This window comes from Diuraphis noxia, unplaced genomic scaffold (genome assembly GCF_037042655.1).
Source record: "Diuraphis noxia isolate RWA-SAM2 unplaced genomic scaffold, SU_Dnox_SAM2 contig0001, whole genome shotgun sequence".
In the NCBI taxonomy this organism is placed as follows: Eukaryota; Metazoa; Arthropoda; class Insecta; order Hemiptera; family Aphididae; genus Diuraphis; species Diuraphis noxia.
Window position 1 is genome coordinate 10,289,800 of NW_028301711.1, and position 72,089 is coordinate 10,361,888.

Consider the following 72,089-nt stretch of genomic DNA (forward strand, 5'->3'; position numbering starts at 1 on the left):
GTCATCCGTACCTATATTGTAACACATAGGTAATTGCACGATAACTGTGTTTCGTTAATGCTCGAAAAATTCAATGTCCGCAGACAGATACAATGAAAATACAAAGGCACATGGTTTTATGTGAATTTACGATGAGTCATACACAGCACTCACTACGATAAAATGGCGTGTAGGCAATTACACGATACACTATAATGTATTGTATATACTATACATCATAAACAGCAATGTATAAAGACATGATAGAGCTTAAGTTTAGTAATCGATTAACTTGTAAAACGTTTTGTTAAATACATGTATTAATCGATAACAAATGATTTGTTTACACACGGGTACACGTCAAATATACGGATAGAAAACTTGTAGTCACCGGTCTCCGAAGTGTCAGGTATAATAAAAAAAATAATAAAACTAAAAGATATGAAAATGAAATAAGAACTGAAGTAAGTAAAAGAACAAATTGTTAAATCTCTGGGAATTGTGCAAAATATTGAAAAAGTAAAAAAAAAGTAGCGGTCAACTGTACTGCACGGGAGTTGGAACGTTACGTGCCGTTGTCCATAGAATAAAGAATAATATAGAACGGAAACTCGGCCGTCACAACTGGTGCTGGTTGAAGCGCTACGGGTGTTGCGATTATGAACTATTTTCGATCCTGGTGACAAAACGTTTTGCAAAAAAATTCAGTCATATTCGTGAATCGAACCCATTACCCCTAGAATATTGTCCTACAACCTAAGCCTACCGACCTATCTACCATGTTAACAATTGCGGATGAAAACAAAATATTTAAGTCACGCTTATCTACGATAGTATAATTATTATTAATTTATAATTTATAACCGTAGTATTTTGTATGTAATAATAGAGATTGATTAAATTAGTTTTGCACTTAGGCTCATTTTCTCTGTCACAGTTTTGATTTTAATTTTTTTGTACTTAATGAAGCTTATAGAATATAAAATACCTAGGTATTTAATATAATACCATATGCCATCCGTACGAGTGCATACCCCCTGATTGATACTTTTATAGACATTTGTGCGCGGATGACAAATGCCGGCCCCTAATTACTTAATATAAAATACAAAATTTTTTTAATAACAACATGATTATTATAATATATTACATATAATACAGAAGACGGACATTAATGTTCTTATGTCAATACAACACATGTAAACCAAAACCGATGGTGATTTAATAGTGTTATTACTTTTTGATAAGTTCAAAGTTGGCAATGGACCTTTTTTGAGTTTGCTTGTTCCTGGGCTCTCACAGCTTCTATCAAAATGAATGTGACATACAGCATACCGTTTACGAACTAAAGATTTATCCATTTTAAAAAGTTTTTCGTTGTTACAACACTCCAGCCAAATCTTGTAGTCGCCGTCAGTGTTTGGAAATACATGTTTTTTTTCTTTACTAGTACAACCAAGAACACTGCATTTAGTCGAGGGCATTTTACTATTTAACACATAAAAAATAAAACATACTAGGTACTACACCACACAATACACATTTGATTTAAAAACATTTCACTGCTTCAGTAATCAGTAATAAACGGGCCGTTATCAGTACTTTTCCATGAGTTTCAGCGCTATTGATGACGGTGGTACGATTTTATATTAATTGTTATAGAACCATACAAACACGTATGCAGTTCATATCCCCTGATGTTAATGCTGTATATTTTGATGAATAGAAATGGTTTAAATGCTCAACATTTTGTATATGAAACTATCCGTGAAGGTGTCCCAGTAGGTTAGGCGTTAGTCAAATGTTGTAAGGGTTTAGGGTTCGATTCCGGCATCCGTCGGGGGACATCAGATGCAGAGCGGCGCGCCATTAGAATAATAGCATTGCCGCCTTGATTTATTGCATTTTTTTTTTCGATTTTTTTCCCTTAATTTTTCAAAATTCTTATTATTTGATTTAATTTGTTATCAAATGTTGGATATTCATTAAATGCCTTCACTTTGTGTCACAACAGAGTATAATGTAAAAAATATTAATTAACTAATTTAATCGATATTATCAATGACAATAGTTATAGTATTAAAAAGGTGTGGTTACTGCGTTATGTGTTTTATTTGTATTATAATATGTAATATGTTTATTTATTTTACTTTTTTTTGAACAGGCACTTAATACAATTATTATCATTGCATAGTAATTGTATATAATATGAACTTACTAAGCTTATTATGATATTTGAAATTTGTAAATTGTAAGTTATGCTATGGACTAGCGTCCCGCATTGTATAGTACACAGTCAACTAGGTACCAGCCGCACCAATCTAGGGAAGGGTGCGACGAACTTTGTAAATATAGGAGACACAGTATTTCGTGGAAATCATTAATATTAGGGAAACACGAAATCATGTGGTCATACGACTATAAAAGATCATTGATAGGGGCACACAAGGTGTGGGATTATACATCGATACAAAAGTTCCAAGAACCAATGTTATAATGTATTATCATAATATATAGTTTTACATAATAATAATATTCATAATAATATAAATTATCGAGGTCTGCAGCTGCACGGGATGCACCTTTTGACTTGTATGTGGGCGAGTAACATTTCCCGTCAGTCTAGATAACTATACCACATCCGTGAGAACAGCGACAAGAGCAAGTAGACTATGGGAGTAGAGGGTAGCACTATATAAGGGACCCCGAAACGGCCTGTATTCAGACGCGACTTGACCAGACTAGCCAGAGCACTTTCACGCCAGTCTGTTGTTTAATTTAATTCATTGGACTTAGAAAATTTCTTAAAAATAATATTTTGAACTTAGAAAATATTCGAGTCAAACCGAATTAATTCTAATCATTCAGAATACTTAACTTACATTCAGCTTTCATGTTATAAATAAATATATGTTTTACCACAATAAATAAACAATTAATCTAATTAAGAAGAATTCTACATTGTGTAATTAACTCAAGAGTCACCTTCCAAACATCATCCTTGACTACTGATACCTGTAGGCGACGTGATCACTACAGTTATATATCGGCTACATAAGGATATAGCAAATAAAGGGTACATGATATTATGGAGAGACGTTTATTAAAACAAATATTATTATTTCTATTTGTTTTAACTCATCTAATACAATATATATGTACACTAATTTTAACGTAAGTGTATGTTTGAGTGTTTATGAACCTTCGGATAGGTACACCATGAATATATCATATTAGATTCGTTTAAAAGTGTGTATTACAAATTCGTAATATAGTGGTTTTTTGTTCGGTATAGGCAGGTTTTATATCGACTTTATTACGTAAACTTTAGAAAATAAGAGACAACTTACGTTATATATAAACGATACAAAGGTATATTATCAAAATACATAATATATATAATATATTATATATGGCATGAGAACAGTATAATGTAGTTTTGATTAAAATATTAAAAATTATTTAACAAACAAATTTAATATACTACTATAGTACTATATCCATTATGTGTACAATACAATGTAAAATGTTTTATTGAAATTTAATTTATAAGTTTATTATAATAATAATATTATTACAGTACAATACACTGAAATTATTTAATTTGTGAAAAATTATGAAATAAAAAAATTTTAAAAAAACGACTGAACGATGTTATAATATAATTAAATGAAATTGATGAAATTATTTGCTCTGAAACCGAAAAATTAAAATACAAGGTTAGAATAACAAAAAAAATTAAGTAATTACATATTTCACGAATAGGGTAAACGGAAAAAAAGTTTACCGTTGCAGAATAAATAAAACAATAATTCCACTACACTTATTATTTTATTTATAAAATAAATTGGGTTTGCAAATCTTATCTGCAAACGGTTCATGACAGTTTATTGATATAACCTATATAGTTTGACAGTTACACATACGCTGGTCATAAACCGGTATTTTTATATTATATTATACGTATTGAATTCCGTATAAGTTTCGAGTTGTATACGCGAATGTTTCACCATGAGCTTATAAAATCGAATAAACAAAATGATTAAAAATTGCTCTACACTTCTCAAGAAATTTAGACGGTCAAGGCAAGAATATTGGCTGAGGTGGTAGAAATTAATTGAAAAAAAGGTAAAACTGAAGTTTAATTGAGAATTTTATGTCAACGTTTTTATGAAGTCAAATCTGCAGATATTCCAATTTTTTTTAGGAAACAGGTCACAATATAAAAAAGATTATTATTGGTCGGTACCGGGGTTGGTTTTGCCGACCTTTTTTTCGGTTTTTTGCCTGGAATACAAATAACATTATACACAATTTTATTATGAAATGAGCTAGAAACAATATAATAAATGTAAAATACTCACATTTACGGGCGATATGCCCATAACCATTGCAATTATAACAACCTGAAACAAATAGGTACATTTCAGCACAAATTGAAGTATTTGTAGACAAAGTTTATTAACTTTTGATAAACTTACGGCGTGCGGGCATCTTACTCCCCCTGGTATATGCAGGTGAATTACCGTAATAATTCACCTGCATATTGGGACAATTTTCGATATTAAAAATAGTGTTGGGACTGTTCATTCTAAAAAAAAAATTACAACTTATTCACACTGTGGCACGGACCCTTACTGCCGACCCAGAGGTCGTCGACCGATCCGGCTACACTTAAAATAATATAATAATTGAATGTCACTGTTCTATAAGTTCCCTAATATGACTGACCCAAAACAATTGCGCTAGGCACTCAAACGCAGATCAGTGAAAAGTACGGACACCTTAGGTTACATAAATATAAATATCAATAATAAATAATAAATACAAATTGTATGTTATGATGACATGCCAGAAGCACGATGATTATTGTTATAAGACGACAAAATGATAATAATAACAACGTCGAGCTTATAATAATATGGGCGCCCAAGACAATTTAAATATTTTAAATAATAATTTTATAATTTAACACTGTGCAAATGAAGCTATACTAACTAATACGTGTTGGTAAACAATAGATCATTGATACTGACAGATTGATAATGATATAATCACCGGTCCCCTTTCGTAAGCAGTGCTGCCACTCGACGTTTTTCTCGCGGCCCGCTGGTCCACGCGACGCTGCGCAATTGGCCCACGGAAAATCCTACGGCAGCTCACCAACCCTCGGCAAACACCAGCAATCCGTGGTCCGCGACGGAACCACCAAACTTCTGACCCAAAACTGGTACAACAGTCGACAGGATCAATCCAATATACGGCACACACGTCACCGATACTCCGTGCGACAGGAATGCGACAGCCGTAATATTAACAATAATGGACGGTCGCAGCAAGAGCACGAGCATGCGACAACAAAACGAATCACGGGTGATCGACGGAAGAATGGACGGCCTAATTATTACCGCACGTAATAAAAGCGCCACGGCCGATGAGCAAGTCGGCACACTCACGAGTCACAATATTACTCGGGCGCCAGTCTGTCGTGCAATTCCTTGCCAAGTCGGTGGCCGGTGCCGTTGCAACGGACAGACGAGTACTGGTCGAACTTAATTTGTCAAGTTCCTGGTGGTATATATGGAACAGGCGGGGCGGGGGGTATCGAACATTCTAGATGCCGGATCGACGATAATGACTAGTAACGATAAATAGCCGATAACGTCTCGGCGATTCATTACGTCGATTAATATAATATTATATATATCCGACACACACTATGCATGTAGGTACATAGCAATTGATAAATATAATGTTGGGTAAACACTCACGTGCGGTAGCTTGACCTAGCTGATGTTGACGATGCCTCGACGGTAGTCCAGCAGAAACAAAGTTTAAAGTACAAATCGCTTTCTCATGACGAGAATTTTGTATTTTGGTGGTGATGGATATTGTATTATAACAAGCTGGTTATAACTGACACCGCGTTCAAATTTCAGTAAACATGTTAGTGGTATACACGGTATTACTTTTTGGGTTGGACGTGGTTAGTAACGGAGGGGGGGGGCGAACGGGACCATGACAGAACCGTTGAACGACGACTACGGCAGGGGATATGAACTGCATACGTGTTTGTATGGTTCTATAACAATTAATATAAAATCGTACCACCGTCATCAATAGCGCTGAAACTCATGGAAAAGTACTGATAACGGCCCGTTTATTACTGATTACTGAAGCAGTGAAATGTTTTTAAATCAAATGTGTATTGTGTGGTGTAGTACCTAGTATGTTTTATTTTTTATGTGTTAAATAGTAAAATGCCCTCGACTAAATGCAGTGTTCTTGGTTGTACTAGTAAAGAAAAAAAACATGTATTTCCAAACACTGACGGCGACTACAAGATTTGGCTGGAGTGTTGTAACAACGAAAAACTTTTTAAAATGGATAAATCTTTAGTTCGTAAACGGTATGCTGTATGTCACATTCATTTTGATAGAAGCTGTGAGAGCCCAGGAACAAGCAAACTCAAAAAAGGTCCATTGCCAACTTTGAACTTATCAAAAAGTAATAACACTATTAAATCACCATCGGTTTTGGTTTACATGTGTTGTATTGACATAAGAACATTAATGTCCGTCTTCTGTATTATATGTAATATATTATAATAATCATGTTGTTATTAAAAAAATTTTGTATTTTATATTAAGTAATTAGGGGCCGGCATTTGTCATCCGCGCACAAATGTCTATAAAAGTATCAATCAGGGGGTATGCACTCGTACGGATGGCATATGGTATTATATTAAATACCTAGGTATTTTATATTCTATAAGCTTCATTAAGTACAAAAAAATTAAAATCAAAACTGTGACAGAGAAAATGAGCCTAAGTGCAAAACTAATTTAATCAATCTCTATTATTACATACAAAATACTACGGTTATAAATTATAAATTAATAATAATTATACTATCGTAGATAAGCGTGACTTAAATATTTTGTTTTCATCCGCAATTGTTAACATGGTAGATAGGTCGGTAGGCTTAGGTTGTAGGACAATATTCTAGGGGTAATGGGTTCGATTCACGAATATGACTGAATTTTTTTGCAAAACGTTTTGTCACCAGGATCGAAAATAGTTCATAATCGCAACACCCGTAGCGCTTCAACCAGCACCAGTTTTGACGGCCGAGTTTCCGTTCTATATTATTCTTTATTCTATGATTATATATTATTATATATTATTATATATTATTATATGATTATATATTACTACTACACTGATGTCTTAAAATTATAATTTATTTATGTATATTTAATATAGTATAAATAATAATATATAATATACACCACGACTAGAAATTATTATAAATACCCGGTTATATACACTTTCGAGAATACAATAGTTAATTTTGAGTTATTATAATATGTAAGTACTTTTAAACTTAAAATAATAGTATATACTACCAGTATTTAATGAAATTAATTATTTAACAAAACAGATAGGTACAAGCTTATTGCATTTATTTAAAGTAGGTATTCTGAAGAAAATGAATAATAATTTTTATCATCACAACTGACTGTATAGTCAATGTAATGAATTTCTGATTTCTAAATAATTATCCCTGATCTCTTAATTTATAAATATTGGTGTGTTTGTGAGCGTAGGCATAGTCTACATATCATTTAACTTGATGTACTATTCAAACAGGTTAGTTAATGGAACGTTGTGGTGGATAGCATATCCCACACAGCAATACAATATTATCAAGATATGTTATCAATATTTTCTACCAACACCAAAATATTTTAAATTCGTGTTTTAAAAATGTGATTTTAATGTTAACAATAATGATGCAATATTGTGACAACGTATCATGGCAGAAAATTCCATATTGTAGAATTGTGTTCTTTTGGATATTTTAACAATATGTGATACCACATATTTCTAAAATATAGTTTAATAATATTTCAGAAATATGACTCAAATGTTTTTTTGAATATATTGTAAAAACATGTTTTTCTCCCAAAATATGTTAACCAAATTAATAAAGAAATAATATTATAAGTAATCGTAGATCATTGGTTTTTTAAACCACCCTAATAAGTATTATACATTTAATTTAGATTACCCACAAAGATCAGCAGATCACCCAGAATGTTTATGTGTACATGTGTTACACCAACAAACCTTTAATTCTGTTGATTGACTAACTTGTTGTAAGCAGAAGTATGTTACAATATCATGAGATGTTTGTTAATTGAGTATTTGAATACCTTACAGTTTATAAGTTGAAGTTATATTCATCCGTATACAATTTTTTGTATAATATGCGTTACATTGTTACATACCATACTGATTCAGTGTATACTGGATATAGTAATATATATTATTATATATATATATATATATATATTTTAATTCCATTAACCGTGAGACGGTTTGAGATTCATGTTAGGTACCTTTATTTTATTTATGTGTTCCAAAGACTATTTTAAGAACTACTTTCTAGTTTTGAATCAATAAAACCCTATTATTATTCATGTTATTACTATTTTTAAGTATTTTAACACATTTAATGTAAGTTCAGGTTTATAGGATTTTTATTTACTGACCAACAACCATTTAAATTTCTATATCTACAATCTATTATTATTCTATTAAATATTTTATACTAAATTTAAAATCTCAAAGAGTAGCTATGAAAATATAAAAAAGCCTTTTAATTAATTTATAAACCTCTTTATTTTTAAGTTATTTTTTTAAAGTTAAAACAATACACTTGATTTTTATTTACAATTTTTCTTTGGTTTTCTTGTTTATACGATTAGTGGCTTGAGCCATCCACTTGCTTATTGTAAGTGCTATCTCCATTTCAGGAATCTTTTCAAATTTTGAACAGCTTCGTACAGCTTCTAAAAACATAAAGAGTTAAACATAGGTATAAATAAAATATATTACAATCACAACATAAAATTATATTATCAGCTCTCACCAAAAATTATTTTGCATGAGTGCAAAGAAGAAAATTTGTTTTTGCCTTTAAAACCAATATAAGAGTAATTGCGTAACCAGTTATCGTTAAATAATTTTTGCATCATACGCCTTATTGTTTCTGGGATAGTTTTTCCAACTGAAAGGGATAATTTTGAAACCTGAAAGATAAGCAAATAATATACAACATTGATATTAAGTAATAGTTAAATTCATAATATATAAATGTTGATATTTACAACTTTGTCTCTATAAGTAGAAGATTCAAGTAACATTTCAAAATTGTGTAGAGTTTCCTCGTTAGATATAGGGATGTTTTCATTGTTTAAAACAGATACAGCAGTCCAATCCGAGTTTCTTGTTACACCTTGTTCTAAGATATTGTTAACATTTTCCAGCATTTTCTTATTTGATTCTGATATAAACGATAAATGCTTAATATCATACTTTAAGTTTGTGAATGATGTTTTTATATATTCATTGAGTCCTTGAAAAAATAAATTAGAGTTAAGTACATCAATAACTGCAATTAAATATATCACATTAAATTAATATTAAATCATTACAGTATTTAAGTTCAATTTAATAAAGTAAATACAGCATTATCAAATTACAGGTAAATAACTTACTATTAAAATCATCCAACTTGACTACATCTGCAGATTCAATAAGATTTTCTTTCAAACCATCAGTATCCAATTTTATAATTTTATTATTACCTTCAGAGAAAAAAATAACCAAGTTAATAGACAAATTTTAATAAACATTATAAAGAGCTATGTTCAATTCAATTTCAAAACCTATACCTAAATATATATATATTTTTAAGGAGAAAATAAAATATTATAGTAGATAGTTTTAAGATCCATAAATATATAATATATCTTTATTTACTTGAAACAATAGGCTGATAAGATTTTAATTTTTTGGTTTCTGTACCACCATTAAGAAAAATGTCTAGTATAATATACACTAGTTAGATAATTGGTGAATTTTAAATAATTCTAAATATATTTAATTAAATCAAGTATTATATTCTACTGTTAATAATCAAATACTTTTTTTTTAATCTATTAAAATGTAAAAAGTTGAATTTTTTAACTATGAAATATGATATTTAAATTAAAAAATCATAGAAATTATACTTAAAATTTAAAAGTATGGCAAAAAATATCACTATACCAGCATTTATCTCCAGCACATCATTATCATTGCTTTGAGCAAATAGTTTACGTTTAACTTGCACTTTTGAATCTGGAGTATCTACTTTTTTAATACTATTAAGTGAACCATCAATAGTAACGGCTGCAGTATTTTCATTTTGCACTTTCCATTTTCCAACAGGACTATTGATTATTTCTAAACAATCTACAAAATTTATAAAAAAAAATAATTATAGGAAAATATGAAAATATAACATAATATTATGTAGTATTATAGATATTGGTAATTAATTTACACAACATGAGCCATATACTTCCCAAAGATTTTAATAATAATTTATAAGAAGTTATAAACAAATGACAGATTTCTTAAAAATAGATGATTATAGGTACTAGAAGAGTATGCTAATTATTTTTTAAATGTAAGCGATCGTTAACATTTTTATTTGTACCTAATTCAATTTATTACCATAAGCAACTTTATACACTATATAATATCAAATTATAGGTACATAGTAGTTACTTTTGAAATAGTGAAAAAATGTATTGGTTGAAATGTGAGAGAAGGCATGCTAGGATAAACTAATATATTAGGTACTATAAATAGTATTTTAAATTTATTAACTTTTCTAAGTCATATTCATGACTAGGGCCAGGATTTCAATGCAAAGTGCATATTTTTTTTGTTGATCATACACAGTGCTTTCTAAGTACATAATTCGTTTCATGTAACAAGGGTTTGAATTGTTTGAAAGCTACAAATTTTTAGCATTATTGGGTTATTTTGTTGGTTTTTATTGCATATTTGTTCAATATAGATATAAAATTCAGCCTATTCAAAATATTATCTAAAGATGAATTATTTTCTTGATGTTAATATTTTACATAAATTTTAATATATATTTTGGTATGTTTAAGATGAATAATATTTCCACAAAAAAAGCCAAAACATATGCGTATCAACATCATAGTACCTAGTCAATATTTTAATTTTTTTTAAATAAATAATAATTATATCTCATTTATAAATTAAAATTTGTTTAAAAAAAATTCTATGGCATTTTTAAGGTCATTTTTTGTGGTAAAATGCATTTTTTGAGGGCATATATGGCTATTTTCTAGAGCATATTTGTATGGTTTTAAGTGCATTTAAATCCGGACCCTATTCATGACATAATAATTTTGTATTTGAAAACAAATTATTGTTTTATAAATAAGACTACATATAAATAACAGTTATAGTATTACCGATATCGTCATTTTCCAAATGTTTGAAATTTAGTGGAGAGGCACATAACTGTTTTTCACTGCTTAACATCAATTGGTTAAAACTTCCACGATCTGTAAAATAAATTATTTTGAATTATAGGTAAATTTATATTCCTTTGGTAAATTTAAGTAATAGTAACACTTATAAATATAAATAATAATTTAAATACTTTGATTGACACTTGGAGGCACATACGACTTATCTTTATCATCACTGTCATAAAAATCTGTATTTTCACTGGAATCTAGATTATTAGACAAATAAAGTATAAACAAATTGCAATGTTAATAAATATTATGACAAGATTTACAATTTTAAAACTTTCATTATTTCACATATGTATAGATGAGACATGATTGAAAATTTGTTTTGTGATGTAGTGTATATTATTAGATGGTTGGCTGTGTAGTTATTTTTGCTATTATTATAGTTTTAAATACCTACAAATGCTTAATTATCATGAAATATTTTTTAATTATGTTCTTAAAAGTTAATTTTTAATTTTTGCATAAGTAGACATCACATTATTATTTTATTTTTAAATAATTAGATATTTATTGCATAGTTTATATCATGTGTTTAGTGCCAAACAACCCAACCCTAGTTATTATATTTTTTTTTTTTAAACTATGCATCATTGAAACAAAACAGTACTAAACGTATATCTCTATAAACATAATAAATATGTCAAATTGAAAAAACTACCTGAGAATTCTGGTGCTATATTTGTTTCTTTAGATACACTTTTTTTGGATACTATATTTTTGATTCTTTTGTTAATTTTTGATCCACTATCTTCAGCTGAAGAAAGGTCTGAAGTGCTTTGAGCTTTTAACGCTTTAAGCCTAGCTTCGACGTAAGATGCTAAAAATATTTAAAGAATACAAATTAATTTTAAAAAATTTCATATAATATACAATTTTTAAATGATTAATACATTACTAACCAATCGGTTTTTCAGATAGTAGTCTCACTTTATAATAATCAAATTCTGATTTTCCAGGTTTTACTTGATTTTCTACAAATTTATTTTTATTTTTTATAAATGGTTTTGGCCATGCACAATATCCTCTTTTTACCCAAGTTGTTGGTACTGCTGACACAGAATTGTCACTTAAAAAATGAACTATGAGCCACATATTGTTTTCTATAAATCTATGTAAAAAAATATATTAATTATTTTACTTTTGCAACACAATATTATATTCTATTATAATGTTATATTAAAATATTCATGCTTTTGAATAACAAAAAGATGTTTACTATTTAGTTACCTAACTAAAACTAGATTGAATTTGGATAAAATATTTATTATAGTACCTATTTAGTTAATATTGTAGTTAAAAAGGAATATTTTAAATTATTAAATATTTAAATTATTTTAAATTGCAAAATTAGTAAATCAGTAAATACATATTTTATTTTTTTATTTAAAGCAAATATAAATACTAGTATACTACTATGATCAAGGTAAAGCCAATGAAATGTACCTGCATATTTGTATTTGTAATTTAAATGTGTCCAACGTTGTTGTCCATATTTAATCAATTTATCCTATACTATAGATGTTATTTATAATATTTATATCTACTGTTTAATTAAGTTAAAATTATATACACTTATATACACTAATTACATAATTACATAGTTCAACTAAAATGAATGTAAAATTGGAAAGGCAATATATCTTTCCTTGACAGGAAATAAAATCATTTTATTTTTAATTTCTGTAATTTTCCAATATTTTAAGATTTTTGATAAATTGTGTACAATGAATACACTCAATTTGCTGGACTTAATTGGCTTATCATAAAATGGTTGCTTATTTAAAAATTCAAATCCAATAATAAGGAGTTCTTTTGTAGAATTATTATGTGCAATATTTTTAATTTGAACAACTTCTCCAGTATTTGTAAGAATATAAGAGTCCGATAATGAACGTGTATTTATGTTTATTTTGTTGTGAAGCATTAATTTCAAATATTGAGGGCCACATGTATTTTGTATTAAAGGGCCATTACTATGTTCATAATTTAAAACTACAGCAATAGGTTGGTTACTCTTTTGACTAACAATTTCATTTGTACTTTTCTCTTGATATCGTTTAATGACTTGTTCAAGTGGCTTTTCATGTTTCCTTAACATTTGCTTAAGAGTTTTCATGTAATTTTCAAAAACAAAACAACTACATGAATCAAGTTGACCAAACCGTTCATAATCTGAGCAAATATGTGTAAGGCCGTGAATATTATGGGAAACCATGTGCTTACCATAAATATTTTCAAAATCACTTACAAAAAAATGTAATAGTGAGTTTGCATATTTTAAAAGTTTATTTGGAATATTTGAACTCAGTAAAATGTTCATAGAAATATTTAAAAACATAAAGTTGTCATACATTCTTTCAGAAAGAATATTTTTTAAAACAAGTGGCCCAGTATAAATCAAAAATTGACGTAGCTCAGTAGCTTTCCATCGGCTAACCTCTTCAATTTTTCTTGGTTTTCTAACAAAATCGTTTGTTATTGATGATTTGAATGATAACAAGTTTTTTGAAATTTTTTTTATCTGCCAACTAGGTAAACGAACAGTTAGAGGTCCATGCATCCACAAATTAATAAGTTTTCTCATTGCTCCCAATGTTACCAGATGCATATAGTCCAAAGGGAAAGAGTTGACCATATCAAAACCAGGGATTCTTATGAGGTCTGATAAAGAATTGCCAACATGATGTTCTTCTTGTACTTTATTAATATATCCTTCATGACTTCTTTCTCTAGGTTTAATTTCTTGGTATGGAAAGCAAGTACGGTTATTTAAATATTCACCCTCTACAAAACATCTAGTACAAGAATGATATCCAGTGTGTCCTTTAATTTTCATTATGAAAGATTTTGCTGGAGCATCAGCACACATAGCAAAAATAGAGACTTTTTGAATACGATTATTAATATCAATGCCATTTTTTACTAAATGTTCAGCTTCATCGATAAATTCTTTTAAGAAATCATTACTGTCAACAGGCTTCTCAAATCCATGATAAAGGCCGATAAGAAAAACATATTCTTTGAAAGGCTGTACATATGCCAAAATAGGCCAAAATTGGCTAGAACTACTTTTTGCTAAAGGCACTCCATCAATCCCAACAATTATTTTTATTTCATCCTCATAAATATTATAACGTTTAGAACATTTAACTATTCCATCTTTTAATCCAAAATGAAAATAGTAGCCAGGATTAACAATTCTTAAATTTGTGATTTTAGTATTAGAATGTAATAATGTTCTACAATCAAGAGGCAATGAATTAAAGCATTCATGCTGTTTCAAAATTGGTAAAAGTCTATTAACTGTTGCATTAGGTACATTACATTGAACTGCCCAATTGGCTAATTGTGATTTAAAAGTTTCCGAATTGTCTACAATTTTATTTGGAACAGAATAAATGTGAGTAGAATTATTAGGGTGACCTGGAATTTCATTATGTTGCCCAACTGTTGATATTAAATTAATTGCATCATTATTTTTAGCTAATTCAGGATTGTTTTGAATAATATTTTCTGAAATATTTACCTCCTCAGAAGTAGATATTATAGTATGTACTTTAAAATTGTTTGATGTTTCATTTGATTTATTAAAAGAATTAAGAACTTTGAGCTCTTCTTGAATTTTTCTTCTTTTACTTCGGTAACTACGTATCATTTTAAAATCTATTTGAAATAAAAAAAAATAAGGAAATAAAATACCTACAAATAGATACAATAGGTAACTTCCTACTTAAAAATGTATTAGGTACTTTAATTTGACTAATTTGGGGTAATAATTTACACCAAAAACCTTGAATTAAAATTAGTACCTAATACTTTGTTGTTTTTTATTTTTAACTAGAAAATTGTACGATCTGTAAAATAATGATTTACAATAAGCACAAATGATTTGAAAATTAACATAGAAAAGATAAAATAATATAGGAAAACGTAACAAACAATAATAAGTTAAATTACAATTATTCAAATCAATTCTGACAGAGGGCTTGAGTGAAGAGGCCATCCATTGATGGAACTTTATGACACGTGGAAGTAGACTTAGTATATAGTTAAATAAATATTGGATGCAGGATTATAATATATTCAAGTGAAAATACCTAACTATGTTGTATTTCATAATAATGTGTAATAAAAGTAATTATTTATTATTATGTATTTTAGTGATAAGTATGTTCATATTATTAATGTGTGATATTATTATTTTCATATATAGGTAGATATGAAAGGATTGTATATTATATATAGTATAAATTAAGCTAACATCTGGATTTGTAGCTTAAGGTATCTACGATGATTATTATATTTTTATAAGAAAAAATATTAGGTAGTCGGTAGCTGATAAGGTAGTAAATACTAAATAGGTACCTACTAAAACAATCCTATTTTTTTTGTGTTAGAAATACCTTGGCGATTAAAAATATAATTTATAACATTAATAAACAATGTCAATGTTATAATAAATTAATTTTCTACAATTATTAAGTTATCATTTAAATGTATATTATTGTATAATGTATATCATATTATCATACATGTAAAATCATATTCTGTTATAGGCACCTACCTCATTTTTTTCTCATATATTTCAGTAATTTAAAAATATTAGGAATTACCGAATTTATAAATTGGGTACCAATAGGTAGGTACACCAGTGGCGTCAACTTGGGCATTTGCCCTAGTGTAACATTTACAATGACTTTAAGTCGGCACAGTTAAAAATGGCTATAGATTTATTCTATGTGAATCTGTGTGAAAAAAATGTTGAGTCGGCAAATCAGTGAGTGGTTACCCTAGTCGAATAAAAACTGAAATGACGCCACCGAGGTACACAGCATTAGGTTTATACATGGTAAAATTGAAATAAAATATAATTAAGTAATATATAATAGAATAGGAAAATGGGGTACTTACCAGTATGTATGTATGTTGGTACAACCAAACTACCAAACTATTACTATTTACTGCAGAGTGCAGACGTGAGTCGTAATTGAAAAATGTAAATAATGTAAATGTAATACGTATGTAGTCGTGTAATATTGTAATATACTGATTACTGGTCACTGCCCACTGGTGGAATGAGTAAGAACACTATTACGTCTATAACTTATAAGAACTATATCGGCGATCGATCGCTATCTGTAACGGCGGCGCGCGGCGGTGAATCGTACTGGCTTATCTTGGGAAAACCAAAATTCGATCATTTTTAGCAAGCGGGCGGCAGGCGGCATGTGTACCCACGACGACTCCGCTCTCCACCACACCCGACGGTCGACACCCGACCGACCGTCCGCGTTTAATAATACACACGAATTCTGCAATATTAAGCGACGTTGTCGATTGTTGATAAATAAATATTATAAATCATCGTTTAAAATCAACGACCCCCTCCGGCCTCCGTTTAATGTTTATACTTTTATAGATATTAAACTCAAAATAACTTAAATAATAATTATTACTATTACATTATTGACTTAATGCCATCAATAAAAATATATTATAATAATGATTTATTTAAATTTTGTACATTTAAGAATACAATTAATTGGTTAAAAATGTACCTATTCACCTATGATTATAATATTATTAGGTACCTATACCATATTTTAAACCAACGTTATACCAGTGGTACGACACTCGAGGTTGGTCAAACCATGTTTGTACGAATTCTACGATAAGTATAAGTATACACTGTATGCAGTATGCACACTAACTTGATTTCGTATTCTGAATATACAAAGTTATTCTGTGATAGTGATACTACTACTACACGTTACGATAATAGTTTGAGTAAATCGTATCAAACTGAGTGTTACACTTAGCTCATTGCTGTATGATTAATTACATCGTGTATATGGGACTGCAGGGACACACACTTAAGCCACACTTTCACCCTCTCTGTACTGGGGGCTCTATGCTCTATTATACATTTTTAATCTTCAATTTTATTTTGGAAAATATAATATTAAGATCAAATTAAAATCAGTATTTTTTTTAAATAAAACACTATGATTAAAATTTTCAACTCACAGGTTATTTTCAATAGGAAAGTTTAACTTGAAATAAATTATTCTTTAGTATTTCTATAATAACGTCATCACTGCTTTAGCCTGTAATAGAGTAAAATATTACCTATGCCGAATTGCCGAGTTTTCGATATCTCCGTTATGGCATTAGTGCATTACCAATAACTACGGAAATACCTATCGGCTATCATATTTATTTTTAAGCTTTGAACAATAATCGAGATAATCCTTTCAAGTTTCAGCTTTCAGCGCCCTAGCCCATAGGTATCGCTATATAAACTTGATACTTGTACACTACTTTTGCATTTAACTTAATATAAATGTACATTATTTTTAAAGCTGATTCAACACAAAAATAATCATACAAATCATTAATCAAACTATATTAACGCAATAATTATTCATATTATGCACTAAATTATTTTGTATTTATAGTTTGTACGACAAAAGTCTCACTGTGAAGGACGGGAAATTCCCTAGTATCCCGCCGACCAAGGCCGCTATAGTTATATTATATACAACTACTATAATATGTCACAGGCTCACGCTGTGGCATATTATTATTATAATTATTATATTATGTTCTCAATAGTTAGAGATGTACATTGACTCAATATTTTTACATGATGTTGCTTAAAATATTTTCTTGTTTATCAAATAAACACGCCGTCATAATATCTACCAGAACATGTTTTATCAATAATATACATAAATACGTTTTCACAATATTTTTACTTAATTTTCCTTAAGATATTTTCCTGACAATTAAATAAACATATTGTAACGATATCTACCGGAACATATGTTATCAATCATTTTAAAAAAACATTGTCAACGTATATTTTAATGATGTTTCTTATAATATTCTCTTCAACACGTAGAAAACACACTGTTACAATATGTTTTAAATATTACTTTGTATACATATTTTTGTTCATAATATTAACATATTGTCAAAATGTTTTTGAACTAAATATTTTCAAAAACACGAGGAAAACATATGTCTACAATATAAATATTATAGAATTGCTGTGTGGGTATGCTTTAGTCAGTAGAAAACCTTGTTCAATTTCTGCACTGGGTAATAATGGCAAACACATTAGAATTTTTAAAGTTTTCAAAGCATATGTATTTGAATTAACGGTTTCTAAATAATTTAAAGATTTCATTTTTTTCCATAATGCCTGTAAATTAAATTAATATTAAAATTAAAAAATATTAAGTAATAAATATATTACTTATTACTATTTATACTGAACTTCTACATTTTGTTTTGTTATAGTTATAAAACTTTTAGAGGAAGTGATAACCTAATTTGCTGTCTCCGCCTATCTAACGATTATAAAATAAAACATATTTTAGAAAATGGCATAATTATTTGTAAAATATTATTGTTTTAATGTAGAAATTATTGATATTAATTCAAGACTGGAAAATTTACAACCCAATTAATTTTATTTCAGAAAAAAACATAATATTTTATCAAAAAGGATATAGGTATTGTTCGAAAATTTTATACTTTTATTGTCTCTTATAGTTTTATTCAAATTTAGTAGGCAATAGATGTAGAAACTCAAATTTCAACCCAGAGTATTACTTTTATTTCATGCAATGTAATTTTGCTATATTTCCCGTTATATAGGACTAGACAACATAAGCGGGTGCCGGATATCAGTCAAATATAAAATTATGTTAATGCATAGAGAAATGTCCAAAATGCAATATTTAACAATAAACCTTATTTATAAATAGTAACAAATTATTTTATTCACAAAATTAAAAACATTTACTCTTCTCCAAAAAATGTAAATGTTTATAAATAAAAAACTTAAATCTACATTTGATTTGTGTATATAGGTACCTATATAAACTTTTTTGGAAAAATAATCTAAATTGGTTTATGTAACAACTTAAAGTACTAATCAACATTAGATATACTGACCTGATTATGATGGAACCAACACCCTAAGACACGTGTCCCTTCAACACCTACACTAGAATATAATGCATCTCTAAGTGCTGGTTCAAAATCAGTCATTTTCAATGACGGCGATAAGTTGGGAAATAAATTGTTCTTCATATAATCCATCACACATTGATACGAGTTTCTCGATTTTGTTTCCATTAGCGCATAGGCTATTGGTATCGACTGCAAAATAAAATATCATGTTTTAACTACAATAAAACTTATCTTTTGCATCCTCCTGTAACACCACATTTCGAATGCCTCTATTCTTCTCATTTCTTTTCTTGCAATAGTCCATGTTTCACATCCATATAACATAATGCTCCAGATGTACGTTTTTAGTAGGTTCTTCCTGATATTGAGGTCAATGCTTTTTGAAGTAAAAATATTTCTTTTCTTATTAAATGCCACTTTAGCTTGGCATATTCTTTTTATAATTTCTTTTTTGCATCTCCCATCTGAGCTTATAGTGCTGCCTAAATATACGGAGTCTTCTACTTGTTCAATATTTTCACCATCCTTTAATTTTATACTTGTTCTTATGCTGTTGTATCTACTACATACGAGTACTTTCGTTTTCTTTGTGTTTATTTTCATATGTATTCATTACTATTTTAATGTCATATTTCCATGTCATGCGATTCGAACGACCGATCTTAATCTGGATATAAATTTCCTTGTTTATGGTTGTGTACTTGAGTATACAGTTTTGTTTTGCATCACGATAGAAAACTGTGCATTCGAATTCCATTGAAAATGGAATATAATACCTTCTAATTGCATAGTGTGAGAGAATGTCGCACTGTCTGTGCAATAAGTCCATGTTGTAAAATATGTTCAATTTTAAGTTTTAATTTTTATATAGGTACATAATAAATAAAGTTGGGATATTGATGACTTGCATTTTTTTTCCTTAGATTTTATACAATGCTATAAGTCATTTTTGTATATATTAGGTAATTTTTTGTACAATATTGATGCATTTTTCTCTAAGTTAAGATTTTAAAGACAATTTGAATAACAAAAAAAAAATTGTTTTAATATTATAATTGTGGGGTTTTTGGTGTTATACAATGTTAAAACAAGTGTTTTTTCAGACATACTACGATCATACACGCTTTATTTATTTATTATTTTTTTGATTTTACTTTTTCATAATTTAAAATAAAATAAAATGTAATGCTTAAATATAAATGTATTGGTACATTGTTTATTAATATTATAATTCATATTTTAAATTACTGTTACATCCATATCTCTAATCAAAATTATTACTTTTAAATACAATTTTTACTCTTATTTTATTAGATATTTTAGATCATTTTTGAAGTTTATAGGACATTTTCACATATTTTTTTTAGGGAATTATTGTGTTTTTTAGGTAATCGACATCCTAACTATTAGTAATATATTTAATATTAATAAACTTTCTGCCAAACAATTAAAACATTTGATAAACAGCTCTTTTGTACTGACAGTGAGATATTAAAGGTCAATGTGAATGAATAATAAAAGTGTAATTCCATTTTATAGGCATGCAATCTCATCGTTTTCCAAACCCACGTTATTTTTTGGCAAACTTTAACAAATGGGTGGTTATTATAGATGCTGATTTGCAGAACATGGACCCAAATGAGGTATATTTTTCAAAAACGAGTGTGTTCTGTCCACTTTACCGAAAATGATAGAAGTCCTGGTACAAACCGCTTGAAGTGAAATGTTATACCAACTTTAAAATTGCCAGTAATATTATCCAATCCAGATACTTCTAAATCAACAGTAGTTGCAACACCTTCTGTTGATTTAGATTTATGTGGCAAATGTCTAAATGATAATGTTGTTTCTTCTACACCAAATACCAATGTACGAAAAGCAATTTTAAAACCTTCTATTGATTTAGATTTATCTGGTGTTCAGGAGTTGGATGGTGGTTTAATCAATTTAATAGATATGTTGATTCATGTTTTATATTAATAAAGGCTTGTATATTATTTTATTTCATAACATTTTTTTTTTTTTGCTATTGACATTGGCGATGCTAATAGTTTAAGCTTGCATGAAATGAGCATTAATGATAATAATATTAAAAGTAAAAATGTAGATGCTAAAAATGTAAATAGATCGATAACAGATTCAAAAAAACGGCATAGGCACTCTGATAATTTTAAGTAGATTTTATATTACTTTATTGTAGGCTGTAAATTAATATTTTAATATTTCATTTATAAAATGTCTTATTTTCGGCATCGTATAAGACATTACTTCTAAACAATTTAATGTCAACACATTCTCCTGGCAGTATTGCGAAGACGATCTAGCTACATCTTGCTTGACTTCTTACCAACATTTATTCGATAATTCAACTTCAGAACGAGGCGAAGGTAATGATAGCACTTCTGAAGTTGTCAAAAGTGTTGTTAGTGTAGATACCATTACCGACAACTTGATAAAACAACCAGAAGATGTTCAAAATTTAACTTTACAAACACATACTTACATCTCAGGTTACATTATTAAAAAATTAAATAAAACTTTTTTTCAAAAACTGCAATTATTGCTTAACTCAATTATGTACAACTCAATTAGCAAGTAATCATGATAGTATTTCTAACCGCGAGTATTCGAATAACATGATCTCTTAAAAATATCCAAATGAAACCTTCTGTTCCCTTGTACTAAACATAATTCAAATAATATCTATACAATTACCAATCTTATGTCACACTTCAAATTTAAAATCAAATCTTTTTTTAATAGTCAATCAACAATTAAATTCAAATATATCATGTCCTGTCCATGAATAATTGTTTAGTAAAACTTTTTTAAATTTTATTATTAAATTTTTAATACATAACTGGTGTAACAATACCAATAAAATTCTCAATGGTAAAATATCAACTAATGTCAATGAGAAAGATCCAATTAAAATCAATGCTTATAATCGTTATGTTAAATTTTGTAAATATAAACATTTAAAAAACAGAAAATTTTAATCTTTTTTCATATACGCTCAAGAAAATTACTGGAGAAATTTTTTAAAATGATACATAAAAGTATTAACTAGCTATCAAAAAACATACTTTTCCAAAATAAACCTCATTAATAATTTGCATGATTCTTTACACTAAAATTAACTTAATTTAGATACTTTTAAATAAAATTAACTTTAAGTTAACTCGTTAATTTAAAAAAAGTAACGAGTTAATTAACTTAATTAAAATTAACTTAATTTTAACATTTAACTCGTAAATGCCCAGCCTTGCTTATTGAACTATTATAGTGCTAAAATCAATTATATCAGCTATTTAGCTTAAAAATCATTATTTGATAATATCAACATATTTGTATTGCAGATGCTATAAAGAAGAGCAAATGGCCCTATGTATACGCTATTGTAAAGGGCTAGACATTGTTGAAAAATTCATTGGTTTCATTAACTGCTCTGAAATCCAAAATGCTCACTCTCTTTGTGAATATATACTCAAATGCTTGAAGGAATGTGGATTAAACCCGAATGCTAAACTGGTAGCCCAGTCTTACGATGGAGCGAATGTTATGTCGGGGAGATTTAATGTTGTACAAGCTTTAATAAAATGTAAATTTCCATATGCCATCTATACACATTGTATGGCTCATAGAGTCAACCTTGTAGTGCTTGATATTTGTAAAACTGTAAAGGTATGTGAAAACTGAAAATATAGTATAATTTTAAGAGTAATATATTATTGTGTATTATTAGTTATATATGTTGGTATATTTATTATATTTTTGCTTTAAAGGAATCAAGAAATGTTTTCCATACATTAGAGTCATTATATATGTTCACTTTTCTCAACCAGCAAGAAATAAAAAACGTCGATGTTACAATATAGATTTACTCAGGTGTCTATCTTGTATATAGAGAAAAGCGATACCAAAAATATTAATAAAGATATAATTCTTAAACAATTCGCAGAGGAACATAAATATATCATTTGAATTAAATTATGTATGATTTTATTAAATAAATAATTTTAAAGTATTTATATACATGTTTTGAAATTGTAAAATTTAGATGTAGATGGTGTGGGGGGGAGGGGGAGGACATAACTCGGGCTTGTTCTAACGTTCTATGGATGAAACTTATAATTTATAATCGTAGCCCCCCCTTCTAGCAAGCCAAATTTACGCCTATGTTATATCATTTGCCAAATCTTAAAATATACGAAAAATATTAGCTTCTTAATTGAATAAAATTTTACTGATTCAGTAAATAATATTTATAAAAATTAACACCGGAAATTTTTTGCGTTATAGACTTATTCTCTTTTTTTCTATACTTTATAGCTGTTACAATACCAGTTCTAAATCTCATTATATATGATAATATAAATCTACGTAGATTTATAGCCCTTTCACGACGAATATACACATTTGTGTAGGTTAGCGAATGCCTAATTAAAAACTAATCTAAAATCATACAGTGATCAGTTTTAAAACGATCCTACACAAATGTGCAGGTTTTTTCGGAACCTCTAAAAACCTGGATCTTTTTTATAATTTTTACAACTTTTTATTGTTAAAATGAAATCTGTATACAAACATGATTACGTTTTCAATAAAAACATAATTTTAAACCATTTTAAAATCTTAAAAATAAACCTACACATTTGTGTAGGTTCGTAGTTTAATATTGCAATTAATTACTACTCATATTTATCGTAAAAAGTTAAAGTTAATTTATTTGAAATATATTTAATCACATATTTTATGAAATATCTTTTATTCTTCTTTTTAGTAAGACATAAACATGTTAGAACTATTGGAAAAAAAAGTTGTATAATAATAATAATAATAATTTATTTTATTTGAAACATTCTAAAACAGTTGTTTTTAGGAGTAAGACACAAATAAACATTGCATTTGTACATCTGTTTCTGGTTCTGCTTTTACATCCCTCTCTTATACAGTTCCGCGCAGTGTTTAAACTGTCAGCTTCTGGCCAGTGATCATACGCATCATAACGCTAAATAAAATAAAACAATAATAATAAAATAAATAACATTTTTAATAAGACAATATAAATTTAAATATTTCACCTTTTTTTCTGTTGGAATAGGTGCTCTAAAATTTTGAACTTTGTTTGGAGGTTCTTCATTTGCATAGACAGGATTATCATCTTCATTTGGTCGTTTGTTGTTTAATGGTGTTGAAAGCCATTCTTTAGCGATATTGATTTTGAACTCCATTAAATCTTTTATGTTTTTTTGGGGAATTTGCATTTTAGTTGCGTCTTCTTTGTACTCCATCCAAGCATTAACTATTGCTAAGTCTATGAAGTGTATTGCAACTTTTAACGTCCACTTCTTAGATTTAAACCATGTGCGGTAAGCTTCCATTTGTTGATTGCACAAGTCAACGCCGCCCATATTTTTATTATATGATACTACTACTGCAGGACAAGGAACATTTATCACTTTATTTTCGGTTTTACTCCACCTTTTAACTATTTGATGTGGTTCTGCACCTGTTATTGTCGATACCATCGTTACACATTTACTGTCTTTCCATTTAATGGCAGTTAATTTTTGATCAGCTCTTGTGAATTCCTCCCATACACCACGTTCAAATTTTTTGTCATTTGAAAAATGAACATTTTTCAAACGATTCTGCATGATTGTTCCAGTTGCATGAATACCAATTTCATTTAATCGGGTCATCAATGGGACAGTTGTAAAATATCTATCAAAATATAGTACTGATTCTTTGGGTATTGTTTTCGATAAATGTAGAACAACAGCGGGTCCTAACCCAAGAGAGCGGTCTTCAAAAGGAGTTTCAGCTCCTTGATATAGTTCAAAATCGAGTACCATTCCTGTGGTGGTCGTGATCACAAAGTTTTTAAGTCCAACGGGACGTGGTTTATTTTTTACGAATTGCCGATAAGGGCACCTGCCAGTAAAAGGTACCATCTGTTCGTCTATAGAATATAAACCAATGGATCGAGGTATATTTCTACACGCATTTCGAACAAATTCGATCAACGGTTGAACTTTCCAAAATTTACTTTTGTTGTTTGGAGGACGGTTATTTACGTCAACAAAATGTAAATGTGTGCGTATAGCTAGAAACCTATCTCTAGTGATTGCAGAAGATATGAGATCCAAAGCGATACCTCTCTGCCAGTACATAAAAAATCGAGGATATTTAATAATTCCCATCAATGCCTGTGCACCATAAAATACTTTTATTTCACTGGCAGTGGCCCTGAATTCTTTCCCCTTAGTACTAAATGCATACATGTTAGTATATAGCGCAGCTTCTTCGAAATGTAAATCTGGTAAATATTTTTCTACATAACTAATAGGTGAGCCTAATTCAATACGATACTGAGGGCCATTAAATTCGGGTAGTGGTACACCCAGAAAAGGCATTTGGCTCCATCCAATATTTGATGTTGATTGTGTACTAGTTTGAGTTGGTACTTCTGTATCATTAGTATTTACACTGACATCCAAATTATTTTTATAATTACCTTCGTTATTGGTTAATGTATGTTGGTCTTCATCAGAATCTGATCCAGATAGATCCGATTGACCTGCATTTCTTTTAGGCAAAGGTTGCCACGTTGTGTCAATATCTGAATCATCACCACAAAAATCGTCTATTTCCGATTCTTCATTTAAAGCTGTTAAAATATCAGTTGCATTCAGCTTTGCACGACGCATTTTAACGCAAATATAAAACAAAATGCAAAGACACGAAAATGAATACCAACCTACACAATTGTGTAGGTTAACTTAAGCCGTCCGAACCGAAGGAACTAATAACGATAACTGTGTTTATTCTAAATTATAAGAATCGTCAAAGTGTACGAAAAATATTATGTAATCATTCCAACACAAATTGGTAAATGATATTTTAATGTAATGAGGAATGGTATTGAATAGGCCAGACGAAAATTCCAAACAAATGGTTATTTTTAGAAATATTATATTCGTTAATTTTTGTATAGATAAGGAATAACCTTCACAATCGTGTGGTTAAGGTTTAAACGTTCTATCTGAATTATTTTAGTCTACATAATTTTAAGAAACCAACCACACAATTGTGTAGGTTCGTTAATACCTATTACTAAAATCAATTAATCAATCAGGACTGAAGATAGTATAGATTTACATACACACATGACAAAATAGATAGGTATGTCAGCAACTTTTTGATACGCATCGTGTTCGCCAACCACTCCACCCCCCGTCTCTTAGCTGGTTCGCCTCTTCTCATTGGTGAATATAATATTCTAGGTCGTTTCATGTTATCACATGTTATCAATAAATATTAAATTCCGTATGGTCGGGTACTGGTAAATACTATTTAAAAAACTTACTTCAAAGGAATAGCATTTGGTTTTAATATTTTTCTACACTTTACTCCGGAAGACATGACATAATTATCATTTGCAAAATGCAAAGAACAAACAACCGCTAAATATAATTATTTAATGTTGAATAAATATGGAAGTCAAGTAGGATACTAAAGTAAATATTATTACTAAAAATTATTTGTTTTTACCAGAATTAAAATTTATGGATTTCCTATCTGCATCTGTTTGGCCATATTGGTGTATTTGTTTTTCCCAGCAATCCCTTAAAATTGGGTCTTTTGGGAATCGATGTAACATAATTTTAGGATTTTTCACCAAACTTTTTCTTTTGCTACCATTATCACATCCAAAAAACTCACAAATTGGCATTTTGTGTGTAAAAATGTAAATATTATATGTATATATATATATATATATATAGGAGTATTTTACTTATTCTATGTAAATCGTTTTATGCAGAATAAAATAAACACAATCAACTTATATAATCTAATATAAACAATTAACAACAAATAATTCGCAAATTGATTGTATTTGTTTATATTAAAATATCATAATACATTGATATCGACGAATAACATAAAAAGAAATTACGTCAGACGTCATACAAGAAAATGATAAAATGTAATTTGTCATAGTAAAAAGCTCGTATTATTCATAAATCATAATTATTATCTCGTCATGATTTTAATATTACAAAATTGTATTTTTGGCGGGTAATTTAACGGCCAATGAAATGAGGCGAACCACGACTATGGCTGGGAACTATATGGGACTATGGTGGGATGCGCTAACAGGACCAAAACTCGTATCGTTGCTGACATACCTATCTATTTTGTCATGCATACACAATTGTGTGTGCTAGTTGTATAACATATTAAAACAAAAATTAACGCTCGTCGTGAAAGGGATAGGATATACACATTTTTTTGCAGCCGCAGTAAGTTTTTGGCAATAATTTCTTAAAAAATTGTTTCTACATTCGATTTTCTGTATTAAAAAATTAGGACCATACGGCAAAACTTCATTAAAACGTTTGGTGACACTACTATCTCCATCGCCTAAATAATATATAAAGTTAAACAATAATGACATTCATGAACTTTTATACATATAACATATATAAACATAATAAGTATAATTACTTTAATAGAATAAAAGCCTATATGTATCATAAATAGTAAATACCATTATTTGTTTGTAATATTTAACTAGGATTATATATAAATACATGCATATAGTTTAACTAATAAACATAAGTACCGATTAATTTATTATATTTCAAATTGTGCCTTTCAATACTTTTTTGAAATCCTTCCACTACACCGTCAGCTTCAATACTAGTAGCCGATTTATTCCAGTTTTTATAACAGTCATGTTTAGGCTTTTCATTGTTTTTTAAAGCTGCGCGATGACATACGACACAATACCGATTTCGAATCCAGACGAATAATACTTTTTTTGTCCTATGTCCTATAATAGTTGCCTATAGAAAAATCGTTTGCCTTGTAATCTTAAAATCGACAGTTTTAATTTTTAATTAACAATTTTAATTCAAAATTAGGGAAAAAAACATTTCGGACAAAATTAAAACAACAACAAAATTATGCTATGGCAAGGCAGTTCAAAATTATGCCCAATTCCCCATCAGTAAGAAAAAATGTGCAAGAACAAACCAAATAATGGGAGACACACAATTTTTAGATGTTGAATTTTTCGATTTCTTTGAACCCAAACCCCCCACAATCCATCAATGGCCACATTTCTTAAAAACATCATCATCACCGGAGGAATTAGATTTTGAATTACTAAATATTATAAATTATAATTTAAAGTATTCAAATGAAAAGTGAGTAAAAAGATTAATTGGTTATTTACAAATTGTAATTTATATATATTTTTTATTTTCTAGTGAATTATTCAATGAAATGTTGAAGAACAAAATGTGGTTGTTGAAGTGTTCCTTGGTTATTGAATACATTCAACAACTAAATAAAAGGACTGAAGGCATTGCAAAACACAATATGGGGACAATGCACTTCAGTATATATCAAAAAACGTTTTGAAGTCGTTAAATAACGTCTTCGTATTATTTATAGGTCATTTGGGCAAGTGGTGGACATGTTACCACACTATAACATTAAATGTTACACATAGTGTGTAAGTATTATTCATCTAAAATCTTGAAACTTAAATAGTAAATAAAATTAAAAATGAATAACATTATATAGCTTCCCGGTACATAATGGTAAGTGCCACAATGTTGATATGGGCGAAGGAAGGATTGTTTTATTCTGGTCGCCAAACAATCCTTCCACAATTGATGATTATTTTTTGGCATGCATGCGCCAATATTATTGGAACACTACCATGTCGCAGCAACACCACACAGTAAATAAAATACATACAATTTATTTAATATACATTTGAAATTTATTTTATTATTATTCCAGCTTAACAACATACATAAACACATCCAGCTAATTCAAATCATTATTAATACCACATATCTTTTCAATAAACAAGAAACAAAATATGCTCTTCAAAAACTTACAGTTAACAATTTCTTGAAAACAATCACAATTAGTAATATAACAACATATACAATAGAAAATAAAAATAAAATAACAGAAAATGTAGACCAATTAATTAAAACCGATGCCACAATAAGAAACATAATGAATATCACCAAAGAAATGTATATAAGTACGGCCTTATTGCTATTGGTATTGGATATAGTCAATTATCAGAGTTGTGTGCTACAATGGATATTCCATGTATGTCTTCCAATACATTTCTAACCGTTCAAGAAGATATTAATCAACAAATTCATATAATCGCTGAAAGAGAAATGCAAATTGCTGGCGAGGATGAGAGACGGCTGGCCATAGAGTCAGGTTCAATTGATACAGATGGTACGCCAATGTGTACAGTAGTGGCTGACGGACAATGGTCAAAAAGAAGTTATAAAACTAATTATGATGCATTGTCTGGCGTAGTAAGTTCTAATAAACTTTAGTTTTTAGTCAAATCTTTATAGATACCGGTGAGAGATATAAGCGCCAAATTGAGATAATAAAAAAAAGTCATATGGTATGAAAGCGCCAAAGTCTATAGGTAGGTTAGGTATAGGCCTAATAAATATTCAATTTAGAACTATATCGTTATGTTTATAATTGAAATTTATTTTTTTTTTAATTGATAAAATCAAACGATTTATTAAAATTATTTAAAGATACCTTTGGTGCTTGTGTCCTACAATTTTTGACGAAAATGATATGTAATTTGTGTATACCTTTGACGCTTATGTCATACAGCCATAGATACAATAGCTTTTTATAGGCACGATAATACAATAAATTATGTTATGACCTGTTTTAATTTTACAGGCAACCATTATTGGATATAAATCAAAAAAAATTTTGTTCATCGGAATTCGTAACCGGTATTGTGCTGTTTGCCAAAGAGCAAAAAATAAAGGTTTACCCATATCTAAGCATACTTGTTTTTTAAACTGGTCAAAAGGAGCTACAAGTATGGAAGCAGATTCAATTGCAGAAGGTTTTAAGCGAAGTGTGGAATTACATGGATTGAAATACAATAAATTAATAGGTACCTATAATAATATGGATATGTTTATACAAATAATGTGTACATGATATTATATTGCCATACGTGGGTATATATGTGTTATATACATTAACATATTTATTTTATACCTATAGGTATAAGCGATATTTAATTTATATTAATATTTTAATATTGTGTAAAAGGTGATGGTGATTCTAGTGTGACAAAAAGGCTCTCGGAAATGATGCCCTATGGACCTACATTTCGTGTTCAAAAAATAGAATGCCGTAATCATTTGTTAAGAAATTATGGAACAAAATTATCGTTACTTACCAAAAACACCAAATATCCTATCCATTTAAGAAAACATGTTCAAAGTAATTTAATAAGATTCAGAACTGCAATTGTTAAATCAATTGAATATCGCAACAAATTAATCGATCAATCTGACAATGATAAACATTTAGGTATATTATAACTTTTTATAATTTATACTATATTATTGGGGTCGGCTTGCCAAAAAATTTTCAACAAATTAATTATATGAAAATAAAAAAATAATTATAGCAAAAACCAATATGTAATTTTAAATTATTATGAATACACGTCTTTATAGATATAATTTTTACAATATTTAGGATATTTTTTAAAAAATAGCTGTCCGACTGGTATATTGCTTATTTTGTACCTATATTGTTTGCAATGCATTTTGATCCCTAATAATACCATTTATGAATATAATCAAATATTAATTAATATTTTTGTTAACAAGTATAGGTTTACGTAAGGATATTTTAAACAGTTTTCACCACATTTTGGGTTCCCATGTTCGGTGTGAAAAGTATTTCTGCACAGGACCCAAATTAAATGAGCAAAACTTTCTTCATGATGCTGAAAAATCGAAATTTATAGACGAAATTTCGCAGTTAGCTAATCGATTAGTAACTAATGTCGACAGTTTGCTAATGAATGTGGATAACAATGTTTGTGAGCAATTTAATAGTATAATAAACAAACATTTATCAGGTAAACCGATCAGAATGTTTTGAATATATCTGTAAATATTTTATATGTATATATCTAATACATTTATGGAGATAAATATAAACATTATTGTGACTCTAGGTAAACGTATCAATTTTTCTCAGCGACAATCATACAACACTAGAGTTGAAGCTGCTGTTGTATCTTATAACACTCAGGAGAGTTTCTTAGAAAATTACACAAAAACGTAGTTAATGACTTAAGTCCTGGTAAAAATAATCACAATTTATAAATCAGTGAAAAATAATAATTATAATATTTGCCTTCTGTAGGAGATATCGGAAAAAAATATTTGAAAACGAAGAAAATGAAAAGTGAAAATAGAAAATGTAAAAAGCTCCTTTTTCCAAAAAAAGTCAAAAAATTTTCAAAACAGGCGGGACCAGATCAACATTATGGCTTGGCTGCACCGTTACTCGATAATATACCTTCGAATGAACTGGAATCAAAAAAAAGTGCATTCATTCAGTCACTTTACTTGGACAATGACAAACGTCTAGAATTAGAAATTAAAACTAGAGAACAGGCAAATTCACAAATTTTGCACACAGAAAGAAGAAACCGAATAACTGCTTCAAATTTTGGTCGGATTTGTAAAATGCGACCAACTACATTGTGCAAGTCGACGGTTTACGATATTTTGTACAGGTCATTTACTTCCAGATCAACTGAGTATGGTAAAGCAATGGAGAATAAAGCTAAAAACGTATTTGAAAACTATTTTGAATGTACTGTTGAACCTTGTGGTCTTATAGTGGATGAAGATTTGCATTATTTAGCTGCTTCTCCAGGTAAAATAATAAAAAAATAATTACATTTAATAAACACTAAGATGTATATTTTATATTTTTGAATAAGTTATATTATATTTTATCGATAGATGGTCTTGTGGGAACTGATTATGTCGTCAAAATAAAGTGTCTATTTACAGCTAAAGACAGTTCCAGCTTTATTGAAGCCGTTATGAATAAACAAGTAAAATTAAATAATAAAAATATAAAATATAGAATAGGTACAATATTTTTAAATATTATAATATAATAAATTCTTAGATAATATGTTGTCGTATTCAAAATGAAAATGAAATGGAATTGAAAAAAGAACATTATTACTATTATCAGATTCAAGGCCAAATGCACATATCGAAAAGAAAATTTTGTTATTTTGTAATATACACCGAAAAGTGGTTTAAGGTTCAAATTATTGAATACGATGAATCATTTTGGTTGGATAAAATGATACTCAAACTTGAGGTGTAAGTATTTTTAGGAGTCCCTTGATTTTGACAACGTAATATTATAATACACATTATATGATTTTTCGCTTAAGATGACGATATTTTTATTTGGTCTCTAGGATAATTCTACTAAATGCTAATTATTAATCCTCATTGTTTCATTATTTTTTTACAGTTTCTACAAAGAGTGTTTACTACCGGAAATTGTAAATCCACAGTATGGAAAGCGATTTTTAATTAATGATATTAAAGAACCGGCTTATATACTTAACAATTTAAAAAATAAAATAAAATAAATACGTTATCTATTATATAATAAAATAAAATAAATACGTTATCTATTATATAAATGAACAAAATGAATTACAAAACTCTGTTTGTTATGTATTATAATAAATTATACTTATAGCGTTAATAAATACATTTATGAACTCATATCAACGATTTTTTACAATTATATGTACTCACTACTCATGATTAATTGACTTATGTATATGACTTGAATGTATATTGACATTCAATGTGAGTGTAGTCACACTCGGTAATTTTTTATGAGCGTTTGAATTTTAAATGTTGACGAAATTGAATTTTTATCCAAAAATAACAATCTTTCCTTGTGCGGTTTTTGATAATTTGTTGAAATATTTAGTAATACGCATTAGTATCATAGGAGAATTACTAAATATCGTACGAAAAATACTTCAGGTTACCTAAAGTTGAAACGCAGAAAATGCAACATAGTTACTAGTTACTGAAAAAATGTACTCATTATAAATATATTATTTTATGTGTATTTTAAAAAAGTAATTAGGTTACAAACATAAATCAAGTCACCTGGTTAAAATGTATTGTATTTCATGAATTGGTATACAGCGTGATTCTTTTATCAAACAACACTCATTATTTCAAAAACTATTGACTTTTTTCAATTTTTTTTTTTTTCAAATTTTTAGAACCACCTTGTTCTAGAACTATATATTTTTTAAATATATTCACCCTTATATTTATCAGGTTAACCATTATCAACTTTTGATTTTCAAATGACAACCTATACTTAAAATTTCATAAACTAAAAAGGCTATTTTTTCAATGAATTTTCACGTTTAAATTTTCATTTTTCGTTAATCCGCTTACAAGATATAGCCTCCCAAAGTTGGGTGGTGTTTGTGTGTTATAGGTGTATGTTAGGTGGTATTTACACACAAACACCATATAAGTGTTGTTTGATAAAAGAATCACCCTGTATATAGGCGTATGAGTAAACAGGAATTTATATAAATAAAAAGGTTGGATGAGGAGCGAGCGAGCCGTGATATAGTAACGTACATAATATGAAATACATAAGCAACGATTTACGTAATATAGCATTGAAGCGATCAACACGACGGTCCGTGAAATAATAGTGCGCCTCTCCCGTGACAATGCCGTGTGGACCTCATCGGGGAGACAATGGGCGTGGTTACGGCCAGCGGCTCGACGATGGCGATACGGAGCACAACGCCATCTCAGAAGCGTTGGTTACGTTTTACTTTTACTATTGCATACTCTTAAGAATATTGTATAGAAACCATTTTTATAATATTTAAAGTAAGATATCTCATAAGTATTAAATATGAATATATTATACAGATATTCTTAACAAGATATATAATATATATTGTTATAAATGAGTTTTTAAATATTTGAATTTCAATATTTTATATACATTTAGCTTATATATATATTTGGATATTGGAACAATATGTATTTATAAATGTAGCAGAGATATAATTTAAAAAAATATCTATAGAATATTGTATAAAAACCATTTTTATAATATTTCATGTTAGATAAAATGGAGATATTAAACAAATATATAAAATTAAACATTAATTTTCAGTTATTATATTAATAATTAAAGGATATACAAAATTAAATATCTAAGAATCTACTTAGTTTAGATATCAACCGTGTGTTAATATCCTTTATTTGCTATGTGGGCTCTACTTCCAATGAAGACTGTCTTGGATGTTGAAGATATAGAAATCAAGTTTAATACTGATACACATTTTAAAAGTCAAATGGTAATTATAACCTTTCTGATGATATATTAAATAAAAATTGGTTGAACTAAGTATTCTAATAAAAGTATTTAATCAATATTTTTTAGAGGAATGTTATATATAGAATTGGTGGAACAAATTCAAAAAACTTTATAAAAAGAACATTACAAAGATTTTTTACAAACGAGCTCTCAACCAAATATACTTGTACTGGTTTTAGACATCATAATCACCTTCGTGGGCTTCAAACAGTGTTGAATCCAGGTATACATCAGGGAGGGCAACTGCCCCCCGAAGTTTTGTTTGCCCCCCCCCCCCGGTTAAATTTCAGTAAATAAATTATTTATTTATTAATGAAACAACTTAAATTGTCTAGGTGCATATTACACAGCCTGTTAAAATAATATAATTGGAAATTCTAATCGGTATCACCGATATCGGTCAGTCACTATAAAATGTTTTTATCGTTGACATTATGACTATTTTTAACGTTATTTTAACGCGTGCGCCGCAAGCGCGTCCGCGGTTTTGCTGTTTGATACTTGTACGCAAGATAGACGCACGTATGCAATGTGCATTACGCAATCAATTTACGAGTATGCCACGCTGTTATCGCGGCACCATGCGTTTATAAATACATCGCAACTCGTTAGTGTGCACTAGTCCCATTCGATAAAAATAATACAATAATAAAATTGAGACCGCCTATATTATATTAATGTTATTTAATTTATTGGGTTACCTAATGTTAGACGGTAGACACCACCTCGCAGTTTAAAAATCACGCGTCTCTGTTAAAGTCAATATTAACGTAGAAAGAATTACCTAGTTATTATTATTTAGTATTTTGTGATTGTAATAATTTTGTGGCAAATACGTTTCTTTTGTTTATAAAATTAAAAATGTCAAAACGATCGATCAAAGATTATTTCTCATCTAATAAAAAAACCACAATTGTAGATTCAACAGATTCTATTAACATAAATCAAGATATTGCAACTCTTCGACTGAAGGTAAAATATATTTTGGATAATCTACTTAGAAATATTTAATTTTATTATTTAATGTTTTTATAATTTTTATTTAAGATAACCTACCAGAGAACCCAGTTACATTAACTAGTTCATCGAAACAAGGTAAAGTAAATCGATTGTATAACACTAAATGGGAAGCAGATTATCCTTGGCTTTATTTTGATAATCAGAGATTTAGTGCTTTTTGTAAATTGTGTGAAAAACATGTAATAAACGATTCAGCGTTATTTGCTAACTCAAGAGGAATTTTTGTTAAAACACCATTCCAAAACTATAAAAATGCTTTGGGAAAAGATGGAAAATTAAATAAACATACATATTCTGCGTCACATATTCGTAGTGTATAACTAGAAAAACTTGCTTTGGTAGCTTTAAAAAACCCTGTATATAATCCAATTTTAAATCAAAATTCTGAAGAATGTAAAATAAACATTTATCATACCTTTTCCGATCTGTGTATTTTTTAGTGAAAGAAGAAATAGCTCATACAACTAAATATGAGCCATTAATTAAGCGATTAATTGTGAAAAGCAGCGATTCACTTCAAAATTGGATTATTGCAAATAGTGACCGCTCAACATACACGAGTAAAGCTACAGCTAGTGAGCTTTTATGTTGAGATTCAGAAATATTAGATGTTAAGTTAGACAAAGAAATATACGGGAAAAATTTTTTTTATTAGCCGATGAAAGTACAAACATAAATAATAAATCTGAATTATCTATATGTGTTCGCTTCGTTAAAAATAATCAACCAATTGAGAGAATTCTTAATATTGTTGCTTTATCTGATACTAAAGCTCAAACAATCATAGATGCAATAAGCAATGAGTTAACTAAGCATAATTTGTCTAATGATAATATTATAGCTTGTGGTTTTGATGGGGCATCAAACATGTCCGGAAATAAAGGTGGAGTTCGTAGATTTGTATCCGATAAAGCTGGAATAGAAGTGCCATATATTCACTGTCGAGCCCACGTATTATCACTTGCATTAACGAGTATGCGCAACAAATCTCCCAAAATTAAACGTTTGTTCCATGTATTGAAAGATATTTATAAACTGTTTCATCAGTCTCCTAAACGAGAAGAACTACTTCATAAAATACAAGTACTTTTAAATGATCCAATATTAAAAATACCTGAGGCTATTGAAATTCGGTGGTTAAGTCATTATAAAATAGTTCATGCAATTAAACAGTCATATATTGCTATAACTACTACTTGTGAACACATTCATCAAGATGGCGCAGATTTAGCATCTTTGGACGGTGGAATTTTACTAAGTCTCCGCGAAGAAAGTTTTATAGTACTTTTGTGTGGACTGGATGAGATATTAGGCGCAATCTCTAATTTAAGTTTAACACTGCAAGGTCCTACAATTTGTATTTCAGCTTTACCCACATTAATTAAAAGTACTACATGTCACTTAAATACAATTTTAGAAGGTTTAAAACAAGACGCAGTGAATAAAAGTACCATCATTAAAAATGCTACAGATATTTCAAGTAAACTTAATTCATTGAAAAAAGACGATTATTTCAAAGAAACAATAGCTTGCCTTTCACAGTTTTTGGAACAAACAATCAAAGAAATGAACCGTCGATTTAATGATACAGCTTTAACACTTATCGAAGGGTGTTCAATATTCGAAGATTACAAATCATTTTCAAATTCATCAGAAAAAATTATTGAACAGTTATGTGATTATTTTTCTTTAAATGAAAATGAAAAAGATGGAGTATTATCAGATTATAAGTCTTTTATGTTTGTTGCTTCACAGAAAGTTAAAACAAACGGATATCCAATAACTGACCCTCTTGAAGCAAATATTGGTTATGAATATCTGAAAAAATTATCAGAATCCATTTTATGTATTCCAATAGGAACGCCTACCGTAGAAAGATCATTCAGTGCGATGAATAGAATTATGACAAACCTTCGCAACCGAATGGGACAAGATACTCTTCATTACTGTATGAAAATAAGTATAGAAGGTGATTAAGATCCGTCAATTGAATATGTCGAAGAGGTGATAGATTTATATGCAACAAAAAAAACTCGCCGCATACGCTTTAAATGATAATATTAATTATACATTTTTAAATATTAAATAATTTCAATTGTTTTTGTAAGCTTAAGTTCAATTATATCAATCAGGTAAATAAAGTAAAATTTGTTAATTTGTATTATATTGATTCCACATCTCAGTGCCCCCCCTGGAAAAAATGTTTGAATTCAACACTGGCTTCAAATAATAGAAATTATTAAAGGTAGTTACACTTTAAGTAATTCCAAAATATAATACAAAATTACAAAATTATATTTATTATTATTATACATACTAAATAATTATAATATATTTCAGAAATTGCTATGAATAAATTTTCATCAACAGAAGCAGATTTCGAGACACATGTGAAGGATTGGTTCAGACATGGATCTCAACGCTTTGGTCGAGAAAAAAATAAAATATTATCATTTTGATGATAAATTATCATAATTTTGAATAATAATATTATATTGTTTTATTGTAAGGTCCATCAAAGACAGATGGTTTTTTATTTTTTAATAAATTATTTATTGATTTTATCAATATTAATAAAATAAACATTAATATTAGATTCTTCAAAATACTGATTATAAATAATATACCTTTGCAACATATAATATTATTACAAATTATTATTATATGTATACATTTAAGGCTGGGTAAGAAGCAAAAAAACTATTTTTTAAACTTGTAAAATTACTTCTAAAAAAATGTATGTGTTATCTATGTAACTTAAAATTTAAACTAACTTTAATTTTTTAATTCGGTTAATGCCCAGAATTTATTATTATTTAGACTGTAGATTTAATGATCGTTAATTTTTACTGATGTAAGGTCTGAAAAAGAATGTCAATTCAGTGTATCACTAAAAGACATTTTATGCGTCGTATAAAAGATGATATATCCAAACAGGTTTTCTTGGTCAACAATCCAGAACAACCACTAAAAGATGATGATACACCAAGTCGATGTGAAACAGTTATAATTCCAGTTGAAAATTATATATCTACTGCTTCAACCATGAATGCTGGTTTGCTTCAATATACGAGTACTCATGAAGAAGTCAATAGTAATAAAAACACAAACTATTATGATAATCCTATTTTAACAGATCATGATAAAAGCCATCATTTAAGTGAAAAGTTACGTAATTGGGTGATTAAATACCATGTTTCACATAACTGTGTTGATGAACTGTTGTTAATTCTGATATCTGTTGGTATAAAAGTACCAAAAACAGCTAAAACGTTTCTACAAACTCCTAAAGTAAACAGCCAAAAAGTTAGTATTGTTCATCTTGGCTCATATATACATCTAGGTGTAGAGTTTATGCTTACTAAAATCTTAGCTCCTCATATTTTTTACATTGAAAATAAGATCTCGATAAAATTAAGTGTTAACATTGATGGTTTACCATTAACATCCAGTTCAAAGTCCAGTTTTTGGCCAGTACTTATATCTTTTGTAAATGTACCAATATTATTAAAAACTGTAGTTCCAGCAGGAATTTATCATGGTAAATTCACAAAACCTCCTTCGAGTCATGAATTTTTAAATCTATTTATAACAGATATGAAAGAAATTATAAATAATGGTTTGTGTGTTAATAATATTTTATTTAAATTCGAAATTTCCCAAATTGTGTGTGATGCTCCTGCAAAAAGTTTTGTGTTAAATGTAAATAATTTTAATGCCTATCATGGATGTAACTCGTGTACAGTAGAAGGTACTTTCATAAAAAATCGAATGGCTTTTTTAGAATTAAATGCTCCTTTAAGATTCAATGAAACATTTAGAAATAAACTTGATGAATACTATCATAAAGATGTAAGTCCATTGGAAGAATTGCCCATAAATATAATATCAACAGTAGTACTTGAATACATGCATAACATATGTCTCGGACATGCATAACATATGTCTCGGTGTTGTTAAAAAGTTGATTGTTTTTTGGACCAAAGGTAAAAAGCCTGTTCGACTAATAAATACTGATGAATTATCACAAGAATTAGTTAATATCAAATCTTTTTTACCATCAGAGTTTAATCGTTTACCTAGAACATTAGAAGAAGTTGAATATTGGAAAGCCACAGAATTTAGAACTTTTTTGCTGTATACTGGCCCAATAGTATTAAAAGGCCGATTAAAAACATCACTATATAAACATTTTATACTTCTAAGTTCTGCTGTTCGCATCCTCATTTCTCCTGAAACTTTTTTCACTCAACTACTTAGTTAAAGATTTGTAAGTGAATTTCATCTAATTATGGTGAAGAATATGTTGGTTATAATGTGCATGTGTTAATTCATGTCAGTGATTTTTTTTAGACTTGTGGTGCTTTAGATTTATTTAGTGCTTTTAAATTTGAAAATTATTTACAATTTATTAAAAAAAGTTCTAAAAATCCACTTGAGGATATTTAAAATCGCATAATCGAACATGTTAATGCTCAAACTAATATTATTCCACAGAATTTCCCTATCCTTGAAAATGAATTGCCCTATGATGATATGGAAAATAATTCAATAACTGAAATATTATATTATGAGAGAATTATTTTAAAACAATTTATTGTGAGCTCTAAAAAAGTTGAAGATTTATATTTTATACTTGAGAATGATGATTTAGTTAAAGTCAATAAAATAATTCATTTTTTGAGTGGTAATATTAAACTGAGGTATCTAAATTTAAATATTCCCCTTTTTTTGTTAATCCTGTATTTTCAGATATACTTAAAATATATTCTGTTAATGGAATTATACCTGAAGCTCGACTTTTAATGAAGTTAAATGTATTGAAATATAAATGTTTTACGGTGCCAGTTGATGAGAACAAATATATATCGATTGCATTGCTGCATACTGATTGACTTTCAACTTGTATTATTTACATGATTAATTATTAGAATAAATATTATACTTTTGTACTTGTATTTTATTTATGGATGTATCTACCAAGGTTAGGTAAATAGGTAAATATTATTCTAATATTATTATGTTGGGTATTGTATTTTTATTTTTTTTAGTTGAATTATTTAATTATTTGTGAAATATCAAATTTGTATGTATAATAAAACTACCTAACTAATAGTTTTTAACAGTTTAAAAATAGTTATGAATTTATGATAAAATAGTTAAGATAGTTTGAATAGTTTTCTATTATTAAACAATTTAATTTTATCAACAGTTGAAATGAATACATTTGTTTTATTTAATTTAGGTTTAATCCTACATAATTTGAGTTTAGTAACCAAATAAAGTATACCTACATTTATATAAGTATATAACAAACTTAACAAAGTCGTTTGGTTTGGTAATAATTGGTAGTAATTATTACTTAGTAGCATTGATTATAGAATAGACAGATAGCCCATGCAATGTTAATATTTGGTGACCATGCGTAGGATGCAACCACTATGGAGCGCTAGTGTAGTTGGGATGCAAGGAGGTGGTACCCCCATCATAGATGTTTGCCATGGATATGCGGGGAAGGGAAGAGGTGGCTTATCGCGAAGTGCCGATCTAAAAATAGAGTAATAATAAGAAACTGAAGATATACTGAAATGATTGGAAATAATAATTTTATTATATTATCATTTATTACTATTTTGTTCATTGTGGAACAACCGCCTTCCGAATTTTCTCGTTTTTTGAGTTTTAAGTTGCATTTACAATTAAAAATTCTTAAACATGTCTGGAAATAAATTCCCATATTTAAATTGTGGAAAATCAAAGAAAATGTTTCCAAATTTAAAAATGTATCGTTTTCCAAAAGATGATAGAAAACTGAAAAGAAGTATGGATAATACATTCAGGTGAGTAATTAATTTTAAATTTTAATTTTTCTGTACCATTGCGAATATTTATAATTTTTTTTACACATATTTTTTTATATCTACACAGGAAACACAAGTTTGTTTTCTGTTGATCCAGATAAACTCCACAATAGGTACATTTGTCAAGAACATTTCCCACCCGAAAGCTTTGTACAAAATTTTACTCAAAATCGTTTGATAGATACTGCTATTCCCTATAATTATCAATCTAAAACACAGCCATCTACATCATCAGGCATTAACCAGAATGATGAATCTCAGCAGGAGTATAATATAATGTCAACCCCAACTAAAACATATACACACTCAAAACCAGACATGGTAGAGTTAGTTTTTCCGAGCCCCCCTTCAACTTTTTCTACACCTCAAAAAATTAAAATAACAAATATAATTGACATGCCTAGCCCAAATTTAAAAAGGAAATCTGATTTGATAGAAATAGATACACCTAGAAAAATCAATTTAAAACAAAAATTAAAACTAAAAAACAAATTAATTCATAATAAAATAACTCAAATTTCAAAATTAAAAAAAAGAGTTAAAACTTTTAAAACACATAATAATGCTAAGAATTCAATAAATATGCATAACTTTCCATTAATTAATTCTAAGGCAATGGTAACGATGCAATTAAAAGATAGGAGTCGTCCGTGGACATTAAATGAAAAAAATGTAGCTTTTAACTTATATTATAAATCACCAACAGCATATAAATTTTTACGTTCACAAAAAGTTAATTTACCTGGGCCATCAACTATTCGTCGTTGGATTGGTCAATCAAAATTCTTACCAGGTTTTAGTAAATTATTTTTCAGTCATATACAAAAAAAATTTGAGTCATCTGATTATAAAGAAAAAGCTTGCACTGTTTGATTTGATGAAATGTATATAAAAGAATTTATAGAATATTCCAAAGAATTTGATTTTATTGAAGGTTTTGAAGATTTAGGTCATTATGGGAGGACCAATAAAAGTGCTAACTGTGTTTTAGTATTTATGGCTCGAGGTATTTACTCTACATGGAAATTTCCAATTGCATATTTTCTTGTTCATTCTGGAGTTAACAAAACAATTTTAAAAAATTTAATAATTGATGTTTTACAAAAGTTATTTGAGGTTGGGTTGTGTCCCAAAATTATAGTTTGCGATCAAGGCACAAACAACCAAAGCACTTTAAAATCATTAAATATTTCAGAAGATAATCCATTTTTTTTTTATCAACAACAATAAAATTTTTTCTTTGTTTGATGTTCCTAATTTACTTAAAAGTATTAGAAATAATTTAATTAATGCCTGTTATATAAAAGATAATAAAATAATCTCATTTGATGATATAAAAAAAACATATGAGTTGGACAAACAAAATCATAAAAGTAAGTCTCTCATCAAAATAACAGATGCACATATTTACCCTAATTCTTTTCAAAAAATGCGTGTTAAATTAGCAGTACAATTATTAAGCAATTCCATGGCCGCAGTAATCCGAACTTGTATACAAACAGGACAACTTCAAAGTAACACTTCATCGAATACTGCAGATTTTATTGAGTTTATTAATAATTTATTTGATTGTTTAAATAGTAAATCTTTATATAGTCATAATCCATACCTCTGTGCATTAACTGATCTAGGTACTGTAAAAAATTTTTTAATAGAAGCTTCACAATACTTCACAAATTTACAAAAATTAAAAAAAGGAAAATTATCTCAACCTCCCTGTTTTAAAGGGCTTACACAGACCATTAAAGGTGTATTGCAATTTTTTGAAGCAGTGAAATCTAATGATATTGTATTTTTAATGACTAATCGTTTAAATCAGGATGTTTTAGAAAACCTCTTTAGTATTTTTCGACAAAATGGTGGTTATAACAAAAACCCAACAGCTAGAACAATCAGAACTTCCATAAGAAGTAATTGTATTTTTTCTTTATGTACATCAAAAGCGACAAATTGTGAGGAAACCCAAGAAGATGATAATCCAATTATAATTGACCCAGTTAGTTCACTAAATAAAATAAATTTTAACAGTTCGAAATTATCATCTGATTCCGACACAGAATGTAATTCTAATTTATCTCTCTGTATTTTTTCATCTGACGAGGACTCAAATAATACTGATAGTAATATTGATGTCACTTTAGAAGACTGTTCTGTAACATATTTCGCAGGATATTTGGGCTATAAATGTATGAAAAAATTTAATTGTAACCAATGTCAACTTGAACTATTTGTTGATAATAACTTAAATGATAAAAAGCAGTTGCATCTTCTTAACACGTTCACTGCGGATGACGCCAATTGGCGTCATTTAGCATGGTTCACATATGCGGATGACGCCAAATGGCGTCATCCGCACACTATTTTTCAATACATTATAATTTAGTCCGCGTTACAATCAAAAACCTCATTTTCGGTCAGCGTTATCTATAGATATTAGTTAATACGTGTGTGCAATCGCACATCGATATTTCTATTTTTAGTCTATAATATTTTTATTTTATTTTGGGATGTTTACTATTCCTTTATCAAGTTAATTATCGGTATTTTCAAGAAATTCACTATCGTTGCAATCATTTTTCCATCGTCGGTCGTTGATGAAACACGTACGTATTCACATTGTATTGTTTTTATACATTTTATAGTTAAATTATATACATATTATTTCTTTTGAACGATTTTTTTTCTTTATTTCGTTTACTTTCGTATTACTTATATTATGAACATGGATAATACATTGAATAAATCCGGTCCATCTCGACCAAAACGGTTATGCAATATGAATCGAAATTATGAACAACAAATTGAGCAGATGCTTTTTAACTCTGATAGTTACGAAAATTATGATTTTTCCGATTCTGGTAGTGAATATGAATTTGAAAATACTGAACAAGTGTCTGACGATTTTGAGAGTGATACTGAGATCGCGAATAATGTACCAAGTGTAAATACTCAATCATCAACAAATACTAATAATGACGGTGACTGGCAAGAGGAGGAAATTGAATTATCTAATTTTCCTTTTATGAAACGAAACGAATTGCTTGTTCCGATAGAAGGCAAAATAAATCCTATAGATTATTTTTTTATGCTTTTCGATGAACATTTTATAAAACTATTGGTTGATGAAACGAATAATTATGCTGAAACCGAGTTTTTACGTGTTGGTAGTGCACCACGTTCTCGTATCTCCAATTGGAAACCAACAGATAAAGACGAAATGTTAACATTTATTGCATTGATAATTCACACTGGTACCATAAAACTCAACAGATTGAATGACTATTGGAAAACCCATCACCTTTTCAACTTTTCTTGCTTTTCAAATTATATGAGTCGTGATAGATTTTTAAATTTATTAAGATGTTTTCATTTTGCACCAAATATTGAAACTAATAATCAAAACCTACCTGAGGATCGCTTATATAAAATTAGACCTTTAATTACATATTTCAATAACAAAATGAATACCATATATTATCCCAAAAAAGAACTCTCACTTGATGAGTCCATGGTGTTATGGAGAGGCCGTCTCCAGTTTCGTCAATACATTCAAAATAAACGCCATAAATATGGAATTAAATTATACATGCTTACGGAACCTCATGGCTTGGTATTAAAATTTGCCATTTATGTAGGAGTACTCGATGACTTGGGAGGAAAAGGCCATGCAGCTAATGTGGTTTTGCATTTAATGTCCGAAAAGCTAAATAACGGCCATGGACAATTTCTACAATAGTTTTGATTTAGCCTCCAAATTGATTGAAAAAAAAACGTTTTGTACTGGAACATTAAGATTGAACAGAAAAAATACACCACAGGATGTTGTAGAGTCAAAATTAAAAAAAGGTGAAACCGTTGCCAGATACTCTCAAGGTGTTATGATTGGAAAGTGGAAAGATAAGAGAGATGTTGGTTATATTTCCACCGAATTTAAAAATAATTTAATTCTTACCAAAAACCGAAACGGTAAAGAACAATTTAAACCTGAACCTATCCCAAATTATAACCGTTTTATGAGTGGAATTGATCGGCAAGACCAAATGCATAGCTATTATAAATTTACTAGAAAAACAATCCGTTGGTATAAAAAAATTGGTATACATATAATACAAATGTTATTGATGAACTCATTTTATTTATATAATCAATATCACGCCGGACCTAAAATATCATTGTATGATTTTCGATTATCCATACTCAGTGAACTTTTGCCCAAACATCCAAAACCTAGATCATTTTCAGTATCACATACTAATCATTTCCCAAAAACTCACGATGTTGGAAAATCTGGAAGACCTAACAGAAAAAGATGTCATCTGTGTTATTCTAAAGGGATAAGAAAAGATACAACATACTTCTGTCCAAGCTGTCCGGAAAAACCCAGTCTTTGTCATCAACCATGTTTTAAAAATTTCCATAAATAGTTTAAAATAAAATAGTAAATAATAAATATTAAATATTATAAATATTAAATAGTCAGTTTCCATTTTTTTAAAATTATAATAACGTGTTCACTTTTATTTTTAAAATAATAAGGAATAAAGATGTTTTCATTTTATTAAATTATAAGTACATATTTACTTTTAGTTATTTATTAATTTAATTGCATTGTAAAACAATAAGTAATAAAGTAACAATTTGGTATGATAGTTGTGAGTAACTGTTTGGTATACCTAGCATAACAAATTTGCTATGACGCCAATTGGCGTCAATCAGCGTCAGATAAAAGCAAAGTGTATGTGGTGCGGATGACGCCAATTGGCGTCAACGAAAAAAAAACTTTGAATTACTTCCGCACATTTGAATGTGTATTGTAATATGATCCGCAGTGAACGTGTTAATAAAAATTATACTTCAATTGATAATGAAAGTGGACTTAAAGCACCATCAAATAGCTTAAATAATGTAGTAAATAAAATTTTAAATATTTTTGAAAGCAATTATAAAAACTATTTGCATAAAAAGAAAATAAAATTTCAACTAACTGAGCGCTTAAAAAATAATAATACAATTAAAAAATGGCTTGATGAATCATTGACAAACTGCATAGATCATAAAATGTACATAATTGAACAACTTTTAATTTGTAAAATATTTAATAACAAAATTATTTTCAATTACCTCAAAATTAGCAAAACTTTCTAAATTAAAAATATTAAACCATATTTAAATAAATTAAATACATTTTTTCTTGTTCTGACCTTGTACCTATTTGCATAAAACAATATAGAAGCAGTCTTAACTGTCCTTTTTAGGACAATTCACATTAACTACATTAAATAGTTCTTTTCAGGACTAAGGATCAATTACATTAAATAGTTCTTTTCAGGACTTTGCTTTGATTTTTAAATAGTTCTTTTCAGGACTATTTGCATCAATTACATTAAACTGTCTTTTTTAGGACAATTCACATCTACTACATTAAACAGTTCTTTTCAGGATTAAGCGTTAATTTTTATTATATTAAACAGTTCTTTTCAGGACTTAGCATTAAATTTTTAAATAGTCTTTTTTAAGACTATTTGTTTCAATTTTATTAAACGGTTCTTTTCAGAACCAACAAACATCACAATTTACTTTTATTCTAATAATTTATTATGCTTCAATATAAATGTATAAATGTATTTTACCCTTATTTTGTGTTTTTTTAATAATAAAGACAATTTTTTTATTCTTTAAACCTAGTATTTTATTTCTAATCCAGTTTAGCAATCTTGGTATATCTTCACTCAGAATCGTTTTTCATCATATTATATAGACTTATAGTTGGCAGTGGCGCCAAAGTCCAACATTTTACCTATGACATTAGACACCTCCACATAAAATTTTGACACCCACCTTTATCTTATAATTACCTTACCATAAAACAAGATCTATTCTAAGGATTTTTGTCTACAACACATTAAATTCCCTCTATCACAGGTCACATTCATAAGTTATAACTACTCTAAATGTAAAAATATCATTATTTGTATAAATTTACTAAAAACACATAAATATTACAATATAATTACTAAATGTTGCAAAAATGAATAAATTTTGACCAAAAATAAAATACTCATAAATTATACTTATAAGTATAGACAGTATAGTTATAACACAATGCTGCACATTATACTGAATACAGGTATGGAATAACTATGTCTATGTTCAGTGTAAGCTAGTTAAGTAATTGACTTCCAAAAAATAATTTTTAAAATAATAAATACAAATGATATAATAATTTAATATGTAATATTTACAATTTGAAAATCATTCCACTAACATACACATAATTCCCACAAAAAAATGGCATAAGTAGTTTTTAAAAATATAACTTTTGAACCATTTCAGTATTTCACCAAACTCTTTACCCATAATATCATTATAATATTAATAATATTATCAACAACATAAAAATGTATTTTTAACAGCACAAACATTTTCTCAATATCACAAACAATCCTCAACGATGTCTTACAGTAATAAATCTTAAGTATAGTTTTTATGTTGTCTATTAGACAAAATGTATTGTCAACATTTAAAAAAACACACAAATAATTAAAATAAATCAGTTTCTTTATTATTATTTTTAATATTTTATATATTTTTAATTATATTTAGCTACTTTAATAAAGTATTTTTTATTATTAGATTTAAAGTATAAGTGCTTTTTTACTTGCAGGAGTTTTAGATGCAAATATATTGATAACATCTTCTTTGTTTATTTCTATGTCTTGTTCACAAGATATTTTCATCAAATCTTCTAAACGATTTTCAGAAGTAGTCGTGCGAAGTCGTGTCTTAATTAATTTAAGCTTGGAAAATGTTCGCTCTGTACTGGAACTAGAAACTGGAAGTGTGATACTAATCTTAATGGCAATGAAAAGATTTGGAAATACTGAATTCATTTTAGTAAGACATAACATTTTAAATAAATTACTGATGCATCCTGAATTTTGAAAAGTTTTATATGATGTATCTTGTGCTGCTTCTTCTTCATTTTCTGAATTTGAGTTTGTAAAATTATCCAAGTCTGAATCATATTGTATGGTATTTTCATTATGAATTCTAGAAGGAATATCAATAATTTTCTTTAAATCAAAATAATTTCTGACAAATTGAATATATTCAGTTTTTAATTCTTCTATTGATAAGAATTGGTAAATACTACACAACATTTTAAATGCATCTATAGGGAGTTTTTTAGAGTGTTTATTTAGTTCTATAATGCGTTTTTCAGAAAAAAGTGACAAATCTCTTAAAATGCCAATTTGATTATTATTAAATCGTGTTTGTAATTCGGTTATAGTAATATCGAGAGCAGAATAAAATGTATTTATTTTCATTTCTTTTAAGGAGTCTAAGATTTGCTCATCATTCTGTTGTTCATCAAATTGTCGAGGAACTTTTCGTTTTCGAATTTCTTTCAATGGTTCAAATTCAGTTTGTTTAGTGGCTTTAAAATGTTCAGCATCAGCTATAATATTTTTAAATTCATTGCTGTTATTTCTTAAATATTTTAATTGGCGAGTGCCGGAAATTAATAAATCTGTTACTGTAAGTAAATCAATATCACGTTTTTGAAAAGCATTATTGAGTGGCTCCAATACATCAAATATTGATTTAAAAAAAAATGATGTGTATAGAAACTTTGAGGACTTGAAATAATTTAAAAAACCAGTTACTGCAGACACAACTTTAACATCTGACAAACCTTCAACATTGCGAATTTCTTCTAAAGTCTCTATTACAGCATCAAACTTTTTGTGTACTGTGTTCAAAGCTGTGGCATGGGACATCCACCTAGTAGTCGCTACCCTTTTCATAGAATGAATTTGTTCTCCTTTATAAAGTTCACTCTGTTTTTGCCAAAAAATGCTTACTCTCTTTTTGCTACACCATAAGAATGAGTAAAGTGATTCTAAATTCCCAAAAAGATTAAGTGTGTCAATACCTTTTGACGTTGCTGCTACAACAACCAAATTTATCCTATGCGCGTGACACCAAATAAATGTAGCATGATTATTTTTTTCTTTGATATGAGCTTGTAGACCATTATATTCACCAGACATATTACTTGCCCCATCATACGATTATCCAATTAAGTTTGTCTTCCATTCAAAACCTTCTCTAATCATTACCTCTTCAAATGTCTTGAATAACACTTCTCCTGTAGTTTTATCAGACTCTTTAATGGCGATTAAGCGCTCATAAACATTTCCTGAATTATCATTGGCATATCTTACAATAAATGAAATTTGCTCTTTTCTAGATGTGTCAAAAGTAGAATCAATTGATATACTAAATAATTTTGCAGCCAATATTTCTAATTGTATTTTATTAGAAATGTGTTCAGCTACACTGGATATAAGCTGATTTTGTTTATCTGATGATACAAACAAAAGTTATTTTCTTCCTTTAAATTGTATAAGAGAAATGTGACTAGATAACACAGGAGAATGCGTTGCAATAAGTTCTACTAGATCTTTGAAATTTCCTTTTATATTTTCTGACCATGCTTCTCTATGACCACGAAATGCTAATTGGTGCTTCGCCAAATAACACACAATATCTATTAATTGACTTACAACTTGTCTATTTGTGGATACTTGCATTTTACGAGCATACTCCAAAGATGGCAAAACTGGCAATGTTGATTGATTGATTTTCAAAATAACTGATGAGTTGGTATGGCTTGTTGAAATTTCATGAGCAATATTATTATTTTTTGCATTTTGCCAATTGCAGTAACCATTTTGAGTCCATGACTTTATTGATGCATTAGACTTACCATCATTATATAACATGCAACACAAACAAAATATTTTATTCAGTCGTGGAGAATATGACAACCAATCTCTAGATAATTTTGATCCATCAGGCATTATCCTTTGATACCACAATTCATTAAAATGACCTTTTCGATCAGTCTTATCTTTTGGAAAAATTCCATCAGGCAAGTCATCAGCTAATGGTTGACAAGGTCCTAGTTGAACTATAAAGCGCTTTTCTTCAGGTGACAAGTTCTTTTTAATATAAAGATAAGGATCATTTTTCCAACGAAGAAATATATCATAATGCTCTAAAATAATATAATTTATAAGTACATTACAAAATGTTATGTATATAAGACTTATAATAATAATAAATATTACAATTATGTTATAGTGTTATACCTTTTGGAGTAGATTCAGTAAGTTCTGTTAATGGGGAAGGATAATCAAATATAACTGTTTCATTCTCTACTGTTTTTTCTTCCATCCCAGATGTTGTATTTACAAGAACATCCAGTGGCGTATTTACGGGGGGGGGGGGGGGGGTCCAAGGGGTCCGGACCCCCCCCCCCCCATTGACTCGTGTCTCGTACATGTAAATTTTTGTGTTTTTATATGTTTAATAAAAACAAATCATATCATAGGATATGAGACATATGTCGATATGAACAATTTTGTAAAAAAATTTCGAAGCGTCAGTATTATCAACATTTTCAATTGTTATCATGATTTTTCGTTATCAGTTTGGTACCAAACATGGTTGAAAAATACCGAGTTCTTGGTTATTGAACAAACGCTCTGCTTTTATCAAAACAAATTAAATGATAGCGGTAGCCGGTAGATAATAATGATGACTGACGGTTTTTCTTATTTATGATTATGCATTACATGATCTTCAAAACCGTTCGAATTCGAAACTTCACTGTGTTGTTTTTTATTAATCTTTCAAAATGAACAACACACCTAAAATAACAACTTTTTTCACTGCGATTCGGTCTACAGAGTCCACTTGTAGTAGTGAGACCCCTAGCGAGACTGCCGAGACTTTGAATCTGAAAAGGTCTATCGACGAAGACGCTGAACAAAGTTTGAATAAGAAATTAAATTCTCAGGTATGTTACTGTTTAAAACCCGTATTTATTATTATCTTGATTATATAATTGAAATCTATAGTTGTTAAGCTTGCTTTCCTCATAGACCATAGTTGTATATTTTGCTAAATGCTTATACTTATTTTTTGTATTGGCTGCCTTATGAAATTTGCTTGGCGGTATTTGACATTTAAATATATATAGAATGAAAATGTGAACAAAAATGACAAAGTTACGACTCCGCCTAATGATATTTGTTTGTTTGTAAATCGTTCCTTAACTGATAAAGAGAAAATTGAGGTAAGAATTAATGTAGTTTTTTTCTTACTTTTTTAAGCGTAATAATGGTACAAACTACAAATACAGCATTCTCACGCTTCTAGTATTTGACTTAATTAACTACTAAGTACTTACAAAGAATTGTAATAAAGTAGGTTCTAGGCATATCACAATATTATTTTATTTATTTTTAGGTTTTGAAAAATGTATGGATTCCTAAAAAAGAATTTATTTTTCCTATACTGGATACGAATACAAAAAAGAATTTGCGATTTCAATATACTTGGTTAGAAAGATTTCCGTGGCTAGTATATTCGAAAAAAGAAGATGGAGCTTACTGCCGATATTGTGTAGTTTTTGCAAATTATGGAGGAATTGGAAACCAACCTTTAGGACAGCTTGTACTAACTGTATTTCGCAATTTTAAAAAAGCTCTTAAAGTAATAATCGCTTTTAATAATTTATGAAGTGTTTATAGTTTAATGGCTTTCAGTTTAGTGCACTTTAGCACTTACACTTTCTTGTGTTTAGATTTTTCTATTATGATAATATTTTGTATAACATAAAACCATTATAGGCATTTCAAGATCACACAAAGGCTGCTTATCACGAAATGAGTGTCTTAAAGTCTCAACAATTTCTAAGTATTTTATTTGATCATAAACAGCCATCAATAGTAGAATGCATTGACACTGATAGGTGATTTAACTATTTTAACAAAAGTGCCTATATATTATATTAAATTGTCAATAATGTCATCATTATAGATTGGCTAAAGTCAAAGAAAATAGAAAAAGACTTGTTCCTATTATTCAGTGTATTTTGTTGTGTGATAGAGAAGAAATTCCTTTACGGGGACATCTAGATTTTGGTAAAATAGTGACAGATGGTAATTGAAATTATAATAACTCAATTTGTATATATAATTTGAATTAAATATATTTATTTCAACAATCAACAGATATAAATTCAAGAGAAGGTAAATTTCGTGCCATTTTAAAATATCGAGCAATAGGCGATGAACATTTAAAAAATGTGTTGGAAGGTTGTGGTAAAAGGAACAAATATACAAGTCCTATAATTCAAAACCAAATTATTGAAGCGTGCAATAAAATCATTCTCAAACAGATTGTTGATAAAGTAAATTCTTCAAAATGCTTCTCAATCTTAGCTGACGAAACGACTGATGTAGCTACGAAGGAACAGTTATCAATAAGCGTGCGTTATGTTGATAATGATGATATATTACATGAAGATTTTCTTCAATTTTTTGAAATAAACAGTTTGACTGGTTCAAGTTTAGCTTCATCTATATTGGATGGTAATTATTGGTAGTATAAATTATTATAAACCATTGTTGACTATTTAAAGTTATGATATGTTTTAATTTTTATTTCAGGTTTAAATGCTTGTGGTATTGATTGTGAACACTTGTATGGCCAAGGCTATGATGGGGCCAGTAACATGGCAGGGAAATTCAATGGTGTCCAAGCTGTAATTAGAGATAGCTATCCAAAGGCACTATACATTCATTGCTCTGCACATTCTTTCAATTTAGCAGTATGTACATCCAGTGATATAAAATCTGTTAGAAATTGTTTGGGAATCGTTGAACGGCTTTATGTATTTTTCAACACACCAAAAAGAAAAAATGAATTAATCAACGAAATTGAAAATAGTGACTCCATACCTAGTTCTAACGCTAGGACACTGAAAAGGCAATGTGCAACAAGATGGGTACAGAAATACGAATCATTGAATGATTTTGTTGAATTATTACCATTTGTGATTAAAACACTTGAAAACATTTCTTCTACGTGGGGTTTACCGTCTTCTGTAGATGCTGAAGTCCTATTAAAAAGTGCATTGGATTCAGAGTTTCTTATTTCATTATATGTTACTAAGGTACATTCTTAATTGAAAATTTAAATAAATATGTACTGCTTCTGCATCTAATTACCTAAATAATAAACATATTTTAGATTTTTTTTGCCTTTGGACTACCTGTATGCAAACAATTACAAAAAGAACGAATAGATTTAAAGCACACTATAAATATTATAGAAACATTACTTCAGTCTTTAAAAGAAATTAGAGAAAATGCTGAAAAAGAATTTCAAATTTTATTTGAAAAAGTAAAAGTAAGTAATTTGAGTTTTAATTAAAGTAATTCAATGTAGGGTATACATAATAATAAATAAACTTACAATATTAAAATAGAAGTTGGCAGATGTTATTGGAACTGAAATATCAAAGAAACGCACTGCTGGAAAACAAACAAATAGAGCAAATCCCCAAGTATCTTCGGTAGAAGAGTATTACAGAGTTACAGTGTTTTTGCCGTTTATAGATAATTTTATCTGCCAACTAACTTCTAGATTTTTAAATCATAAAAACGTTTTTGAAGGTAAAGCTATTTATTGTTATCTAAGTTTATCTCAAAACTCTAATCAGTATATTTAGTATCTGGTTCCTAGCGGCTAGCAGAAAACTATATAAATAAATAATTACACAATATGATTAATTAAACTATAATGTATTGGATATATAATTTTTAGAAGTGTCTCTAGCGTAAAATTATTTTCATGTTAAAACAAGAATTGAAGATGTTTTATTTTATATGTTATAGGTTTTGAATGTTTGTTTAGTTCATCTTTTACTGATGAAGAAAGATTGGCATTTGAGAAATTAGTTGAGTTTTATATACAACCAGTTGAAAAGGATAATGCTTTTGTAGAATTAAAAATATGGAAAGTCAAAATAAGCAACGGAGATGTCAATACCAAAACTGGATTAGATGCACTTATGAAATGTTCGAAGACAGATTTTCCAAACATACATTTTTTGATTAAAATATTTTGTACATTGCCAGTATCTACGGCCACTCCAGAAAGATCATTTTCAACCTTAAAAAGGTTGAAAAGTTATCTTAGATCAACTATGAATGAAGTAATGTATTTAAGAAATATTTATTATAAAAGTTATAAAATTAGTATATTTGTAATTTGTTTTGTATTTAGGATAGGCTAAATGGACTGGCATTGATGTCCATTCATCGGGACATACCTATCGACGTGGATGCAATTATTAATGAAATGGCACTTACCCCTAGAAAATTAGATTTTGTTTTATAATCATGTTTTATTACAATAAATAAATAATTAAATACTCAAAAATTGTAAATTGTCTTATAAATATTATATTTATGTAATAAAGTGTAATTGGGGGGGTGTGGGGGGCGAAGCCCCCCACGGCTTTGTATTCTGAAAATTATCTGGACCCTCCCCATGACAAATTCCTAAATACGCCACTGAGAACATCTTTAATATAATGAAATAAAAATGAAATATGATTAGTAATTTAAAAAAATTTTAAATGTCAACTTATAAATTTCAATTCTATTATACCTTTTGGAGATTCAGTAAATTCTGTTAATGGTGAAGGACCCTGTGAAGGATAATCAAATATAACTGTTTCATTCTCTACTGTTTTTTCTTCAATCCCAGATGTTGTATTTACAAGAACATATTTAATATAATGAAATAAAAATAAAATATTATTAGTAATTTAAAATGTAAACACTAGAAAAAAAATGACTGAAATTGGAATAAGATGTCAAATCATGTTAGGTAATTTATATTTCAAACCCGTTAACTATTAACAATTTACATTTAGATTTTAGATCAAATCAAGAATCAAATTATATAATTACAGCTAATGATCTTAACATTAAGATATTAGATACAAATTAAACATTATAATATGTTTAACATTTATTATATATTAATATAATATAGTCTATAGGATTTGGTAGTTAAAATAAGTAATGAATAAAATAAAACTATTCATACATTTTTTTCCACAAAAGTACTTAGTCAAACTTTTATTCTCTCAAAATATACATACTTCCCTATTTAATAAAAAAAATACAGTCCTTTAATTTTGTCAAAATTAATAAAAGTACTTTTAGATAATAATTGATTGGTAATTCTTAAACTTAACAGTATTAAAATATTAATATCGATTAATCATTAGTTATCATTATTACTAGTATATTAACAAAATTCCTTTTTAGTCTTTAGTATAATAAGTCAGTAAAACATTATAATAATAAGGAAAATTAAAAACATTAGTTTTAACCCAACCAACACTACAAAAACTAAGGAAAGCTTTCCATTGTAATTATGAATACCTAAGTCAATGATAGTGGAAATTAAAAATATGACTGAAATTTAAATAATACTATAAAAGTCACTATAAGTACTTCAAGTACTTATAAAATGATGTGCAGGGTCTAGTACTGAACTAGAATATAATTCTAAATCAATTATATTAATCCTAGTAAAATATATTCAAATTTAAGAGCGATAATTAATATATTTATCTTTATAAAACATTAAAACTTACCTGGCTTTTCATTGGAAGTTATAAAAAAATTTCTAAATTTTTGATTAGAACATTTTGTTTTTTTTTCTTTTTCAGTGGAATATTTCATTTTACAGGATTCTATATGTTTGTTCCAATTAAATCTATTAACTTTGATTATATCCCTCTCTCGGCCACAATATTTGCATTTCAACATGATCACGATCTTCAATGTTTTATGATTAAAATAGTAAATTATAAAAATAATTGTCAATATTGAACAAAAAATTTTCACACACGATATACTGGACACTGGTTAGTGGTAATGACAAAGCCGTAGACGGTTAATAACGCACTTGCGCAGTCGCATGCTTACACACACATACATGGCTAAATGTACACATAGACAACACACGTATTTGGACATTGATAACTTATTGATATTATCATAAATTCAAAATATAAACCTATTTTTAGCATTCGTTTGGAATTTATTAAATACGTTTTATCATTAAATGTACTAACCGCTATCATGGTTTGATTATTTAATTATTATCGTATTTGGTAACAATCGAAAAAAATAGCATATCAAAAACCGGCTCTATACGACTAGATAGATTTCTCCTCTGTAAGTTTTAATAGTTTTAAAATAAGCGTTTTTACTGTAAAACCATTCATTTAGCCGGACTATTGGAAGTACAAACGCATGTTTTGCCGTAAAATTAACCAAATTATGTCAATGTTTTATGTTAGGTGACCGCAAAATTTAGTACTCGGTGTACACTGGACATACCACCGACCCGCACGTGACACCACACGAGAGTTAAAAATCGGGTTTCTTATTGCAACCGCGTATGATCTATAAATACTTAGTTAATAAATACAAAAAAAAAATAATATCGACAATGAATTCATGAATATTGTTTTATTTTACAGATTATTGAATTCGTATACGTATACCAACAGTATTTTCGATACGACATAAAAATATTATATTGTATGATTATATTTGGTTGTATCGCAGATAACTAGAATAATATTATAGCTTTGTAGATAGGTAGTATGTATTACAATTTTCTAAATTTGTACATTAATTAACAAAGGTCATCTCCTACTCACCTACCAAATTCACCTATGACATTTGTCATAGGTAAACATATACTTTGGCGCCACTGATAGTTGGTTTCTAAACTTAACACATTCAGTATGTACTTAAAATAACAAAACACAACTATTATTTTATTTATTAATTATATTAATAATTTAATTATGTATATTATTTATGTTGTTATTGAGTTTTTATTCATTTTAAAATTTTAACACAAAAATACAAAACAATGTATTTTATAAAGTATGAAAATACAATAAAATTAAAAATTACAATATGGTTAAAGATTTGATTTATTTTTAAAACTTGGTAAATCTAGTATTGTATGTAATGTTCAATTAAATATTTCCGCCCAAAGCAGATTTTACTGAATCGTAACATTCCAAACATCCAAACAAAATTGATCTTTCGTAATGAAATTAATTAATTATTGCTTTCTGTAGTAGAATTCGGCATAAAAATTAACAATTTTGAGAATATACTATTTAGTGATAGTGGCTGTGGCAATCATAGCGCAATGCTCAGAAAATAATAAATATAGGTTTATCCATGATAAAGTCATTAATAGGCTTATCGCTTTTTCTGTCACTACCTCAAACCGGTCTAGGAATATGTTATTCGCCGTCAGTAGTAATAATATAAAATTAATTCATACAACGCTACCTACCGGCAGCTATCATAATTAAAATTGTAGTCGCCGAAAATCCCTATAGCATGGTCTATCTGTCTATTCTATAATCAATGCTTAGTAGGTAAGTTTTATAGGTTTATACCTACTTTATTGAATTCTCTTAAGATGAATTAAATTAAATATTGTAAATTTTATACAAAAGTAAGGATTGTAATTATTGCAATGCATTCATTACAATGTACCAATTATCATGGGATTGATATTTCGTTAGTGTGTCCCAGTAGGTTAGGCGTAGGGTTATTAAGTTAAGGGTGTAGGTTTCGAATCCGTCTAGGTACTTCTAAAACTTAGTGGACACTAAATATTTTTTTTCATTTTATTACGGACGGCGGACACTGTGTAATCTATGCGAAGTCACTGTGCTGGAATTGGGAATCTCCGGAACATCTCCGCAATAACCACAGGTACTAATATTAAACTTCACATGCTATCTATGCTATCTTTAGTATTTTAGTATGTGATATCTATGAGTAAATAATGAGAATTTATATGGATATCACATACAAGGGTTAATAAGGTTATCGCATATGACGACTTCCTGTTTCTGGACATTAAGCGTCGCATACTAATCTCGGAGATGTACACGGGCAAAAATTTAAACAGTCTCACTTCTCAATATTATGATTATGTAACGTCGCGGAGATTAAATTTTGACCACACTGAGTACCCACTGTAGGCTAATAGATACCGAACTGTGGAAAGGTCTCCACATTATTACAGGTACAGTCAAATCCACAAAAGTACAGTGGTTATCAGTCTTAGCCAACATCGAACCACCACATATTCGCCGACAAAATACTGTATTGCGTTGCGGACAAAATACAAAATAACGCGGTATTGCCAATTCATGAATATGGAGATGCATTGCCAAGACTCAAGTCCCGGCGCCCCTTTATCGCGAGATTAGAAGCAATAAAGAACCATAGAAGTCTTCAGCCCGACCCGTGGAAGGAAGAATGGGAAAATTACATCCCAACTAACGGTTCTTTAGTGGATAATATATATAGTAAACCTCCAGGGTCAGACTTCTCCCGAAAACTCTGGACAAGGCTCGCATACGCACAGGCCAAGGTCGGTGTAATTATTTATTACATAAGTGGAAAATCAAGGCAGACCCTAAATGTGACTGTGGCGCAGATAAACAAACAATGGAACACATAGTAAGTGAGTGTGCAAAGAGGACATTTACTGGAACCTTATCTGAGATACATTCGGTTACTGTTCGAACGTCGGAACAACTTCACGTCACGCCGATATTATCGGCGGGTGCTATCGTGCCGTCGGCGTCGAAGTTCACCGAGCATCCTACCCCTCCTACATCCGTAGACAACTCGTCACGAGCTAAGACAGAGTCGCCGCCCGGTGTTGTCTGTTTTCCGCGTTTGAGACTGACGGACCATCTCCTCAGCTCCCGCCTGTTACGCCAGCGTGCCGAGTTTTTTTGGCCAATTTAATATTGATTGGTATTCAATATTAATTTATTAATTTATTATATTATTGTAACTATATATTTATATTTTGTATGCTTGACCATATTGGTCTGAAATTGTATTATTATTATTTTGTATTATTCAATATTCTTAAATCTATATATTGGGCGCCCGCTAGGTAAAGCTTTTTTATGTATTATATATAATCACACAACGACGTTGATATATTATTATTATTATATTTGTTTGAGTGTACACATACATACGTTGTTAATTTGATTTATTATATATTGTGTATTCATTTGGTGACCCGAATCCCTAACACCGCAAGTTGATATAGCCAACCGCCGAATTTGTAGGAGCTATATCGGCGACCAACAGTTACGAACAAGGCAGTTAAATGGGCTAGACTCATTAGACGTCGAAATCTAACGTAATCCACTACTAAAGATAATGCAATGTTATGCCACCGTACTGCACTCACATATTTACCAATCTGTTTATTTATTAGTATTTTATATTCCATAGTTTATATTTTGCTATATTATGCAGTTTTTTATTTATATATTTATTTGTTTATTCTAAATTGCCTGTTAGCTAATAGTACTAATACTGTAATAGTACTTTATAATTATATTGCATTCAATAAAGGTCATACGATAATAATAATAACATGCCAATGCCTACTAAAGAAATTTGGACTAATGTGGCTGAAAGATATCAAGAACTGTGGAATCTACCTAACTGTGTCGGAAGTGTTGATGGCAAACATATAAGGATTAAAGCACCGGCCAATTCAGGATTAGCATTCTATAATTATAAAAGATTCTTCTCTATAGTATTAATGGCAACGGCAGATGCCGATAGAAAATTCATAACAATAGACGTTGGAGAATATGGCCGCAATAGTGACGGGCGTGTTTTAAAAGAATGTGCATTTGGTCAACAATTGATGCAAAACAAACTCGATTTGCCTGAACTATCAACTTTACCAGGAGAAGAAAATGAACCACCATATACATACTATTTTGTCGGTGATGAGGCTTTTCCTCTTATGAAAAATTTATTGAGACCATACCCAAGGAGGCAATTAACTAATTCAAAACGTATCTTTAACGTAATTTCAATAATTTAAAACTTATAACTTTAAAAGGGGGGGGGGGGCAAATAGTAATCATGTTGTAAACCCCTGCACGCGTCGCACGGTTATGCTCACTCAGCATAGTATATGTGAGCGGACGTGCGAGTTCACACGATCGTCAGTCTGTAATATTTAGAGCTACGAGTGTGTCATTATTCCGATTTTAATATTATAATGTGTTCAATAAAAAACCAGTAGTTATAATATATACCAAGAGTTGAGTATAATTTATTTAAGGTAAACCTAACCGATTGTGTACTAACGCCTCAGTTCGGAATTACTAGTTGGCTAAACCTCGACAAACGGCAAACCGCGAACATTGTAAGCACGAGTTCAACTGAGCTTACAACAATCACAATATTGGATTTTCACTTAATTTCTCTTGTACCGTTATTCTTATTTTGTTATCATTCAAAAACGAATAACTGTAGAAATTTTAAAAATATTACAATTTTTAAGTTATTTATAGACATTTGGAATTTTTCATTATTTTAGTTTTTTATTCTATAAATGTCAATAAAATGTTATTTATTTGGTCAAAAAACTTTAAAATTTAATACAAGGTTCCCATAAGTTGATATAATAAATAGCAGTTGGAAAATATTAAAAATACATCAGCACGTTTTTTTTTTTATATAACTGTTTATAGTTCAAATTTATTTGATTGAAAATTTATAAATTCATTGTTTGTTAAAAACTTATAAAACATTTAACTTTTTAACTAAGGATTAAAAATTTAAAACAATGTTCTACGTAAGTAGTTAATTTTGCGTAAAAAAAAAATCTTAAAAACTATACAAACACAGGTTTTTTTATAGTTATTTTATGTTTAAATTTGGATGAAATTACATTTTAAATAACCAAGAACATAATATATATGTAGGTATATTTCTGTTATTATAACAGAGTAAAAGTAAAAGTACACAAATTTAATTTTTTTTTCTTATTTAAAACACATCTACAATCTATAAAAATTTTGGTACAATAATAAGATTTGATAAAAAGAAGAGAATATAAAATGACGGCGAATATTAAGATTGGGAAGTTATCCATTGATAACACCCAGAAATTTAATTTAAAATATAGGCTTTTTTCTCAACTCCATCTTATATTATGCATTCACAATCATGATACGTTGAGATGATGAAATAGTCTGGAATAAAATACGAAAAAAATATGTTAAATTATATAAAATATACAAAAAATATATATTAAATACATACTATTATTTATTATATATAAATTACCGATAATGTACGTAGGTATATAATATTATACTTTATACTTTAAAAAATATATTCTGCTAGGTAAAGCACCTAAATAACATGAGTGTGTAGAATTTATGTTGTTACATCCTCAAATAAATAAACCTTGGAAAAAAGTTAAAGACTTTGTACGTAACAAAATTAATTCACTAAAGAAAAAATAAAGATTGTTTTTACTATTATTATTATTTATTTATTTATTTATATAGTTAATATAGATAATGAAAAAATTTTGTATGAATTTCTAGTTTGAAATAATTTGCGAATTTTCGAGATTTTTACATAAGTTGTCAAAAATTCAAACTTTGAATCCTTGTAAAAAAAAAATTGTGACTATGAATTAATTTTATTTTTCAACTGTTATTGTAAAAATGTGTTAGAAGCCTTGTATTACCCCCTGCCAGGCGCACCCATCAATATTACATGGTAATGCGCCAGGCGGCATTTTTGCCGCATATTAAAAAATTAAATTTTTTAGTGTTTCAAATCCAAATTTCGAATTTTTATGGTTGATAGTATGATAATAGAACATATAAACAAAGTGTAAAATTTATTTTAATATAGACAAAAACATTTCAAACGCTATCTGCGTACTTATAAGTAAAAAATAACAAAAATATAAAAAGTTTTTGAATGAGAAATAATCTATGTTAAAACACACAAAAACTTTTCAAACGCTATCTGCGTACTTACAAATAAAAATATATATTATGTTGAATAATTAGTCATGATGATTATGAATCTCCTCTTCTTCAAAACACTTACTGCATTCAGTTCTTTGTTGGCAATGATTTTTACAAACATTCTTATGACATTTTTCACATTTGTGCGATTATTTTTATGTGACCCACATAAATAACAATATCCTTTGCGAATATCTTTATTTATTTGTAGTCCGAAAGAAAAGTGAGAACATCTTTTGGAAGGCCCCAAATTTCAGCTCGTTCTCTCCAGTGTTCTTGCATCAACGATATATCCAAAGCCTTCAGGTATTACTTTCTTCTGATATTGTTTTCGAGATTATTTGCTAGATATATCTTATAGGAATTTATACCGGCAATGTCTAGAATTCTAAAAAATACTGCCATGGTCCAACGCCTAGTTTTTCGGGATGTTGAGTATGTTGAACATATTTGGTCTACCGAATCGACACCCCCTTTTGTGCTATTGTAGTCCATAATGGTCTCAGGTTTATTGGTGTCTGGATCGATGTCCACTGTGTCATGCATTGTTGATAAAATTATCACACATTTTTTTTTCTTCGTCACATAGCTCGTCAATGACATGTCATGTTGGAAACCTGAAACACTGGATCCAACTTGGTGGTTTTTTTCCGATATGAATTCGGGAAGTATTTCTCTTTTATTTCTTTTCATAGTGCCCAACAGTGTTAATCCTACCTCTAGCAGGTGTTCAGCTAACGGATAGCTTGTGTAGTAGTTGTCAGTAGTTAGATTGCGATTAGACTTCTTTATTGGTTCAACTAACCGTTTCACAATGTCAGAAGGTTTGTTAGAATTATTATATGGCCCATCCAATTGTTTACCACAGTAGAGTTCAATGTTATAGGTATAAAATGTTTTGCTGTCACAAAGTGCGTAATATTTGATACCATATTTAGCTGGTTTTTGTGGCATATACTGGATGAACCCACACCTTCCACGAAATGCGATGAGCATTTCATCTATCGTGACAAACTCTCCTACACTATAGGAATTCTGACAATTTTTGACAAAGTCTGATTGAAATTCTCGAACTGCAGCTAGTTTATCAGTTTTCCCAGGTTTCACAGTTTTTCATCTTTTCTATCAGTTACATCATCTAAGCGAAGCGATCTGAGCAAAAATAAAAACCGCCTATAGCTGAAATTGGACCTGAGAATCACTAATCCTGTACCATCTGACTGCCAGTGCTCAACTATATCTGCACGATTACCTTTTTTGATAGCGAGTAAAAAAAGAACACCCATCAATGCCATGATTTCGTTTCGAGAAGTAAGTTTGAAATCTCTCTGTCGTGGCTCTTCTCCCTTTTCTGCCCGTAATGCCATGTTTAGCGTAAGGGTTTTCGTAATATAAATATTTGTGTACGTAACAATACGGTCAACCATATCAGGCGAGATAATTTTCGAAAAGGCGTCAAGAGGAGTTGGTGTATTTTTAGCCGAACCTTTTTAGGTCCTGGGAAAATTTTTACAATATTCTTAGCACTGATTCTTCGCCTGGTTCTGTTTAAAGCAGCAGTTAAATATTAAAAAGCTCGTTAATATTTTAGGAAATAACTAAATATTTTTTGGGGGGCTATTACAATTTTTTTTGGGGGGAGGGGGGGCTAAGCCCCACCAGTTGCGCTTATGGTCCTTACCCGTAAATAACAACATCGCACGTATCCTCACGCACACGATTGCGCGCCTCGTTTATTTACATGCATATTCAGAATATTGCTCGGACGACGGTGCCGGTCGTCCAAACACTGCTCGTGTGTAGGTGTGTTCGATATCTGAGAGAAACAAATTTAATGTTCGCACTTCGCACACGACAAATGTAATAGAAAAAATATGTAGAGTAGGTAATTTATAACTTTTTTAATATTTAAAAATTTGCAATATTTAAAAAAAATGTAAAATTAAGAATATTATACAATTAATCTCCCATCTGACAGTTTCAATCATAACTTGTAATGTTATAGCTTCATGGACGTGGGGGGGGGGGAGAAAAAGTCGCGTATTGGTATAAAATAGGCGAAATGGAAACTGGGCTTACGAGTTTACGATACTATAATAAATTTATGTTACCGGCAGTATGGATAATCCGGTGTTTTGTGAAATGCCTAGGCATTATATAAAATGCCAAAAATCACTCGTAAATATGCACAATACGAGCTTTGCCTAGGTATTATGTATAATGCCAGAAGTGAAATATGAAATATGATCAAAATAAACAAAATTGGGTATCACGAAATCTGCGCTTTACCTATTCACCAACGACTTTACTTATCGTTTATTGTAAACTTATTTTTATTATTTCATCGTCATGTTCGTGTCTCGTCACGGTGTGAACTAAATTGAACATTCTTACTTTTATTCTTTTATCGTCATTCTCGTGTCTCATAGCAGTGTGGCATTATTATGGATACGATTAATATGAAGTCAAATTTTTATAACGAACTACATAAAAACCGTAAAAATTTGGCTAATAATACTAGTTTTTTGTCTGATGAAAAATATAATGAATTTATAGAAATTATTGCAGAACTTAAAGCTGGACGTAAGAAAAAAGAACCTAAAGACTTCTGTTTAATCAAAAGGTAAGCAATTCATATTAGAAAAAATACTTAAATTCAGGCCTTAAATTAAAAAAAAAAATATATTGTTTTCTCGTTATTTTAACCGAAGGCTAGGGCTGGGATTTTGATGCAATGCCATCTTTTTTTCTGGTGTTTTGAAATTATTTTTTTATTCGTTAAGTATTTAAGTAATTAATTATTTGTTAAAAAATCATTAATTTGTAAATTTTAAATAAATAAAATATTTTCATGATTTTTCTACTGCATATTATATGGCGTATTTCGATACTTTTTAGTGCATAGAAATCCGCACCTTTGAAGCTCTGCTTAAAGTACTTTTATAAAATACAGCCATCTATTTTTTTATTTAGATTTATTTTAATTGATTTATTTCTGTTATCGTAGGTATGATATGCTGGTTGTACAAGGAAAAACGAAACTTATATTCCCTGTAAAAGATGACAATGTTGTTCTGTATTATGTGCCAACCAGTGAGCTATTTGATATATTGCAAGCCACACATGTATCAATAGGACATTGTGGGCGTGATCGAATGATCAAAGAACTTGGTTATAAATATAAAAATATAACACGTAATGATATAGAGACATTTTTGCATTTTTGTGAACCATGTCAACAAAAACAAAAAGGCTCGAAAAAAGGAGTGGTAGTTAAACCAATAATATCTCCAGACTTTAATTCCCGATACCAAGTTGATTTAATAGACTTCCAATCTCATCCTGATGGAAAATTTAAATTTATTATGGTGTACCAGGATCACCTCACTAAATTTGTTGTTCTCAAGCCCCTCGATTTAAACGGGCTGAAGAGGTAGCCTATAATATTATAGATATTTTTACGTTGCTTGGAGCTCCTACTATTTTGCAGTCTGATAATAGACGAGAATTTTCAAACCAAATAGTGTTTAATTTAAGAAACATGTGGCCCGAATTAAAAATAGTACATGGCAAACCGAGGCACAGTCAATCTCAAGGTAGTGTAGAACGTGCAAATCAAGATATTGAAAATATGTTAACAACGTGGATGCAAGATGAAAAAACCGACACTAGAGCGAAGGACTTCGATTCATCCAGCTTATGAAAAACCGAGCTTATCATTCTGGTATTAAAATGTCTCCATATGAAGCTTTATTTGGCTGCAAAATTAAAATTGGTCTAAACACTTCAAATTTACCACACGATGTAATAAGTACGATAGAAAATGAAGAACAGTTAGCTGAATTAATTACAGAACAGTCACAAAATGTCGAAAATGAAGTATCAGCTGACACAGAACAACCACAAAATATTGAAAATGAAGTAACAGAAACAGAAAAAATTACAGAACAACCACAAAACATCAAAAATGAAGCATTAGATACAGAACAACAATTAGCTACCACTATCAAATTAAATAACGAAAACGCCAATGTCATGCGAACTAGAGCCAAGGAAAATCATGAAAATCAAGCAAAAAAAAAAATTATGGCGTGGTCGGATAAGAAGCTATTACCGGTGGCAATTCATTCAACTGTACGTGTTCCAGTTCCTGAGGTAGATAAAGGACGTTTAGATGCAAGAAGTATACTGGCAATTGTTTTAGAGGTAATAAATAAGTTTAAAATTTATGCATTTAATATTAATAACTATAAGGTATTTTATTATTTTTAGGTGACAATAGTGATGGTTTTTATCGATTAGGAACTCGGAGTTCTGAAGCAGTTATATGCCAGAAGTCAGTTTACAGTATGTCAGAAAAAGCTACTACAAATTGACGAGGTTCCAATAGACACAGAAGTGGCATTACGAACAGTCGCAAAGGAACAGTCCACAGGAACTGGCCAAGGATTTTTAAAATGTATTTGTAAGACCATGTGCCAAAATAAAAAGTGCATTTGCCTTAAAAATAATGTTTTGTGCACCTCAAAATGTCATTTTTCTACAACATGTTGTAATAAGTAGTTATTAGTTTAAGTAAAATGTATAAATAATATTACTTAATAAAATAAAATAATATGTTATGAATATGTTATATTATGAAAAATTGTTTGTTACTTTGCCTAAAAAGAAATTGACATTTTATATAGGTTATATGTAAAATAATATTAAAAATTATATGTTTTATTTATATTGCCTAAAATGGGTCAGCAATATGCATAATGCCTAGGTAGTTTCCAAAATACCTGAATTGTCTATATTGCCGGTAACATATATATACAATATGTTAGTAATATTCGTTAGTTATTGTACGTCGTCGTAATTTATTAAATTAAAGTTTTGCCATAATATTCACTCACAAGCCGTTACTAGTTATTTTTAATCAAATCCAAGTTTTAAATAACTGATTAATAAATTCAATATAAATGAAAATAAATAATATTTTTTTTTTTTATATTATTAAGCCCAAAAGTACTACTGCTGGATAGTTTCTTTATTGACATTCCTCACGTTATTTATTACTTACTATATCATAATATGATAATATGATTAATTTATAAGCAATAAGCTTATTGCAAACTTTATTACAGATTGTTTATTTCGAAATAAAAATAAAAATATTATTAAATTATAAAACAATTTATTATGAAAAATTTTAAATTAAATTAAATCTACTTCTTGTTGCCACAAGCCATACTAATAATTATTAAATTAAAATAACGTATTTGTATACCGTACGTGTTATGGTTAAATATGGTATAAGTGCGGACATATTTCAATAATAATATTAATTATGCATGCTTACAAAAATAAATACTAATAGTTACAAATTCTTGAATGACTAACTAGACGTCAGATTCCCGGGACAATGTTTTCTCTCTCAGACCCACGCACAATATAGATAAAACGCAATCACATACAATAGTTTTTAATCGTTTCTGAGTTATCTACAGTAAAATTACTTATTACCAAAATTGAAGAAGATAATATTGTTGAGGGTTTGACTTGGTTTAGTATTTTATAATTATTTCACTTTATATTCGACCTTTAAAACTAGAGATAAATGTTGAACATTTCAATTTTAAATGATTTAAATTGTTTTGAGACAATACCTACTTAAACAAATCGATATGTCATAGTGTCATACCCTTAAAAATATTATAGTCTATAATTAATTACTTAACTACTACCCAAACAGCATTACAATATTTTACACATATATTATCAATATTTTCTGTGAAGTTCTACCATGTATAGATGATGCCAATATAAATATGTTTTTTAGTAAAAATCCATGTTTTTCCCTAAAAGTACAAACTAGATCCAATTTGCTAACAATACCACCCCTAAAATTGAAAACTGAAGCATTATTTCGACTACTTAATAAAAAATCGGGGAATTTCTCTGCTGTAGGGGTGGAGTAGTGGACCTCGGTTATGGAGTAGGTCACTATAATAATGGATGTGTTAAATTTGAATGCAATGATATGTATAACATATTAATATATTATAGGTATATAACCTACGAAAAGCAGAAAAATCGGAGACAATTTGTCATTCTAGGGTATTACATTAATTTATTGTATATCTATTACCGTTTGATAGTAAATCGTTATTATACGTGTGAATTTTTAAATTTGGACGCTCTTAAATTTTTTTGATTGACTTACGCTCGATTTTTTTTTTGTGTAGCTATGTTTTTTATAATACGAAAGCAGTTCCCGTGGCGTCGTCGGTTTAAAATGGAAAAAAAGCTATATTTTTTTATAAAATTCTTAGCTTTGAGTACAAAAAAATTTGCAAATATTCGTGATTTTGACGAATTTTGTCAATATTTAAACTTCAAACGTTTATATAAAAACAAATTGTTTCTATGTATTTTGATAATTTTTTAATCACTCACAGATTAATTTATGTAAAATCTTTTATTAAATTTTCAAGCATTTTAACTAAGCCAAAAAAATAATTTTGACATTTATTAAAAAAATCAAACATTTAAAATACCTATAAATAGCTGAAAAATTAACGAAATATTTCAAAATAAAAAAATTACGAGAAGAAAATATGACTTTAAACCACTGGTTCAAGTGTCTTCGAGACTTCAACTGATACTTTTTGATTAAAAACAAATATCAAAAATCTCAAATATTGAAGAAATTGAATTGAACACTCGTGAACAAACTAATAGTGAAGCATGGTACAGAGAACGCAGATTACGTCTTACAGCTTCTCGCTTTGGTCAGATTTGTAAAATGCGTAGTACTACAAGTTGTAAGAACATGGTTTTTAATATATTATATGCATCTGAAGCCCAATCAATGTCTTTAAAACATGGTCGTGACATGGAGGATATAGCTCAAAAAGAAGCTCAGAAAATTATTGGTGAACAAATTCACCTCAGCGGTCTTATAGTAGATCCGATAATTGCATACCTTGCTGCTAGTCCAGGTGGGTATAGTTACAAAATTTATGTGTAGGTATATAGTATTATAATATGAATAAAATATATTATATATATTTACTTTTTCCGACATATTTTTAGATGGATTAGTTGGAAATAATGCAATTATAGAAATAAAATGCCCGTTTGCAGCACAAAATACTGTTAGCGCAGTAGAAAAAAAACTCGTAAAATAAAGAATTAAAATTTTTTAAATTGTTTATAAAAAAAATCTGATGTGTTCATTATTTTTAAATGTTTTTAGTTACAATATTGCAGTTTAATTAATAATAAAGTTGTACTAAAACATGATCATGCATATTATTACCAAATCACGGGGCAGTTACATATTTCTCTCTGAGAAATATGTTATTTTATTGTTTACACTTCCAACTGGATTCACGTTGAAAAAATCCAGTATGATAAAACTTTTTGGGAAAATAAAATGGTGAAAGCACTACAAACGTAATATTATATTCTATCATAATATTATTTCAATTGCGATAACAATAAGACGTCAAAATGCAAGTACGTTTTTAAATAATACAACCATATTAATTTTTTAGATTTTACTAGGAGTGTTTGTTTCCGGAATTAATAGACCCTCAGTATCCAAAAAGAATGCTGAAGTCGAACATTAGAGAACCGGTTCGAATTAAAAATTGTATAGAAACAAATGAAAAAAAAAAGAAGAAAATATAAAGTATCAAATAATTTAATAAATAATTTAATTTTGTTCTTAATTCGAAGTTAAAACATATAAATATGCGTTTATTTTTTATTTTTGTGTGTTTTATTATTACACATCATAGGTATAAAAGTAATAAGTAAGATAATTACAAGGAAGAAAGGTAAGGTCTTATAAATAGATGGCTTTGATATGTGGAACTGTATCATATGTTTAAAAAATACGCAAAATCTGTGAAGTATACGCATGTACACTTACAGAATTATAATGTTAAGTAAACGCGTAATTTATTATTTATCTACACAAGAAAACTAATATTTAGATATTTAGTAAAGGTAATTTTTTGTATGAAGTAAGTATCTAATAATGCAATAAATACAAATCGCGTAAGTATCCGCGGATATTAAATATATCATGACTTCATTTACGTGTTTAAATTTAATATATATCAACATATGGTTACCAATTGCTATAGGTTATAATGCAGTTTTTTTATTTAGTAATATTTGAATAAGTAATATTTCAAAAAATACAAATCAAGCTATGTTATAAAGCAGTTTCTACAATCTATATATTGGTAAATAAATTTAGGTAAGCAGTGACTTAAATTATAATCGGAGTACGCGTGGATATTTGAAATATTACAGTGACGTTTATGATTATATATTGATGCGTAGCGTCTCAAACAAACGTTCATAGATTAATAAACATCGCTCCCGAGTCCCGACTTCCCGAGCCATAATCGTCGGCCGACCGCCGATGACGAATAGTGGGCGCGGCTTAAACGTCGCGTGCTTGCGGATCCCGAAAACACCTAACAGCGCATTCTCTTGGTCATTGCTCGGTTTTGTTTGCCCGTGTAGCGTCCTCTTAAGAATATACCTAATTTATTGGTTCAAAATATATTAATATGATATTAATAATAACATTAACACGTTTTTACCTAGTCTGGTGAAGTTAATACCATTGAGTATAGACAGTATACTATAACTCAATGTTAATACCTATGCAACGTAATATAAAAATTATTAATATGTCTGTGGGGTCTATACCTATAGTATATTGTATATATTATTTATATCAATTATTAATTTCGACTCAAATACGTACGTACTACATACAGGTAATTTACGACTACCTAGCTATAGGTAAATTGTAAATATACAATTTTATACTAGGTATTTTTTATTATAAATGTATAATAACTTTATAATTATATGTTAGTTTTTACTTTTTTAAAGAACCTTAATTTTTAGTATCTGGGTTATAATTAAATTAGTTTTCTTATTTTATTACTATTATAGGTTCTTTTACGAAATCGGCACTACTATTAATTTATCGTATGCGCTTTCCACTCATAATAAAATAAAAGTATAAAACACTGCAAAAACATATTAAATCTGTCTGTTTTTTAGTCAATCGAACATGACGAGAAACGATAATATTAAAACAATATTGTTTGGTAATTTACAAGTTGGAAACTATTAATATCAATTTTAATAATCTTAAGGAATTATTATAATTAATATTAATACTTATTACCTACACATTTACACAGGGAATAAAACAATTATTACTATATCTTAATGTATCAGCATATTGTGTCAATATGTATACAATTAATTATTATAGGCATTAGGCGTTGATAGGTAGATCGTAGCTAGGTACCGACTAAAAAATAATCTTATAATATAAAACGTGAATCCCTATATATATCGCTCTAAGCAACCCATGGAAGAATTACGTTTTTCTTCCATGGGTTTCTTAAGACCGGCCAATCGCGTTACTTCCTCGCGGCGGCGGCCGAGCTATCACGATTTTTCGGTTATCGTATCACTCATCAGTCACAGATATCGTGTTTTAGATTTTTCGAAACGTTTTACGCTTATTTTTTTTCGACTTTTTACTCGATTTTTCTGCTTTTACGCCCTTTTCCGTCGCCTTTTTTTTACGTTTAATTTAAGCGCGTTTCTTTTAAAATCGAAAACGCGGCCGACTTTCGTTTTTATCGTTTTTTTTTTTCGATCTTTTTCGTCTTTAAGACCGCCGACT

General features: G+C 28.8%; 7 protein-coding genes and 5 pseudogenes across 7 annotated transcripts in view; 6 read left to right on the plus strand and 6 right to left on the minus strand.

The window, feature by feature from the left end:
* Positions 1-530, minus strand: part of LOC149059563 (ATP-dependent DNA helicase PIF1-like) — a 4,937-nt gene extending 4,407 nt beyond the window's left edge. The window contains exon 1 of the mRNA XM_089217251.1: positions 1-530. This exon is cut by the window's left edge and continues 446 nt beyond it. The gene's annotated coding sequence lies outside the window, so the exon portion shown is untranslated.
* Positions 531-8,669: 8,139 nt separating this feature from the next.
* On the minus strand, positions 8,670-16,474 carry LOC149059564 (uncharacterized). Its single transcript, XM_089217249.1, has 10 exons — positions 16,307-16,474; positions 12,295-12,503; positions 12,054-12,212; positions 11,518-11,592; positions 11,327-11,419; positions 10,098-10,283; positions 9,545-9,634; positions 9,155-9,402; positions 8,917-9,076; positions 8,670-8,836 (listed from the first exon to the last, which is right to left on the minus strand). Exons 2-10 carry the CDS (start codon positions 12,485-12,487, stop codon positions 8,715-8,717), a joined length of 1,326 nt encoding a protein of 441 aa, XP_089073375.1. The 5' UTR covers positions 12,488-12,503; positions 16,307-16,474; the 3' UTR covers positions 8,670-8,714.
* On the minus strand, positions 13,002-15,050 carry LOC149059565 (uncharacterized). Its single transcript, XM_089224907.1, has one exon. It carries the CDS (start codon positions 15,048-15,050, stop codon positions 13,002-13,004), a length of 2,049 nt encoding a protein of 682 aa, XP_089081033.1.
* A 1,948-nt stretch (positions 16,475-18,422) lies between the features above and the next one.
* Positions 18,423-19,570, minus strand: LOC107170316 (uncharacterized). The gene is made up of 2 exons (XM_089224918.1): positions 19,361-19,570; positions 18,423-18,602 (listed from the first exon to the last, which is right to left on the minus strand). The coding sequence occupies exons 1-2, from the start codon at positions 19,541-19,543 to the stop codon at positions 18,423-18,425; spliced, it is 363 nt and encodes a 120-aa protein (XP_089081044.1). The 5' UTR covers positions 19,544-19,570.
* A 9,884-nt stretch (positions 19,571-29,454) lies between these two features.
* Positions 29,455-32,894, plus strand: LOC149059566 (uncharacterized; annotated as a pseudogene).
* Positions 32,895-34,571: 1,677 nt separating this feature from the next.
* LOC149059567 (zinc finger protein 862-like) lies at positions 34,572-38,160 on the plus strand. Its single transcript, XM_089224930.1, has 7 exons — positions 34,572-34,661; positions 34,748-34,904; positions 35,729-36,010; positions 36,142-36,276; positions 36,357-37,376; positions 37,425-37,670; positions 38,042-38,160. The coding sequence occupies exons 1-7, from the start codon at positions 34,572-34,574 to the stop codon at positions 38,158-38,160; spliced, it is 2,049 nt and encodes a 682-aa protein (XP_089081056.1).
* Positions 38,161-39,472: 1,312 nt separating this feature from the next.
* Positions 39,473-40,596, plus strand: LOC149059568 (uncharacterized; annotated as a pseudogene).
* Positions 40,597-48,197: 7,601 nt separating this feature from the next.
* On the minus strand, positions 48,198-49,616 carry LOC149059569 (uncharacterized). Its single transcript, XM_089224936.1, has 2 exons — positions 49,259-49,616; positions 48,198-49,021 (listed from the first exon to the last, which is right to left on the minus strand). Exons 1-2 carry the CDS (start codon positions 49,614-49,616, stop codon positions 48,198-48,200), a joined length of 1,182 nt encoding a protein of 393 aa, XP_089081062.1.
* A 21-nt stretch (positions 49,617-49,637) lies between these two features.
* LOC149059570 (zinc finger MYM-type protein 1-like) lies at positions 49,638-50,805 on the minus strand. Its single transcript, XM_089224941.1, has 3 exons — positions 50,721-50,805; positions 49,988-50,626; positions 49,638-49,930 (listed from the first exon to the last, which is right to left on the minus strand). Exons 1-3 carry the CDS (start codon positions 50,803-50,805, stop codon positions 49,638-49,640), a joined length of 1,017 nt encoding a protein of 338 aa, XP_089081067.1.
* Positions 50,806-51,268: 463 nt separating this feature from the next.
* Positions 51,269-54,822, plus strand: LOC149059571 (52 kDa repressor of the inhibitor of the protein kinase-like; annotated as a pseudogene).
* A 9,993-nt stretch (positions 54,823-64,815) lies between these two features.
* LOC149059572 (KRAB domain-containing protein 2-like) lies at positions 64,816-66,934 on the plus strand (annotated as a pseudogene).
* A 2,137-nt stretch (positions 66,935-69,071) lies between these two features.
* LOC149059573 (uncharacterized) lies at positions 69,072-70,051 on the plus strand (annotated as a pseudogene).
* Positions 70,052-72,089: the final 2,038 nt, after the last annotated feature.

Bases quoted from the DNA above. Each gene is read 5' to 3' on its own strand.
- LOC149059564 (XM_089217249.1), bottom strand. From the start codon at position 12,487: ATGTGGCTCATAGTTCATTTTTTAAGTGACAATTCTGTGTCAGCAGTA. The intron at 10,284-11,326 runs GTAATACTATAA...TAAATTTTGTAG, and splicing joins TTTGGAAAATGACGATATCG to ATTGTTTAGAAATAATCAAT. The intron at 9,077-9,154 runs GTAAATATCAAC...CTTATCTTTCAG, and splicing joins CTACTTATAGAGACAAAGTT to GTTTCAAAATTATCCCTTTC.
- LOC149059565 (XM_089224907.1), bottom strand. From the start codon at position 15,050: ATGATACGTAGTTACCGAAGTAAAAGAAGAAAAATTCAAGAAGAGCTC.
- LOC107170316 (XM_089224918.1), bottom strand. From the start codon at position 19,543: ATGGAAACAAAATCGAGAAACTCGTATCAATGTGTGATGGATTATATG. The intron at 18,603-19,360 runs GTCAGTATATCT...TTTAATTTACAG, and splicing joins GTTGGTTCCATCATAATCAG to GCATTATGGAAAAAAATGAA.
- LOC149059567 (XM_089224930.1), top strand. From the start codon at position 34,572: ATGTGGGCTCTACTTCCAATGAAGACTGTCTTGGATGTTGAAGATATA. The intron at 34,905-35,728 runs GTATACATCAGG...TTTTTATTTAAG, and splicing joins TCAAACAGTGTTGAATCCAG to ATAACCTACCAGAGAACCCA. The intron at 37,671-38,041 runs GTGATTAAGATC...AATATATTTCAG, and splicing joins TATGAAAATAAGTATAGAAG to AAATTGCTATGAATAAATTT.
- LOC149059569 (XM_089224936.1), bottom strand. From the start codon at position 49,616: ATGTCTGGTGAATATAATGGTCTACAAGCTCATATCAAAGAAAAAAAT. The intron at 49,022-49,258 runs GTTTGTCAGATG...AAAATATTATAG, and splicing joins AGAAATTCGCAATGTTGAAG to CTGATGCTGAACATTTTAAA.
- LOC149059570 (XM_089224941.1), bottom strand. From the start codon at position 50,805: ATGGAAGAAAAAACAGTAGAGAATGAAACAGTTATATTTGATTATCCT. The intron at 50,627-50,720 runs GTATAACACTAT...ATATTATTTTAG, and splicing joins TACTGAATCTACTCCAAAAG to AGCATTATGATATATTTCTT. The intron at 49,931-49,987 runs GTCACATTTCTC...TTGTATCATCAG, and splicing joins GCATTCTCCTGTGTTATCTA to ATAAACAAAATCAGCTTATA.